This window comes from Chanos chanos, chromosome 8 (assembly GCF_902362185.1).
Source record: "Chanos chanos chromosome 8, fChaCha1.1, whole genome shotgun sequence".
Lineage (NCBI taxonomy): Eukaryota > Metazoa > Chordata > Actinopteri > Gonorynchiformes > Chanidae > Chanos > Chanos chanos.
The window spans coordinates 25971885-26027118 of NC_044502.1; the positions used below are offsets into that span (position 1 = coordinate 25971885).

The 55234-nt window shown below is 40.4% G+C and overlaps 4 protein-coding genes across 4 annotated transcripts; all 4 read right to left on the bottom strand.

The window, feature by feature from the left end:
• Positions 1-615: 615 nt before the first annotated feature.
• gnb2 (guanine nucleotide binding protein (G protein), beta polypeptide 2) lies at positions 616-6531 on the bottom strand. Its single transcript, XM_030781488.1, has 9 exons — positions 6454-6531; positions 6094-6132; positions 5499-5605; positions 4789-4852; positions 3434-3596; positions 2211-2277; positions 1711-1912; positions 936-1152; positions 616-722 (listed from the first exon to the last, which is right to left on the bottom strand). The coding sequence occupies exons 1-9, from the start codon at positions 6508-6510 to the stop codon at positions 616-618; spliced, it is 1023 nt and encodes a 340-aa protein (XP_030637348.1). The 5' UTR covers positions 6511-6531.
• Positions 6532-24434: 17903 nt separating this feature from the next.
• On the bottom strand, positions 24435-26097 carry LOC115818003 (green-sensitive opsin-3). The gene is made up of 5 exons (XM_030781210.1): positions 25737-26097; positions 25349-25517; positions 25012-25177; positions 24672-24911; positions 24435-24548 (listed from the first exon to the last, which is right to left on the bottom strand). Exons 1-5 carry the CDS (start codon positions 26095-26097, stop codon positions 24435-24437), a joined length of 1050 nt encoding a protein of 349 aa, XP_030637070.1.
• Positions 26098-30487: 4390 nt separating this feature from the next.
• Positions 30488-45589, bottom strand: msh5 (mutS homolog 5). Its single transcript, XM_030783015.1, has 24 exons — positions 45536-45589; positions 45271-45394; positions 44862-44942; positions 44572-44625; positions 43775-43896; positions 43419-43528; positions 42985-43020; positions 42404-42486; positions 42134-42179; positions 41420-41558; positions 40734-40796; positions 40517-40645; positions 39936-40008; positions 39721-39830; positions 38866-38946; positions 34770-34857; positions 34171-34357; positions 33890-34016; positions 33416-33565; positions 32844-32918; positions 32586-32732; positions 31938-32075; positions 30703-30776; positions 30488-30599 (listed from the first exon to the last, which is right to left on the bottom strand). The coding sequence occupies exons 1-24, from the start codon at positions 45587-45589 to the stop codon at positions 30488-30490; spliced, it is 2403 nt and encodes an 800-aa protein (XP_030638875.1).
• A 3343-nt stretch (positions 45590-48932) lies between these two features.
• On the bottom strand, positions 48933-51211 carry lypc (ly6 domain containing, pigment cell). The gene is made up of 3 exons (XM_030783016.1): positions 51160-51211; positions 49741-49860; positions 48933-49135 (listed from the first exon to the last, which is right to left on the bottom strand). The coding sequence occupies exons 1-3, from the start codon at positions 51209-51211 to the stop codon at positions 48933-48935; spliced, it is 375 nt and encodes a 124-aa protein (XP_030638876.1).
• Between the last annotated feature and the right edge of the window lie 4023 nt (positions 51212-55234).

Sequence of the window (55234 nt, forward strand, 5' to 3'; positions counted from 1 at the left end):
TGTCTGTGTATGTGTTGAAGAATAGCATTTGGATCTGAATGCTTCATTCACTGGTCCAGATCAAAGGTGTGTGGCATACACTGGCCAGATACCCTGTGTATGTGTGTGTGTGTGTGTGTGTGTGTGTGCATGTGTGTGAGTGTGTGTGTGTGTGTGGTATGCGTTGCAGTCATGTGGGGTTCCTTGTGTCCTGTACTGTATAATAAAACCATATGACATGTCATGTGGGATTGTCTTTTTTTTGTTTTCAGAGTGTGTACGGTGCGTGAACATTTCGGTTTCAGTGAACAGATCCTGCATACGCCGTATGTAGTGACAGCAGACAGCTGGATGTGACAGGATGCGTGTAAATGGGGTTGGAGTAAATCATGCCTAGTTGGCATTATACATATTATATACAGTCAGATTCCATGTGTGCGTGTGTGTCTCTATGTGTGTGTGGTAATACTCAGGGTGGAGCTGTGTGTGTGTAGTCAGATTGAGAGTGGGGTTGTGTGTGTGTGTAGTGTTTCAGTGTAATTGTACATGATATGTACAGTTCAGTGAACATACAGTAAAAGTGTACCGGAAAGTGTGTGTGTGTGTATGTGTGTGTGTGTATGGTGATAAGAAAGGTCAGTTCCAGATCTTAAGGAAGCTGTCCCAGGATCCAGTACACACAGCCATGCCATCATCCGTCACCCCAAGACAGCTCACGCGATTGTCATGACCTGCCAACACTCCTGAACACGAGAAAGAAAGAGGGAAAAGAGAAAAGTCTGTGTCCAATTCATCCACTGAATTCTCACCACTGAGCCTAAACAGCTATACAGGACGACATTCTAAGAGCTTCTGTAAATATCAACAAAAACAGTGACTGGTGTGGTTCCATGGTCTCTTCTATGACATCACTGTCCTTAACTGCATTGTCATGACAGTAAGCCCCACCCCCTAACCTGCGCGGTCTCCTTTCATGGCATCCCAGATGTTGCAGTTGAAGTCGTCGTATCCTGCCAGCAGCAAGCGCCCGGAGCGGGAGAAGGCGACAGAAGTGATTCCGCAGATGATGTTGTCATGGGAATAAAGGCTAAGCTCCTGGTCAGCACGTAGGTCAAACAACCTGCAGGTGGCGTCGTCTGAGCCCGTGGCAAACGCACTGCCACTGGGAAAGAACTGAAGGAAAAAGAGAGAAAGGAAAAGTAATGAGAGAGGCAGGAGGAGCAGAGGAGATAAAGGTGGGGAGTATGAGGAAGGAGGAGCAGAGGAGATAAAGGTGGGGAGTACGAGGAAGGAGGAAATGTAACAGTGAGAAAAGGAGAGAAAAGGAGGAACAGAGAAAAAGAGGAATGTGTGGAAGAGAAAAAGGAGTTCAGAAAGGAAGACAGGAGAAAAGAGAGCAGAGGATAGGGTGTGCAAGATTTAATGAAGGGAGGCATATAAGAATAAAAGAACATGAGACAGATGGAACAGAGAGGAGAGGAGGAGGAGGAGTGTTGGTGAAAAAGGAGAGGGAAATACAGTTCATGAGTTCATTATGTGAATTATTAATCCAAAGAAGTCTTACAGTAGATTTTGGCAAGATTATATTAGTGTGTAAACCCTTTAGCTGAAAAATGTAATGTTTTTCCATTCAGCTACTCGTATACTTGAAAATCGGAGTCATGCTAATACCATTACCAGTGTCGGTCACATTGGTAATGGAACAGCAGACCCTCACACACACACACTTACACAGACGGCGTTGATGTCGGACTCGTGGCCAGTGAAAGTTTGTCTGCACATGCTGTCCCTGATGTCCCAGAGTTTGATGGATGCGTCGCACGCTCCAGAGATGAAGGTGCGCAAGTCCTGACCCAGAGACAGACTCATGACGTCCCCGCTGTGTCCGGAGAACACTGTCGTCTGCTGCCCCGTCTCGATGTCCCACAATGCACTGCCAGACGCAGCCACGCAAAGGAATGACAAACATATGCGCAGAGCTGTTGACACACTCGGGATATGACTAAGCTAATTCTAAAGTGAATGCCAGATCCTAACTCAAGCTGGAGTCAACATAACACAGTCCAGTCCTGCATTCAGGTGGACAGCTGAATTTTCTCTGTTTTCCATGCATTTAAGTTGTGTATGGACAAAAGGCATATAAATTAACAGTGAGTGTTTATTAAATAGGACCATACTGACAGACTGTGGTCCAGACCAGTATGCGGTGAGGGACGGTGTGGTGGACTCACCAGGTCGTGTCGCCTGAGCTGGTAATGATTTGATTGTCATCGATGAAACGGCAGCAGGAGAGGTAACCTTAGAAACAGAGAGACAGGAAGAGCCAGTGCACCCCATCCATGGAAGATTAGCATGATTAGCATAACATTTATACAGTAACTGTATTTCTGGGCTCTTTCTATGGAAAATAAAATAGTGTCTTCCATTTCTGTTTTTACATACATTGTGAAGTACTGTATATAACGTGTTTATTCTTTGCATTGTACTTTTACACACTACTGCCGCTGGGTTAACCAGTGTGTGTTTAACGTCGGTCAGAGCGCTGACAGAAAGAAAGAACAAATGAATGAATGTATTAACTGCCCTCCTCTATGTGTTGCTATTCATCCAAAAAGAAAGTTGAGGAGGGAAGAAAAGCAGAGCATAGCTTTTAGATACTGTTTTTTTTTCCAAATATACAGAAGTAAATATCTCATGTCTGAATGTTTTGGGGTGTTTTGTTGGTTTGGAAGCATTCTGTGAGATGTTTAGTGGAAATAAGCATCTGCCTTGAGTCTAAAGCAAACTGTACTGTTTATATGCCTATGACGTGTAAACATATAAGAAGGCCTACAAAACAACCAGAGACTCCAGCTACAGCAATTAGCATCTGGACTAGCAACATTTTTTGTTGTTTTTGTGTATTTTGATTCAAAAGCGTTAGCTTGCCTGGCTATACTCTACTTTTGCTCTCTTTATCTCTGCTTAGGCAAAGAAAAAAAAACATCCATTTCGGATTTAATTAATTAAACTATTAATTTCAATTGTGCGGCTAATTCATAGTCTTCGTCTGGACAGACACCCATAGCAGCAGCGTTAGCAGGTCAGCCGAGGTCACAACCCTGCCCTTTTTCTGTGGTGACTGTATTTCTCTGGGGCTAATCAGTCATGAGAGTGAGAGAGTTCCTCTTTTCCAGAGTAAGTTTTCCACGGCCTGCCATGAAGCCGGACACACCCCTGAGGTTCCACATCTACACTTCATCTCCTTATCTCATCTACACCTTTAATGCTAAACTAACAGATAAACTGTGCATAAGAGTGGGAGTGTGGGAGTGTGTGTGTGTGTGTGTGTGTGTGTGTGTTTGTGTGTGTGAGAGAGAGTGGGTGAGAGTGTATGTTTTGTGTGTGTGTCTGTGTATGAGAGTGAGAGTGTGTGTGTGTGTATGCGCGCGCCCATGCATGTTGCGTTGTGTACCTGTATGTCCAGGCAGTTCGCGGCTGACTCTCACGTTACCCTCACGGGTTTTCAGGCTGTAGATGGAGCAGATGTTGTCCAGGCCTCCACAGGCCACGTAGTTCCCAGAGGGAGCATACGCACACGTCATCACCCAGGATGAGCGCAATGGGATGGCATGAACCTGCACACAACACTCTGTTTTATACGCACACACACACTCTACACATAGAGGGTTTTACACACACACACAAACACAAACACACTCCACACAAAAAGGATTTTACACACACACACTCTACACAAACAGGCTTTTAGAAACACACAAACACTCTACTCAATAAGGATTTTAAATACACCCACATACACGCACACACAGGCTTTTACACACACACACCCACTCTACACAAACAGGCTTTTACACACACACACACACACCACACAGACAGGCTTTTACACACACACGCACACATTCTACACAAATGGGGTTTAACACATACACTCTCCACAAACAGGTTTTACACACACACACATACAAACATACGTAAAACAGCATTTTACACACGACACAGGGTTTTACACACACATAAACAACAGAGGGTGTTACAGACCCACATATACACAAACAGGGTCTTACACAGATACAAATATATACACAAACAGGGGTTTACGCAAATACACATATATACACAAAGAGTGCTTCACACAGATTAAGTTAAGTTAAGCCTCCGTGATTGCACACACACTGTGAACAGTGAGCAGTGAATTGGTCTTTGCATTTAACCCATCCAACACACCAGTAGTGAAAACACAACAGACGCAGGAGCAGTGGGCAGCATTCCTCTGCGCCCGGGGAGCATTAGGGTTAAGTGCCTTGCTCAAGGGCACACAGCCGTGCATGTTGGGCCCAGCAATCGAACCGGCAACCCTCCAGTCACAAGCCCGGTTCTCTAACCTTTAGACCACAGCTGCCCTACATATACATGTATATACAAAACAGGGGTATCTGGCCATTCTAACTGAAACAGTGAACTGCTCGTCTCATTTGTTAATTAGAACTCAGTTTTGTTTATAACAGAAAACTAAGTGATTAGGGAGCTGCAGGTCCAGAGCAGAATAAAAGTGAACTTGCCTATGACATTAACAAACAGTTTATCTCGAGGGGATAAGATCATTGTCTGCTTGAGTAAATCAAGCTGAAGAGAGTTCAGATTTACAGTGTTGTGACTAGATTACATTTAACTGAACAATTAAATGTTGTAATTCATTATTAGGTCTGATTATACTACACCTTCCTACTATTGCTATGCAGGCCACTAACTTTAAACGATGAGGTTTTCCTGTCCACAGCTCTGGTGTTGACTGCTGAGTATTACCTTGTTAGTGGTATAGCTGTCCCAGATAATAAGTTTGCCATCTTGGGAGGCGCTGACTAAAAGCCTAGAGGGAGAAAGAAAGAGAGGGAAAGAGAAAGAGAGAGAGAGAGAGAGAGAGAGAGAGAGAGAGAGACTATGAATGTCTGTGAGCAAGAGTGTAAGCCTACCCTCTAGTGGCAGAAGGGAGAACTGCAAAAATCATATGTATACAATCAAGACTCTTACTTGACATAAATACAGAGTTAAACTGGGCGTTCCTATGAGACATGTTTACACTTTTTCATATGTTGTTTACTGAGATACTCCCATTATTATGGTCTCATACATCAGAGAAGCACATGCAGCACTCATATTCTTACTGAGCAAAACTGGATTTTGAAAAAAAAAAAAAAAACACATCAGGCAACAGGGTTTATCCTGTAGTTATTCTTTCTCAGTGGCCTCACAGAGTCAGTGGTGGTGTAGAAAGGTGGAGAGGTAAAAAGCAGACTGCTGGGTGTGAAACAGTCACAATGTTCCAGAATACTCTTGAATAATTTATTGCCTCCACTGTTTCAGGGATAACTCTGTGAGCAACAAAACTAGTGCCAGTGCAATTCAAGCTTATACAGCTGGAAAACTATTTGAATCGGTAAATGAGTCTGAAAGCACGGGGACTTCCTCTGTGAGTGGATGAAGAGGAAGATGAGGAGGAGGAAGGTGTAAGTGACCTGGAGTCGAAACCCCAGTGCATGGCGTAGATCTTGGCTAAGTGTCCACGCAGAGTACGCCTGGTCCTCATCTGTATTCTCCCCACTGGGTCCAGGCCTGCAGTTATCTACAACACACACACACACAAATGCATACATACATACACACACACACACACACACACGCACAAACCATACACAGATACACCAAACACACACACACACACACCATGCACACACCACACACATATACACATACATACACACACACACACAAATATGCAGGCTAAGCATTATCAAAAGTATCAAAGGCGACACTTGAGTATGAAACATGTATTAAAAACACTGAAAACACAGATAAGGAAGTCATCACATACGAGAAAGATATACAGGTGGTAATCTAATGCTTCTAATCACCAATCAAACAAATAAACAATTTCTGGCATTACTGATGTAGTGGAAAGCTTGAAAACCACAAAGGGAGTGTCATGTTCTCTCTCTTCCTCTGTGTGTGTGTGTGTGGGTGTGTGTGTTTGTGTCTGTGTGTGTGTGTGTGTGTGCATGCGTGCATGTATAAATATGTGTGTGTGCGTGTGTGTGTGTATGTGTGTGTTACCTGTGTGAGGGTGGAGTCCCCACACGCTTTCCTCGCATCCTGAGAGAAAACACAAAAGACAGTTTGTACCAGCACTGCACTGTGACAAAGTGAACAATAAAATCAGAGACTTTACATACAGACCAGCAGGAACAGACTGCAATAAAAACATAAATCAGCAAAGACCTCTATCAAATGGAATAAAATTCCATAAAACCAAATCCCACAGATAAACAGAAATGAAACCTTTAGTCAAAATAGAACCATAAACATCTTAGCTGAAAAAACACCATAAACGTATGCGAGTTAAATAGATTGCTGTTTTGGAATGAAAGGAAGCGCTGCCTGTGTCCGTGTTCCTGGTTAGGTCACGTCTCTTACCCTGATCTGATTCCTCAGCTGCTCTGCCTCCTGACGCAGCTGCTCCAGTTCACTCATCTTGGCTTCACCTTTGACCTCTGCCCTTCCTCACACTCTCAGCCACCTAGTCAACAAAAAAATAAACACATAAAGTTACTATTTCAGAAACAACAGGGAAATCACAAGTAAACAACATTCACAGAGAGGAACAAAATTGTCTACCAGCAACAGGTTATCATAATCCTTGGTCCCCATATAAACTGGATCACGTGAACTGGATGTATTGAGTCAGTACATTATGACCCATGTAAACTGGATGTATTGAGTCAGTACATTATCACCCATGTAAACTGGCTCTATTGAGTCAGTACATTATGACCCATGTAAACTGGATGTACTGAGTCAGTTAATTATGCCCCATGTAAACTGGATGTATTGAGTCAGTACATTATGACCCATGTAAACTGGCTCTATTGAGTCAGTACATTATGACCCATGTAAACTGGATGTATTGAGTCAGTACATTATGACCCATGTAAACTGGATGTATTGAGTCAGTACATTATGACCCATGTAAACTGGCTCTATTGAGTCAGTACATTATGACCCATGTAAACTGGATGTACTGAGTCAGTACATTATGCCCCATGTAAACTGGATGTATTGAGTCAGTACATTATGCCCCATGTAAACTGGATGTATTGAGTCAGTACATTATGACCCATGTAAACTGGATGTATTGAGTCAGTACATTATGACCCATGTAAACTGGATGTATTGAGTCAGTACATTATGACCCGTGTAAACTGGATGTATTGAGTCAGTACATTATGACCCGTGTAAACTGGATGTATTGAGTCAGTACATTATGACCCATGTAAACTGGCTCTATTGAGTCAGTACATTATGACTCATGTAAACTGGATGTATTGAGTCAGTACATTATGACCCGTGTAAATTGGATGTATTGAGTCAGTACATTATGACCCATGTAAACTGGCTCTATTGAGTCAGTACAGTATGACTCATGTATACTGGATCTACTGTGTCAGTACATTATGACCCATGTAAACTGGATCTATTGTGTCAGTTAGAGGGATCTCCTGACCTGCAGAACAGAGCGCTCCAGTGACACTGTACACTTACTGCTCTGCAGTCGGGATTCCGTCAAAATACAGGACCGTTACAGTTTAGAAGAAGACAGAGCAGAAACAAGCTAAGTTTAATATATGGATGAATTTCTACAATTATTTCAGTTCTACACTAATGATAACTCTTCCAATATCTCAAAGCACTTATCAAGATCTGAGTGCCCACATCAGAGACACAACAGGAGGTAGATCTAAAAAGTCTATTTTAAGTCTATTAGACCAGCGTGAGGACTACAGTACTGTTACTGCCTGTGTGAAACTTCCTCACCTGCTTCATAATCTGTAATCACTGTAAGCATTCACTGGAAAGGCTTCTAATACGGATTTTACAGTATAATAATGAGTTGCTTCAGTGTGATTAAACTGTACACTACATTATATAGATCCTTGTTATATAGATCCTTCCTAGATCCTTTCAGCTTCACTACACTGTAATATACCATTAATATGTCTGAACATGTGAGCAGTTATTTAAACCACACCATCTAAGAGCATATTCATCAAACATATGACATGGATACAAAACACAGAAACAACTATATTGTTCAAATAACCTTTATCTGGTCATTAAGGATAATGTATGTGTTAATGTAAATGTTTAGAGTAACCACATGTTATGCGGGTCAGTAATTCCCCTGAGACAAAATCCTCATGTATACAGCAGATTGGAGCAGTTTGTTTGGCAGTGAGCCATAATCTGTAATCTGATGTAATATGGCTGAGATTATCTGACCTAATGTCTAATCTGCTGTCTATGAGCCATCTACTAAATAAAACAGGATTAGATTTATGACACGCAGGAATTTAAGTAACAATCTGCATTTGTTTGTTTGTTTGTGTTGTATGGCATGTGTGACATCACAGCCAAAGGGGCAGGAGTCTCCAGAGGAGGCAGAGTGTGTGAACAGTGAGGCTTTGCATGGTTGTCACAGCTTCAATAGGTTTATTTCAAGCCTGAAGTTCAGAGAATGGTCACACTACTAACTGTGTGTTCACCTCATTTCAACCAACTGTTATCTCTGAAATATAACCAATAAATCACATGATCTCTATGAAAAAATTTGGATAGGATTATGCACACACGCACACAAACACGCATACGCAAGTGCAAAAATGCAAGTATGTGTGCAAGCACACCCACAAGTAAGTACACACACACGCACCCACACAGGCAAAGGCAAAGGCACAGACACACACACACACACACACACACACAGGTGCACAAAAACACACATTCACAGACAGACAGACACACACATACACACAATGCAAATCAAAGACAGCTGGTGAATATATTCAAATGGAGTTAGATAAGTGTTGAGGTATATTGCCTGTGTTTGTGGACTAAAGTAGACACAACACTGTAACTAACCAATATTTGCCCACCATGCATCCCTTGTAAAGCCACTATTTGCATGTTTCACCGCTGTGTTTCATCAGCAGTACCGTCTATACACACAGGCTCTCTGTCACTGTGTAACATTACAACGGGACATGACAAGAATCATGTACTGTTACCAGCCAAGCAGTATTTCAAGAGATATGCTTAACCCTTAGGGAGAACAGTATGTGAATGTGTGTGTGGGCTGAACAAACACACAGAAACATAACTATAAACATGTGAACAACACCAAGCATGGTATGTGTTTCCCGAGAGGTCCAGAACAGAACTGATCAGAGCTCACTAATGAGATTTAAGTGAGGGCATGAGGGGGCCCAAATGTTTAAATCCCACCGCACATTTCAACACTAACTCACACACACAAACACACACACAGAGTACATCACTAACTCAAACACATCAACACTAACTCATACACACAGCACACCAACACTAACTCACACACACATATGCACAAATACAAACACACACACACATACACACACAGCACATCAACGTGGACTCACACACACACACACACACACACACACACACACACAGAGCGCACATCAACACCAACTCTCAATTACACACACACACACACACACACAAACAGCATTTCAGCATTACTCACACACACACTCAGCACTTCAACACTAACTCACATATACAGAGCACCTCAACAGAGCACACCTGACTTCAATACTAACTCACAGATCACCTCAATACTAACTCACACAGAGCATACAGCATTTCAACACTAACTCACACACAACACACATCACTTCCATAGGAACTTCCAGGAGCATAATACAGAGGTTAATTAATGTACAGCCGTATTGTGATCTGTTTATGGGGCAATGGGATCTGATTGACGCACTTATTTCAAGTCGCTTTGGTTAAAAGCGTCTGCTAAATACCAATTTGTAACTGTAATTGTAACTCACACACACAGCACTTGAGTGCTAACTAGCACACAGTACTTTAACCCTTACTCACATGCAGGCTCCCCACACACAGTATTTCAACACTAACTCAGATATAGCCCTCCTCCTCACACGCACAATATTTCAACACTAACTCAGATATAGCCCTCCTCCCCACACACACAATATTTCAACACTAACTCAGATATAGCCCTCCTCCCCACACACACAATATTTCAACACTAACTCACTCACACACACACAGGACTTCAATACTCACAAATCATTTCAGTACTAACTTACATCCCCCCCACCACACACACACACAGCATTTAAACACTAACTCACATACGGAGCCCACACACATTGTACACCAAGACTATGCACATCAACTCATTCTACACTCTCATTGTGGAGTGGTGTTTACCGTTGTTTCTATACTCCAGTCTAAGTGCTGTATTTCTGATGTGGTTCTGTGCTTGTTTAGATATGATAACTGATAGCCTAGACTAGAGCAACCAAACAAGACAATGTTGTCATTTGGGCCCACGGGGCTGGATCTCAGAAATATTCTGTACATTTCTATATGTGCATAATGCACTCATTATATATACAGATAACAAACTGTCTGGTACAGAGTGACACTTTGGCTGGGCAGACTATAAGAAAAGAGCTTTAAAGCTATACAGCGTGTAAATTCCTTACTACTCCTCATAACAACATTAGCAGTGGCAATAATGGTACTAGTAGTTGTAAAAGAAGACAAGGGAGTATATAGATATTGTAAATGTTTATCTGTCCTACTGTACACACAGTTTGCCTTCTGTCACTGAACCTTGTCATGTGGCACATATTTTCCATGTTGGTTTGATTAATGTCTGTTTGCCTGAATCTTGCAATACACATAGAGTCTGGATGGAGGAGAAGACACTGCACTCAGTCATGGGATGCAAAAAGGTTAGAAGCATAAGTTTTAGTGGAAATAGTCTTGCTGATGTGCCTTTGCCCTTAACAACTGCTCCTCTGCATTTGGAAGATCTGTTTCAACAAACACTTTGGAGAGAGCTATTGACACTGTGGTCTGCTAATCCTTAAAGATTTAGTTAGATTACATTTCAATACGGACTTGACTTACTGTGATTCTGCATTCCTGACTATCAAAAGTGTCTTTTGTCTGGTGGAGGTTGGAGTCATCAAAACCAGTCCTTGCTTAGCAACAAAAGATTGTCATATACTTTGAATTTCCACACAGTAACCCGGAAAATATCGCTACTGTCAGCTGGTGTATGGTTATGGAAAGTAAGGACAACTGCACAGGCTGACTGGTGATTAATAATTTGTAGAATGAAGCAAACAGTAGGCATGGTACAACAATACCAACCACTGTCCCCGCCCCTTTCGATTCAAAAGACAATTGAAATACCAGATAGCTTACTGCTTCCACTGGCAGCGAGTGAGCTGCTGTAATTACCTAACATTATTTACAAACGATGTATAGAGACAGCGAGCGGGGCTATTGTACAAACAGTGATGCACACTACGCTATCCCACATGTTGAAACAGGATGTAGCTCTTCTTCCCATGGGGCTAACATACGTATGTCTCGATGCCTACGGTACGCAAGTTTATACCTCACACCGACGTTTCTGACTATTTTCCCCATTGCTCTTTTGTCGAAATCAAATAAGACTAACGATATGTTCCGTTGCGCATATCTGATACATACAAGCATTGGCATTGAGCAGGTAAAGCGTCTTTATTGTCTTTTACATAATAGTAATCATCACAAGCTGGCCCCACCCCTATCATCGCATGACAGGCACATTCAGAACTCTACAGCCATCTCATGGCGATATGAAAATATAGTTAACGACCGTTAAGATTTGCAAACTCAGTATCTCCCAAGGACTATAGTTGACGTTCAAAAATACAGATGCCCGAACAAGCGGGTGCTACGTAGCGTACAACCTAATAATCCAACAGGGTAAACGACGAAGATGTATGGAGACTGGCCTTCATTTTTTTTCCCTGGTACCCTCCCTTAAACACCCACTGGTCCCAAATTGGACACCTGTGCAGAAAGCTCGACAGTACAGAAGTCCGCTAGGTCCTGAGGAACACAGGGCCTTTTAGCATCTCAGCGACCCTGGGCCACGATACATCACAGAAGAAAAAGAAAATAAATAAATAAATATATAAACACTTCTCCTCGCCCTAAATGGAATTATGCGTTATGCTGTTTGCGGCTCCTATATAATAATTTATTCACAAATAAATACACGACGTCTTTCTAAGCTCATATATTTGGCAGGTTTGCAGACTTAACGAGACTTAACGTTCAGTCTGATGTAGCTGATTCACCATTTTATCCTCAACACAAGTGAATATTTTATCTGTTGATAGATGGATATTAATGAGTGTCAGAGGTCAGAGTGGACAGTTTGTTCGCAGATCAGATCATCTGATCCTTGCACAGTTTAACTGTCAATTAGCTTTTCAAGTTTGGACCACAAACCTCAAGTTTGTACCTTGTTGAAGCAACCTTCTTGCTGGGGCTTTTGGTCTCCCCGTAGAATGACTAGAGCGAGTGGATTTCTGGGTTTTTAGCCAAAGGAAGTGATCTGGTTCGAGATCTTCTTTCACAAAACTATTAAAAAGATTGAGTGTGACATTGGTTCAGTACTGCCCAGGTGGCTAGTTCCTTTCTGGTATTAGTCAACTTGCTTGAGTAGTTCCAGTACGTAACGCGTCAAACAGATACAGATCTGAAGTACAGGGCCTCCATTTCTTTTATTGATTGGATGTCCTCAGAAGATGAGGTGCCTCTGTTGAATTCCCGTTTCCTCTTCGGTTTTTAATCTTTATTCACTGAAAATGATGCCAACACATCATAAATAGCACAGTTGCTGTCTTTTTTAAATAAAATGATTACCTCGCAACAGTGAGTCCAAGCACCAGTCAGTTTTAAAACAAGATTTAAAAAAATGCAGTCGTTTTCTTTCGGTTTGCCTTTTTTCCGCGATTCTCGCTTCCTTCCTCCCTTGCTTGTGCTCTGGTGTCTTCCTCCTCCCTCTTGTTTCGTTTTGACCGTCGGCTTCTCGTCCAAAAATAAATTATTAAATAATTTGTGAGGCACAGATGCTTTGGCTCTTGAAAGAAACAAAAAAAATAAAGCAACCAAAAGATCTTGGCTATCTTGCCGGTGGAGCATAGGAATCACCCATCAGTACAGTGATGCATAAAGCAAGATCAAAGCAGGGCGAGCTTCAGCATGAAATTATTATCAATATTTTCTGTCTTTAAAAATTAAACGAATGTACACACATGCAGTGATCACGTTAGTCCTAAATGAAATCATTTGGTGTGTGCTGGCAAACGTATCATCTCACATACACGATTCAACCACACCCATTTTATAGAGGCTGAACCATTACAGAACTCCCCCCCCCTTCAAAGCGGCGTATGGTGAGAGAATCGATGGTGTTAGAAGTCCTCCTACATTTTCAACGTGGCTTCACAGATTACCATACGAGTGCAGTACACCGAAGAAATATTAGTTTATCCCACTTGGGATTGTAACACCATTATCCCTCCATTAAAGTCACTCAAGCTTAAAAAAAAAAATAATAGACACTTATATTATACTTTCCCCCCGCCCCTTTGTCGCTCTTAAAATGAACGCGTCCGTTTTGTATGCAGGCAATGCGTCACCTAATGTACGTTCAAGGCGAAGAGTTGCTTCTGTCCAGAGTTGCAGTGTGGAACGGGACCAAAAACTGAAGTAGAAGGCTACAGTGCAATTCCTAAACTAGAAAATTCCCATTTTTACGAAATCACAGTCATACTTCTGACGCCCGTAAATAGAGTATTTTGTCCTTCTATACAGGCGTGAGGATATACGCAGACTGGTTCCAGGATCACACACTGGTATCACTGATAGCAGTTTGTTTGCCATCAGTTATCTCCGTATAAAAAAGGTTTAACTACGTTTTCTCATTATTTTATTACTATGACGCGGAAAGGGAACTCAAAATCCTCGAATGGCCCCACCTAGAGGGGTAATTAAATCTTCACATTAATTACCCTATGGTTCTGTACTGTTCATGTCTGGAGATATAAAGTGAATACCCGAAGGATTCTGACTGGTAATGAGCCAGTATAATTATTTAGTCACACAGGGAGTTGGAGGAGAATAAAAAATGTGATCAAAAGTTTGTGACCCTAGGAATGAATTGTTAGTGCACTGTAGATATGCAAGGTATCAAATTCCTCCTGTGTCTCATTCTATATCTCCATCCCCTCCATTCCACAGATACAGAGCCACAGAAAGTTCAGAAATACACACTGCTACAGTATTTGTTATCTGTGGCTCTGCCTCTGCATTTAACAGTAATTGTCTCTTTAGAGGTTTTGGGGAGTGAAGTAGTGTTGAAAATTGTGTTCTTAACCTGGGAGAATACAGGAGCAGTATTTGATGCCAACATCCTCCCCCCTACCCAAAAGCTTAGAATGGAATGATCCACCTGCCTGCTCTTCTTAAAACCCGGTCAGAGACTGGAGTAGCAGAGGATGGGTTGCTTAGTAACAGGATTTGCAAGGGTTGAAGCTAGTATGCACAATGTGGCTAGAGGGAAAGACATATGTATACCTATGCTTACACAGGCTAAACATACTGATAATCATCAATAGAGAACACACACCTTCATCTGAGTGTTTGAGCAATCAACTGACTATTTGCCAGTGTGATTACCTACCCTTCACATTTAGTTACCCAGTTATGTCTGATGTAGAATTCTGTTCAGCTGTTAAATACACTCCAAACCTTGGGCCAGGGTACATGATTAGTGTAATCTGAAGGTGATATGGTGAAAGTTGTTGTTAGTGTTATGGTACTCATGGCTTTCTGTTTGGTGTCACTCTTTCTTTTTCTCTTCATTTCATCCTCTGTTTTGCCATCCACTGTTTTGTGCTGGAGCCTATCCCAGTGCTCACTGGGCAAAAGGCAGGAAAACACCCTGGACAGGTCACCAGTCCATTGCAGACCAAACATTATAAAAAGTATTAAACTGAGTGGACTTTATTTTTAGCTACAGTAACCGCCATAGTTTTCTTTCCAATTCCACCGCCAGTCTTTATGCCCAATCGTCACCAAATAGTGATTCTGCTGCTCAGTGGTTCTGGACGACAAGTATAGCTGTTAAATAACAATTCAGTTAAATTGGCATTTCTTGGGCACCTAATTCAACTTTCTGTCCTGCTCTTATAACTTGATAAAATGGATACAGCAGCCGTTACTGCCCTCAGAGTTACAAACTAGAGGACAGACTGCCATGATTGCCATGTCAAAAACTACAGATGGAGTAATGAGGGCATAGAGTTAAAACTAGTGAAAGGGTACCATGGGCATATAAAGTCGACAACTAAAAACACTGTGGATATGGGTAACATAATGTATCACTATTCAGAAAGTATATTCACTCCATTTTTTAATTTACTGGTCATTTTTTTGTGTGGAAAATTTGTTGATCAGTCTGATAAAATTGCTAACATCAGAAAACTTTCATTTTTACAGATTTTTACCAGAATTTTAACAATCAGCTAAAATGACAAAAACAATAATGGCAGCAACTGGATCAGAACTATTGAAATAATTTATGTCTAACCAAAAATAAAAACATTATTTATTTAATATTAACTCTGTAGGTTCAGAGTTGGCTTCATTCATAATATGAGTACATCAACCAGACATGAAAACATCAAAATCAAACAACAAAATATAGCGTGAAAAAACATTACCCAAACTATAACTCCTTAATGCATCTTTAATGATAAACTTTTGTTCATATGCAGGCCTTGTTTCAATAGTGGCCCACTTGATTTCATTTTCATTCTCTCTCTGTTCTTCTGCTCCCAGTAATTCACTGGCTGTCTCCCAGTACACTGGGTGTGCCCATGATTTTCCCCTTTATTCGTAGTGGGATTTTTTTTTATCACGTACAGGGCTGTGGCCATCTTCTCCTGACCAGCATCTGCTGTTGTCCCACTGATTCAGATCCGATCCGATGCCAAACCCTACACGCTGATCTGAAAACATTACCATGAAAGATCACCGCTCAGGCAGACTGACTGCCAGAGCAGACACATGGATTCAATGTATTGTGCACTCAGGTTTATGTAGGATTTATTTTCACAAAGTTATGCCCAACGTTCCTGATATCTGCGATAAGCAATGATTTTCTTCCCCTCCTTTTGGAGGCTTTCATGTAGAAATTACAATTTTGAGCACCAAATGCATAATGCGGTGTTTATTCATGTAGATGTCCCCCACCAATCATAGGAATTCTCCTGCTCTGTTTACAGTTTCCACAAAATTCTCTTGATATATCAAAAGAAGTACACTGACATCTTTAATACTGTTCATCAGCTACTTTACACAAATACTTTAATTGGTGAAGTATCACAAAAAGCTGAAAACATACATGAAGTTATGAATTTTGTTTGCTGTAAATATGTCCCTGTTCTTAACCTTATATGATTGGGCTCCCTTTTAAAATGGTGAAAAAAAGATAAAAATATGCCAAATGAATCTTAAGCTTCAGTTAGTCACTTAACATTATCAACAAGGCTTTTACTGTGGGCCACTGTTTTAAGCCTACTGTAAACCAGAGGTGGACAGTAACGAAATACATTTACTTGAGTACTGTACTTAAGTACATTTTTCAAATATCTGTACTTTACTTGAGTGTTATGGGGGGGGGTTTGGGATCAAGCGGTGACGAGGGTCATCGAGCTGTTTCACGTTTCAGGCCAATCTGAGTTAACCTAGGGCATATTTTACTGGAGCTACACACTGTCTTTTATAGAAGAACCATTCGATTCAATTGTGTTTCTATAGGCTTTGTAGCATATCCCACAAGTTTTTTATTCTACAGGTTCTACAAGCAAGTCAGTGCATTCAGTAGGTTGTTTCAGAGTCATTAGGCCCTGTAAATGCATTGAGGCAACAATACAACAATGCGGTGACATTAAAAAGAAGTATTTTTAAAACAAAGTACTTTAGTTCTTTATCTCAAGTAAAAATTTAACTGAACAACTTTCACTTGTATTGGAGTACTATTTGACCAGGAGTATCTATACTTTGACTCAAGTAATGGGGTTGTTTACTTTGTCCACCTCTGACTGTAAACACAGTAATATGCCAAACTACAGTTTATACTACAGCCGATAATTTCACACAGTAAACATCAAATTCACTGTGCTTGCTTGCGAATAATCTGACAGTGAGTTATCATACATTTATAGGGAAATTCTCAGATCTGAATAATATGGGAATAATCCTGGCTGCAGCCAAAGCCAACACACTGCACTTTTATCTGAGAGGAGTTACTCTGCCCAGCTTCAGAACAAGCAGCACTGTGCAGTGAACTCTCAGACCAGTAGGTGGAGATAGTCCATCAGGCTTGGCAGAGCAACATGCTCTGGATGATGCACGCTGTGACAGTGTATGCTGGGTAGTGTGTAAACATATTACCAAACAGCCACACCACAAGTTAGAAAGATGTGCAGCCCTCTGTGAGTGAAGGTTACTTCTTTTAGCATTATTTTTTATATTTTTGATACTCAAGTTTGTAATGAAGGGACCAGTTCAGCTGTCAGCAGAGAGAAGGAGTCTGTGAATTCATATTTTTACATTCATTTCGGCTGCTCGGGCCACTGGGGAAAATTTGGAATGAACAAGTACATTAACTATTCCACTTTCATCCAGATACTTTACTGCTCAGAGAGAAGCAGATGGTATCAGCTCAGTAGAAGGCCTGGCTGTGAATTATACTGGCCAAATTTTGAACCTAGGGTTGAGTAAACAAAACTCAGCTTCTGCTTTCATTATGTTAAGTATGTGGGGGGTTTTTTCTTGGTCACAGTAGTCAGTCAGCCTATCAGCTGTGTCCTCATACACATGTGAATGTGTCTTTCAGAGCCTGATCCAAACTTCCTCATACATTATCCTGAGGACAATGAAATGGCTTTTGAGTCACATCACCTTCAAATAGTGCAGGACCCTATTCATAAAAGAAATTAACCAGAAAAAGTCAACATACTATACGTAGATTATTGATAGAGCTGACAGTTAGGAATCATGAAATGCTTTTAACCTGGAAAACCAGATTTTACATAAAGAAACTCTAAATCTATTTGACATTTGTTGCCTTTAGACAGAGTAGTTCGATGGCCCTTTCCACAAATCCGGTGCAGATTTGATGAAGGGTTCTCTTAGGTGTTCAACACCCCCTGTATACACTCTTCAGAATGGTATGTCATACTTGAGTCAAAGGGACAAAATTATGTTTAATTATTTACTTTACATTTCTCATGAGTAACTCTCTCCCAAGCATTTTGTTGTATTGTATGACAGACTTGTCCTAGTTTAACTCATTTTGTCCCATAGTCATCTCCCTGACATTATATATTAAAACAGAGGTACAAATTTCAATGTATGATTGTTGAATTAATATTTAAGTTTTTTTTTTTCACTTTAAAATAAACAGGATTTTTTGTTATTTATGCATTTTCACAGGTGACTTTGCCTGTCAGGACTTCCTCTAATGGCCAACTGCCATGGCACACACACGCTCTGTAATTTCTCATGTAAGCACAACAGATTCGCTCGAGTCATTTCCCTGCTTCCATTCAATTAGTTTTCTAAAAGCGTTTACACGCTTTCTTCAACTCCACCTGTCTTTGCATTTCCTCAATTGGATTAATTGTCCCAAGTACACTAAACTGATTTTGTGGTGTGTGTGAGAGGATTACCGCCCCCCTCCCTCTCTCCCCCGTGTCAGATTTCTCCTCACAGTTCAGACTCTATTTAAAGGATCTGAAATCTCACTGGTAACCATGTGTGGATTTTACTTGTTTTATAACATAAAATTAAATGTATGCCCCCTCTCAAATTTACTGCCTGAAAAGTACTTTTTGGACATGGGGACTTTGACATGGTGTGTTACAGTTAGTTAGTGACTGGCAGTGAGGTAACCCTAAGGTTCACCATGCAAGAGTAAACATGGTTTCAGCAATCATGACATTTATGATTTTTTTTCAATTGGAAAATGGAAAAGATCAGAAACAAAATTCAGAATTTGGCCCCAGTGCCTAAAAATCTTTTGCCTACTTCAGTCCCTAAAGGGAGAGCCCTTTGGTTATCTTTCAGCTCGTCCTCTAAATTTCACTGTGATACAAAATGTTATCAGAGTTTTACTACCACACTTTTATCACTGCACAACCCATACGCTATTCCTCCCTCACACACTTTTACGAATATTATCCTGGTTCTCTTCCACTCCACCCTGTTTGTGGGGTGGGCTGCCTACAGGCCTTGTACTCTATGCCTAACCTTAACTGATGATTACACAATCACAGTAGGCCTAAAACAAACTTTCAATAACTTTGGAAATGGTTTTCTAGGTGTAGTTGTTAGTAATAAACAAACACTTTGATTTGCGTTGTAGGTTTTGCTGTAAGACCCTGGATAATGCCTTAAGAGATGGTCACTTAGCAGTTTTATCATTTTGACAGACTATGTGTGGCTGTTCTGTCTTCTGATTGGTTGGAACTGATCTTCTCTCCTGAACTGCAAGCCACACCCTGGATCACTGTGATCACAGTGGCTGATGTCGAGTTTTATTTGTTTGTTTGTTTTTTTGTTTTTAAACTTGTTGCCCTATTCAGTGACAAGATTCCCACAGGTTCTCAGCTTTGTTTCTCTCATACCATCACCCTGCAGGCGATATTCAGCTGAACATCCAGAACTGGCAGTCTTCTTCTTTACTGTGAAGAGTTCTGCAGGTTAATGCAGTAGTGTTAGTGGTGCTGGCAGCCCTTTCCTGTCAGCTAGGCCTTTTCAACTAGGCTACAATGAACTAAATGTTAACGTAATCAGGCTCCTAGCTGCTGAAATGAGTTGTGTTGTCACTCATGGCTGTTTATGGTGCTCAGATGCTTCATGAGTGTGCTCCAGACAGCCTTCATTAATTTTCATTTATGTGCTATCTGAGTGTTATGTCAATTCTAAATACTTGAACTGGCGTTCAGTGTTAATTAGGTAGTTGTTGCCTGTCAACTGGAAACAAAAATCTTGGCCCCTTGGGGATTGTTTCCTTCACCTGCTGATTTCAGTATGTGTGATCCGCTGCCACGTTGTGTTGCTGCTCTGGCATGTCTCTGTTCATGTCTGGTCAGAACAGGTCTTCTCTGACATGTCCCTACATCTCAGTGTCCTCTCTGAACAAATGTGGATACCTGTGGAGACAGGCACTGGCTTGCATTTGACATGCAGTAAAATTGGCAGTGATCAGTTTTCAGCGCTACCTGTCTGCCACGGATGAAGTCATTCACTTTCGTCAAATGTAAAGCCTCTGTCAGGAGTGGCCTTCCTTTGTGGATGATCACATTTTGTTTACTGCGTTGTTTTATTGTTCCTGATATTTTGGCACTTGGGCGACAAGGTCTGTCGATGCTCTCACAAATTTGCATGGATCATAAACTTTCAGTGAGTTGGTGCCAGCCTTTTATGGTTGCTCTTATTTTATGACATCTGATTTGTATCTTTATGCTTTAGATACTGGGGAAATTTTCATTGTCTGTCTACAGTCAAATTAGTTTCTGTCAGTTCTTTCTAATCCTTTGGTCCTGTACCCTCATGGCTGTCTACTCCTTCACCACCCTTTGTCACAGTGTTGTAGAATTGCATTACTGGCTTTTTCACACTGTGACGTAGTGTTCTATGGATTCTCCAGATTCATAGAACTTGTGTGTCTCATTCCTCTGCTCATGGAATTTCTCTCAGATTTTCCCACCACCACAGAGAATCCACAGAATTCCAATACCTAAAAGAGAAATAGTTTATTAATACAATAGCCTGACCTTAAGAGTCTATGTGAAATGTTTTCTTAGTAATTTTTAGAGCAAATATCACATTAATTACACTGTAAATGCTGTGTGTGAGGTAAAATTGGCAAGCATAGTGTTCCTTAACATGGTAGTTTTATATTAGGGAGACACTATGATCATTGCTGGGAAGAACTTTTGTCACACAGAAATCCTCCATCCATCACACTGACATCCTGTTTCTTTTCTCCTACCTGATCATTCAAGAGGAAGTAACATTTTAAAACAGATAATATAGTTATGTGCTCTACCCGCTCTAATGTTCAAGATGATTAAGGTAGACCCAGTGTGCTAGTTAACATCAACAGCAGACCTGGGTAAGAGCTGTGACAGAGAATACCATCAAAGGAGTCAGAGAAATATTCTACTTTAAAACATTTATTAGCTCTAGATTTAAAAGAAAGTGTGCTTTAAGGTGTATTGTATATGTGCTCCTGTGCCCGATCAGAAATATTTTGGAATAAAGGAATAAGGAACAAAAAAAAAATTGCACTGCATAAAAATGCAAATTGCTTTGGAAAAAAAAGTCAGCACCAAGTTTGAGCACAAATCAATTAAAACACATTACATTACACAGGATGTTCCCATCTGTGCCTTACATGGGTAGCACTTAAGAGATGAAACTCAGTTAGACTCACAATGCTAGCACAATGATTTCTAATGCCTCACTCGCTTTAGAGCTGAATTCTGAACACAGACACTCAATCAATTGCTGGTTTAAAAAAAAAAGATAAGAAAAAAAGAAGAAGTCTCAAAGTGAGGTGAGGTGAACTTATTGATAATACCATGACAGTTTCAGACCAAATGTGTCACATTTTAAAATATAGGACACACCTTGTTGCTAAAGGCCGGTAAACTAACAGATAGCAATTGGATGAGTGCAAGCAATTAACCAATTTCTTTTTAACTGCTAATCCACAGCAAACAGGCTGCCAATACAGACTAAAGAAAATCTGTGTCTGCTCGGTAGCGTCAAACTTCATTTAGATTGCACAAAAGAAAAGGACTGGTGGTTATCCAATACTGCACTCCACTTGTTTGGTAAAGTATTAGCCATCTGCATGGGGGATTGCATTCACTCACAAACCCAGAGACAAGCCTTCAGTCCTCCTCTGACACATCTCTGTTAGAATCTCTAACACAGGAGATAAATCATGTGTTCAAAGTAGGCATGTGAATTTTATACATGTCTCATCCAGTGTCAGTGACTGGTTTGATGATTTCTAGTGAATGAGTAATTGGTTTGTTTGCTGATTCTGGTAAAGAAAAGTAACTGAACTGGCTATCCTTTATGGACTAAGGTTTGATCATCAGACTTCAACCTTAAATAACAAAGAAGCAAATGAGAAACAGGCATTAAACGGGATTAAACAGGAGGATGACATATTTACACATTTCAGGGTCATGTCTGAAGGTCATGTCTGAGTGTTGCTATCCCCATATTTCAAAGATTTACCAGAGGGGGGTGCTACACTCCCATCTCAATTGACTCAACCTCACCTGACTGTTTGCATGTGTGCTTTGCAAATTATGTTCCATGAGTTTAGTTGCATTTCAGTCATGACTAGAGGAAAAAAAACCAAACTGAAATCTGAAACAGTAACACTGTCCCTTGCAGAGCCATGGAATTGCCCTTTGGATTTAGAAAAGAGGAAAAAGAAGAAGAAGAAGAAGAAGAAGAAGAAGAAGAAGAAGAAGAATTTAGAGAAGATCCTCTCATAGTTGCAAAAGCTCTAAACTAGTTGCTATGTAGTCTAGAGCTGCTGCCTGTGATGCTTTAGTGGTTGAGGGACACATTTGTCATGATAACTGAAGCATTTTTGACTGGGATTTGATGTTGTTTGAAGTCAACTTTGACAACCAAGACTGAGGTCTGAGTATAACCTGATATCTCATTCCGTGCCAAAGTGACCCCTATATTGTCTGCCTCCGTATCTAACAGTACCTGGCTCCCACAGTATGTCTGTAGTATTAGTCAGCTTTGTCTAAACAATGAAGCAAGGACAATACACTCAGACTGCAAGGTATGTGCGACCTGCAAGGTATCTGCAAGGACTCTGCTTTCCTCCTGAGTCTCCTGGTTCCCCTGGACCTACCTGTTGCTCTCTGTCTGGGGGACGAGTACTGACACGCCTTTGTTTCCATGTCCTCGTCCTTTGGCCAATCAGCACTCAGTTCTTTAATCACTGTGTTATCAGCTCATTGTCTGATCTGTTTATTAATTGTTTCTTTAACTGTCTGTTTCTTGTTGACTAACTCATTAAATCTCTTGTGTGTGTGTGTGTATATATATATATATATATGTGTGTGTGTGTGTGTGTGTGTGTGTGTGTACCCCTGTGTTTTCATTTGTTCTCTGCAAAGTCTCTCACATACATGAGCGTATCAAGCAGTGTATTCCTTGCTCCTGCTCACCTCCTTGTCCCTGTTGGCATTCCTGGTTCCTGTTAGCTTACCTGGTCTTATTAGCCTTCCTGTTAGTGTACCTGTTTTCTGTTAGCCTTCCTGTTCCTGGTTTTCAGTTCTGGTTCGCTTTTTTGTTTCTGTGTATTGACCTTAGTCTGTTTACTGATTTGTGACTTAGTGTTAGTCCATAGTAGACTGTTTACTGTGCACTGAGCTCCTGCTTCATATAGCAAGCCACTGCCATACGAGTCATATTGTTCTATTGTTATCGTATATTTCTTGACTGGCTGGAGTAGTGTTATTCCAGGGGAAAGCCTTTAGTGGACAGGAAACTAAATTTATCATTTTAGCTCATTAGAAATATCTCCACAATCTCCAAATATCCTCATAACGAAACAAAACATTAGTCCGTAATGGCTACAATGTGGTGAGTTGCTCCACAGATGAAGACCAAATAGATGAAGTTATGTTTGAACTGGATGTGCAATTTTTACAACATGTCTGTGAACCATCCACTGCTATATGAGTGAGTCAGTGGCAGGAATATGAAGTTTCCTGAAAGTGCATGTAATTTAAACTTTTTTAAACTTATAATTACAAAGCTTGTGATCAAACTATATTATTATTATTATTATTATTATTATTATTATTATTATTATTATTATTATTATTAGGACTAGGATTATTATTACCACAGGCTATTGTTTTTAATTGTCTGTGCGACGATGAAACACTCTGCCTAAGAGTGTTTATTACATAATTCATGAAACATAAGACACCACGAAAAGAAATGGAAATAATATATTTTTTTAGTCTTTTATGAGATGCTTTGATAAGATTTGATATATTACATATAGAAAATATTACATATATATATATATATATATGGCAAACGTTAACTGTATAGTCTGTATAGTCTGAGCATTGGCTGAGTTAAATCCAGACACCAGCACATCAGTGCACTCTGTTAACTTGCCTCATGAGTTCCTGGACAGTGTGAGATCTTACAGAGCTCAGAGGCAAGCAAAAACTGAAAAATAATCACAAACAAGTCACCAAGATGTTGACTCATTACAGATATTAAAAAAAAAAAAAGAACAACAACAAAAAGGTTTGTCAGAGTCAGTTGCATTTTGTTATCAGTCCTTCTGAGTGATGTGATCAGGGTTCAAGAGTTGTGTGGATGAACTGATTCTATGCTGGTGACACTGAAGATACTTCTGTCTTGCTTGTGGACACTGTGGAGGATTCATCATCACCCATTGGGTTTTTGCCACAGAAGAGAGTGGTAAGCATGCAGTTACGGAACTAGGCAGAGGAACAAAGAAGGCATAAATAAACAAATTAATAAAAGCAAAATATGAATTGCTGGGAGAACATTAGAGGGCAGCACTGGACATGAGCATTAGACCAAACAGTGACCTGACTGACCTGTTTGTTGAGGAGCACGTAGATGATTGGGTTGAACAAAGCTGAGCTTTTAGAGAAGAAGGCAGGAATGGCCATGAACTGGGCAGTGAAAGCAGCTCCTTTGTTGAAGAAGATCCAGGCGGCGACACTAGCATAGGGAGTCCAGGCCACCAGGAAGCCCACCACCATCAGGACAACCATCCGTGTCACTTCCTTCTCAGCTTTCTGGGTGGATGCTGAGTCCTGCTGAGCAGCTGCCGCCTGGTAACAAAGATACACACAGTTTCAGTACAGCAATGTGATGGTGTGTGGATAGGAGATGAAATAGATAGCTTTGGCTGAGATGGCTTTTAGTTCTTACTGCTTTGACTGTGCACACGAGCCGCCCATAAGTGAAAAAGATGACGGTGACAGGAATGATGAAGTGAACCACGAACATGTAGATGACATATGATTCGTTGTTGTATTTAGGGTTCAGAGTGTAGTAATCTGGTCCACAGGAGCACTGCATCCCTTCAGGAATATACCTGTTTTCAACAGGAAAAGGAACAGCGTGAGCCCAGTCTTTGGGTGAACCAATTCATGACATGTCAATAATATGACACAGTGGGTGGTTTTGTTGTGTCAAATTAATGCAATTCTGCCAGAAGGTAAACTCAAACGAAGCTGTACTTGTCATCTCCCAATACCAGGCTTACCTGGACCACCCTACCAGTGGGGGCACCGCACAGCTGGCTGCCATGATCCAGGTGAGGGCAATGCCTCCAAGGGCGTGGCCCGATGAGAATTTGAAACTGCCCATTGGCTTACAGACCACTATGTATCTCTCAATGGCAAGCACAACCAGTGACCAGAGAGCAACCTCTCCTGGAGAGAAATCATTGAGTCAGTCAGGATATCTGAGTGTGCAGCCGGTTTTCAATATCACACATAGTGAATGTTGAACAGAGAATTCCATAATGAATTTTGATAATCATGGATTTAAAAAAAAGAGCATGAAATGAGAGGATATTTCAAGACATCAGATTTTAAATGAGATGCCACGGTTTGGCTCAGTGTTGTCAAAGGATATGAATCTTCACTTACCTCCAAGGGTTGCCATGAACCCTTCGATTGCACAGCCCACGGGCCCAAAGTAGAAATAGCCGTTGACGGCTGAGGTGATGGTGATGGTGAAACCAAAGAGGACCATGATCATACCGGCCACTGCCAGGTTGACCAGGATGAAGTTGAGTGGCTGTCGTAGCTTTTTGTGCTGCATAGTGACCAGCAGGGTTAGTCCATTGATGGGGAAGCCAAAGCAGATTAGCATAAACATGTAGAAGGCAAGGAACTTGAACTGCCATGGGTCTGCTAAGTAGTACTGTGGGTAAACGAAAGGGTCCCTGACTAGCCCTGTGCGGTTGTTCATCGGAATATAAAAGTTTTCCCCTTCAAATCCGTTCATGTTTGCTCAATTCAAGTTAAGAGGTGAGCCGAAGATCTTCACTGCTCTACTTCTCTCTTCCTTTGCCTCTCTCAAGACAAAATGGTGGTTTTTATACCATATCTAAGGAGACTAACAATGATTAATGGAAAAGGCCAAATGTGATTAGGAAGGATACCAAAAGGTGCTGGATTAAGGACTAATCTGAAGGATAACAATTAAAGGTGTGAAGCCTCCCAAATAATCTCATTGTGTTACACTGTATGGAGTTTCCTGCTACTGCCAAACGTGGAAGATTTGACGCCAACCCGTCAGTACAGGTTTTCATCAGTAAATTTATGCAACCATATTGATTTGGAATGTTCCTTGAAGACAGGTTTCATTCAATCACTGGATACAGTATTAACTGGGACTAGAATTTTTGAGTCTTTTCCTCAGATTCATGTGTGTGCCACAGATATTTAAAGGTCAGATTCTGTGTCTATAATAGACCAGTGTTACTCAGTGATACTATTTAGCACCCCCATAGGGATTTCCAGTCTTTTAAAATGACTTGGGGAAAAAAAAGTGACAGTAGGCCATTCTAACACCAGAGCAGGTCTTCGCATGACTCAGTTGATCCTGCGACAGATTCTTGTGGCTGTTTTGATAGTGTTAGTTAACATATATATTTGGTGAGCTACACAGCTCTTTGCTGTACTGTAGCTCACATGGCTCAGACACAAAGTAAATTTAGCAGCACATATGGCACAATGGCATTGCACTGATATGTTGGTATTTTAACTCTAATAGTAAAATTTCTCATTGTCAGTGAATCCATTATTAACTACTCTATTATTACTGTCAGAGACCTGACCTGATAACCATGTTCAGTGAAATTTTTCCTAATCCTGACCATCGACTGTGAGGAACCCACTCTGTGCGACACAGTAACAATAATTCTCTCATGAACCTCAGTGACCTTGGGGAAATACCGGTTCTGTCTGACTAGTTGTCAATTCTTCTTAACAGTATCAAAATTCACTGTTTTCCAGTGCCTAAAAGGTGACTCTTTTTTTTCAGTGATACATTTATTTATTCATTATTAACAATGAAAATGTTTTAATATGGCGAGAAGATATGCTGGAGTGTTCAGAACAGATCAAATTGATCTCAGCCGAGTCCTGATACAAACTCTTGCCCAGGATGTGACACCTTAGATGCAACTTTTTGTCATGCTTCCACAGACCAATCCTGTTGACTAATTAGAATTAGGTTTGATGGCATTTAGAATTAAACACCTCATTTGACCTGTAACGAGACTTAGGTGTTCTTGAGCTGATGGTGAGAGCACTGGCATCACTTCTTTACAAGGCAAAATAACACAGCTTTTATGTTATCCTTGCAATTCTTGGTTAAACGTTACATTCCGCTGAATTGGTACATGCAGCTCTCTGTAAGGTCAGATGATAACAGTATCAATATCATTCAGAAATCCTTCACCATTCACCATGGTATTAACAGACAAGGCTATGTCAACAGTGAACTTGCAATCTTTTCTTTATTTTTTTGTTTACCTTTTTTTTTTTTAAGTTTGTTTGCAAGTTCACTGTTGACATAGCAATGTCTGTTATCATATCATGGTGAATTAGTTTAGTTTTTAAGCCACTTCATGTCATTACAGAAAATGAATGTTTCATTTTAGGTTAAGGGGAAAAAAGGAGAGGATTTAAGGACGCTAATCTCTCTTAGGCATCGTTTTCACTCTCCACCTGTAGTCAGTTTGAAAGCCTGCCTGGTTAAAAAGTCAGTTCAAACTTTGCAGACTTTTATACCTACAGACTAAACTGTTTAGTAAGTGAAGGAAGCGCTGATCTTTTTTCTGATAAACACAAAAATTTCATGGCATTAGTTCATATGAGCTATTTAAATTTGGAGTAAAGCTACTCTCTGCCCACGGTTATGTAGCCCACATTTGTGTTTTTTTGGATAACACTTTCATTTTTCATTTCTACTGTCATTCAAAGTTTAGATTAAAAAAAAGAAAACGAGGAAAAAAAGAACAAGAATGGCAATTTTAATATGTAATTTTGCACTCTGCTTAAGATGCATAAAACAGCATTTCATATCATATCTAACTTCTAATGTACCAGGAACGTAAAAAACCTTGCTGTTTAGCTAATATTTTCAGTGCTTGGCCAGAGCCATTTCTGTGACATAGTGTAGTAATTACTAGGCTGTTATGACCCCCTTGTGTGCGTCACGACTGCAGTACAATCTTTTCTGAATTTCACAGAGCCATGGGTGCAGGTGTTGTGAATTACCCAATAGATCATTTCTATTAACAGTTCAGACAGTGGTGCAGGGGACAGACCCATCCAGTCTTATATCTAGACTGCAGGAGGTTCTAGTTCAAGATCTGCATCTTGCCAGCAGGTGTATGGAGGGAGCCGTGCTTTGACTGTCTCCAGGTTATGGTCTGTCCTCACACACAGACATGACCACTCCGCTCTGCCACACCACCATAGAGCATGTTCAATCACTGCATATTCCTGGACCTTACCCAGTCCCTCCCTCCTCTCACATCCATCACAGTACTAGACTGACCTTCCACTTACAGTGGAAACCAATAAGTCTTTCCCTATCTTTTGTCATAGACACAAAACACATCTTTTCAGGATATACCTCATCGCCAATGCAGTCCTTCATCACTAACATGTTATCACTCACTTTGTGTGGCCCTATGTATGAAGAAAGCACTGTGATTGGAAATTTCTCTCATAAAATAGCCTGATCTCTTCAATTTGAACGGACTTCTTGAGCAGGCTTTGGATGTCAAATCAGCTGCATTATAAACTGTAAGTCGAGTAAAATGCCCAAAATTCATTTCTAAACTTCCATCAGAGTTCTATCAAACAGTAAATAACATATGTCAGGATGAGCATTGTTCCCAGTTCTCAGGAATACTACAGTTACATTACTAATCTCCACTAAACTTCAATGATATAACCCCCTGAACTGATTTGAATAACCAGATCCAGTTCCCACATTGCTTGGCAGACAATGGTTATGTCAGTCTTCCTCAGAAAAAAGCTCATCCATTTCAACCAGCCAGCTGATCTCTGGCTCAAGGTCAGTGTGACCTTCTGTTAGAAAAAAATACAAATGTTGTGCTTCTCTGGCCTGTTGTTTGGAGGTTTGGAGGATTTCCCTTTTGATACAAGCAGAGAAAAAAAGTCAGATTAAGAGACTATGGACTTGAACGTTTATACACACACTTGAACTTGACAGAGAGTTTGTGGTTTGATTCAAAGAAGGCACAGCCCATATTTACAGATCTAGAGGATCCTCACAAAGACTGTGTGAGGAGGGATGGTCACACACACCCACAGTATGTTCTTATAACACTGTAAAAAGACTGTTTGAAGAGGGATGGTCAAACACCTACAGTATGTTCTTATAACACTGTAAAAAGACTGTGTGAGGAGGGACAGTCAAACACCTACAGTATGTTCTTATAACACTGTAAAAAGACTGTGTGAGGAGGGATGGTCACACACACCCACAGTATGTTCTTATAACACTGTAAAAAGACTGTGAGAGGAGGGATGGTCAAACACCTACAGTATGTTCTTATAACACTGTAAAAAGACTGTGTGAGGAGGGACAGTCACACACACCCACAGTATGTTCTTATAACACTGTAAAAACACTGTGTGAGGAGGGATGGTCAAAGACACATTTATATTAACACATCTGTGAGTGTCAGAGCGTTCTGACTCTTTATACAATATAGAGTATATTATTACTTATATTACTGCATGTAGTAAAATACAGTGTAGTATGTTTATACAGTGCAGTACACTGGGTAAGTAAAAACATACTTATTCTCTGTGTACGCTTGAATAACTTTGTCGTCACAAATCCTAAGATCATGGAACAAAAGAAATATAAGCAACCAGTTCAAAGTTCAACAAAGAAATGAGCTCCAGTATTAGCAGTAAATTGAAACTGTTTTGATGAGGGTTTCCTCACTCCAGTTCTGACTGCAGGACTGAATATCTGTGCTCCAAAGAGGGGCTAAAACACCTGGTTTCACAGGTCAACTAAGTGTCCAGTTCTTACTTACATCATACCAGTTAATATTGGTCAGAGGTAAGAAACTGTGGTCTCTCAGCCCACACATCAGCTGTGTCCAATCATACAGAAAACAATTAACCAACACTTTTTTGTGTTATCTTAAAACAACTGTTGCCAAATAGTTTACGATATTAATGACACTGTTTAGTCCGTGATGTATAACTATTTAAACTGAATACTTAGTCCATTTTACCTGTTAAGTTCTCTGCAGCTGGCACAGTATGTGACTAAATGCTTGAACACACACACACTATAGCAAAATGTAACATGACCTAAACAACAAACTGCATTGTCATAGCAACGCCACAACGGCCTGGATTATCTCATCTTTCATATACTGCTGCAAGTCTAGAGAAGGGTCGTCCAGGTCAAGCTGAAGAAACTTCTCCACCATGCTTAGGCATCTGAAAAGACAGAGAGAGAAACATGGAAGTGAAACAGCCATTTCTTTTTCAGACGAAATCCTTTCATTTTCCAAATAACTCTCTGGACTATTTAATGTCCCACCTGTTGTTCTCTTTGTCAGTGGAGGGCTGATCAATTCTTTTAATAGTCTTCCCCTGTCTGTACAACTCTGAAACCTGCATACAAATACAACCCGTTAGTCTACAGGTAATACCTGCACACAAATACAACCCGTTAGTCTACAGGTAATACCCGCACACAAATACAACCCGTTAGTCTACAGGTAATACCTGCACAAAGATACAACCCGTTAGTCTACAGGTAATACCTGCATACAAATACAACCCGTTAGTCTACAGGTAATACCCACACACAAATACAATCCGTTAGTCTACAGGTAATACCTGCATACAAATACAAGCTGTTAGTCTACAGGTAATACCTGCATAAGGATACCACCCGTTAGTCTACAGGTAATACCCGCACACAAATACAACCCGTTAGTCTACAGGTAATACCTGCATACAAATACAAGCTGTTAGTCTACAGGTAATACCCGCACGCAAATATAACCTGTTAGTCTACAGGTAATACCTGCACACAAATACAACCCGTTAGTCTACAGGTAATACCTGCATATAAATACAAGCTGTTAGTCTACAGGTAATACCTGCATAAAGATACAACCCGTTAGTCTACAGGTAATACCCGCACACAAATACAACCCGTTAGTCTACAGGTAATACCTGCATAAAGATACAACCCATTAGTCTACAGGTAATACCCGCACACAAATACAACCCGTTAGTCTACAGGTAATACCTGCATACAAATACAACCCGTTAGTCTACAGGTAATATCCACACACAAATACAAGCTGTTGTCAGCGAAAACAGGTGAGTGATTCTGAAACAGTTTATGGAAAAATATCAATCAGTTATCGATCAATCAAATATTAGTTGCTCATCAGGGTATGAGTATGCATTTTCATAAAGAATGGTGTGCTGTAAACTCAACTTTATATAACAACATGGTATATAAATGTGTGTGTGTGTGTGTGTGTGTGTGTGTGTGTATTTGCAATGGGAGATTCTGGATAGCCGGAATGATGAAATTTCCTTTTGAATGGTGTTCCATCCATTCCACTGACATAAAGAATCTGTTCCCAGAAGTACAGAATATATTATGGGGTATTCTGATGATCCAATACCATATTAGGACATTGCACATCAGCGTGCCTCTTATTCTGGTAGTTAGCTGCACATTTTACAGACACAGCAACATGGCCGCATTGCTCACAGGGTAGGTCTCTGTCAGACTAGTGAATGGTAAGATACCTCGACCCCTCTCTGTACCAGAGCATGGGGCAGGCCGGCCAGAGTGGCAATGTTGGCTGCATAGCTGGACTCACATATACCCTCCTTCAGCTGGTACAGGTAAACCAGCTCCTCTCCATCAATGGCTGTTTCTAGGGTCTGAAAAAAAAACACAAATTCACACTCATCCACTTAAGCATCTGATAGAAATATAGATGTATGTATGTGTGTGTGTGTAAGTTGTCACGCTGGTGGTGTGGTGCAGGACCCAAGTGCAAGACACGATGGTTGAAGGTGACTAAACGGAAGACTTTACTTGAACTGAAGATCAAAATACAGGTGTAGAAAAGGAACAAAAAAAACAATAACAAAAAGGTGCAGCATGACAGTGCGCAAAATACACAAACAACGATAGACAATGGACAAGGCAAACACTAGGACTTAAATAGAGGGAGAACTAAACAGGGCAACACAGGATTGGTAGAAATTAACAAGGTTAATAATTAGACAAACAGGAACAGGTGAGGGGCAGAGACAGACAGATCAGGCACACAAAGACATGACAAACTAAAAGTCCAAACTGAGGTGCAGGCTGTGACATAAGTAAGAGCATGTGTTTGTGTTTGAATACGTATACATGTGCGTGTGCGTGTTGACATGTTGACACACCAGCAGGGAGAGCAGTGGAGTTTGAGGCAGTAGGTCCAGCTGTAACAGGCTGTGGAAGTTTGTGGCCAGGAGAACATGGGGACAGTGACTGGGCAGTTTGGCCAACCAGTGTCTGAAACATGCTGCCAGGAGAGACAAGCCATCCCCCTGCAAAACCACAGACAATGCTTACTTTTCTCTACATGTGTCCTTTCCTTCCTCATCAGTGTTCTATGTTCATGTCCATTCTCATTCTTCCATTTCTGAAATTCTACTTACTGTGTTGGTTCCTTTGCCAAATTCATCAACCAGAACCAGAGAGTTACCAGTGCTGTGGTTCAAGGCATTAGCCATCTGTTTGGAAGGAAGGATAAGACCCTTCACAAACAGATAAGAACTGAATGATAAATGTGTGTGTGTGTGTGTGTGTGTCTGTGTGTGTGTGTGTGTGTGTGTGTGTGTATTTCTTGCAATGGCAACAGAGAAAAAAATCAATGTGATAAATGAGAGAGCATCACTGTGACAAGGCAGCTATAACTTATAAACAGATAACACGACACATGCTGTAATTCAAAACTATTTTTTCTTTCTTTTGCAGTTCAAAAGAAAATTACAGTTCAATACGATTTTTTTTTCTGCGTGCACTGACTTTGGTATATTTGGGGTTAAATAAGAGTGAGTTTCTGTAAGAACTGATGCATGTTCATTTCATTTTTCCACAGCTTATAGCAGTATGTGAGTGAGGAATAACTGGAAGAGTGAACACTCTCCGTGTGTTCCACTCAAATGCTTGATCTGGTCTGAACATAGTGTAAAAGGTGGAATATGACAAAACACACTGAGAACTTTACCTGGTTTAAGTCTATCATGAAGGTACTGAGGCCAACGGACACAGACTCACGGCTCTGCATGCGTGTGAAAATGGCATCGACCAGGCCAATCTCTGCCTCTTTCGCAGGGACATTAGAGCCAATCAGTGCCATGAATACAATCAGTCCCACCTTAACACCCACAGAGAAAAGGGTTTACCGTGATCACAGCACAACAAAGAAAATACACATCTCCTGGTATGATGCTCAAAGACCTGTTTTACCCGGTTACCACCATCCCCTGGTTTCCACAGACCACGTTAGTGCTTAGTTGGGGTTGGGGCTTAGTTGTCTTAGGGCTTAAAAACAACTAATATCTTGAAAAAAAAGCCTTGAATGATCTAAGAGGTCTCAAAGAGATCTCAATAAGATCCTATATTACATTACAGTATTCATTCAGCGACCTGACTGACAGTGAGTGGATACTGTATGTGCGGTGCGTGTCAGCAGGCTTGCCTGTTTGAGATAGATACTCTTGCCTGAGGAATTGGGTCCCGTCAGTACTTTCACTTTACCTTCATTTTCAGAACTGCTGAACGGGTTACAAACAAACACTGGGTTGCACAGCTCCAGCAAGGGGTGTCTTTCAACATTTAAAAAAAAAAGCAGGACAAGAGAAATACAGAGTACATTTTATCAGTCATTTTTTCAACAAATATTTCAACAATCAAATCCGACCCCACAATGATAGCATTGCGTAGCCTTCACTCTGGTAGTGAGGGTGTAATACTGCCCACCTGGCCTGTGTGAAGAGCAGGCGACTGTGAGGAGAGAGAGTAGGACAGCAGTAGCCATAGTCCTGGGAGACCTGGGCCAGAGCGATCAGACAGTCTAACTCTGCACACAGCGACAGGACCTTATACATACATTTACTTCGCTGCAGCACCGTGGACTGTAACTGGGCCATAACTGCTGTTTCCATATCTGGAAAATGAAAGATGCAAACTGTTTAACTGAAAGTCACAGGAAACATCTAAAATGAATGGTAGGTGTTTTCTGTGCACAAAGCCAATCCAGTAACAGTTTGTCTTAATGTTACAGTACTAATGCACTATGTATGTCTCTCTCTCTCTCTCTCTCTCGATATATATATACACACACACACACACACACACACACATACACACACAGTCTTACAAAGACACTGTTATTCCATCAGATGCTCCAAGACACTGAACACAAAATACCTAAAACTCACCTCTTTCAAATCATCAAAACATCATAACCACTAACATCTTGTCTATTAAAAAAAAAAACCCATCTCGGACCCAATACAATACCAAAACCAAACATGTCACTTTGGACATAGATGTCTGTGAAATTAACACTAACTCACCCCTTATGTCACAGTGTAGATCCCCCAGCATCTGATCCAGCTCTTTGGTTCTAGCACTGCGATAGTGCAGCCTCTTCTCCGACAGAAACTGAAACCACATCACAACACACAACACTTTCACCATACACCACCAAACCCTGTCAATCAATGACACGAGCCTGTAGACTGGGGAAGAAATAGTAAAGATGGATTCCATAAATCAGAAAGTATAATTATGGCACTTATAGTTGCCTCCAAAACAAATGACAGCCTTGATTAAATGGATACACAACCACACAAATAATGATCTCATGATTATCTACTTATATCATCACAAATAACAGTCTCAGCTTTATGAAACACAAAGAGGCAAAATCCAAAGGTTTTGTGATTCACCATGTACCCACAATGGACATTCCACTGTGCAAACAGTGTGTAAGTGTTTGGGAGAAGAGACCCTCCAGTTAAAAATTACAATGCCCATGTGCAGCCAGAGAGAGATTCTGTCTCCAACATGTGGGCTATAACTGAGTATCCCAAATGAAGTAGCAAGTCTAGGAAGTCTAAATAAATCTCTAGCTAGAAGAGGTGTAAATTTAATGTAGGTTAGTTCACAAGAATTCTGTGAATTTGAAATCCCTCCTCACAGCTGGGTAGAGTGTTTCATTAATTATGGTAGCTTATACTACAGTAGCACAACTCTCTGAGTTTCATTTCACACAACTTCCAGTTCTGTCCATCTGCCTCCAAATGTCCAGCTCAAGACAGCTGTAATCTTCAAAAATGAGACAGCATGTCCAGGATGGGACATGGGGACAGGGTCTTTCTCAGTGACTGACAGCTGTTGTCCTGGTGTGAGCATGCAGAAACAGACCTCTGGGCAAATGGTGCACCAGGCACACAGCATGTTCTGAGATCTGTCCTACATCACTGTTATTATCATCATTATCATCATCTTGAATGAACCTTCAGGAGTTTTCATTAAAATAATAAAAATTGATCCAATTTGACAGTATGTGTAAAGTGAAATAATGAAAACAGTCACTTTAAACCAGCTGTAACACCATGCTTCAGGTGAAGGCACTGAATCTTCATGAGACTGTGGCTGCCAGCACATGCTTAACCCTTACCAAATATCCCATGACACGCAGAACGAAGACACATAGTCATCCTTAACCCTTACCAAATATCCCATGACACGCAGAATGAAGACACATAGTCATCCTTAACCCCTACCAAATATCCCATGACACGCAGAACGAAGACACATAGTCATCCTTAACCCTTACCAAATATCCCATGACACGCAGAACGAAGACACATAGTCATCCTTAACCCTTACCAAATATCCCATGACACGCAGAACGAAGACACATAGTCATCCTTAACCCCTACCAAATATCCCATGACACGCAGAACGAAGACACATAGTCATCCTTAACCCTTACCAAATATCCCATGACACGCAGAACGAAGACACATAGTCATCCTTAACCCTTACCAAATATCCCATGACACGCAGAACGAAGACACATAGTCATCCTTAACCCCTACCAAATATCCCATGACACGCAGAACGAAGACACATAGTCATCCTTAACCCTTACCAAATATCCCATGACACGCAGAACGAAGACACATAGTCATCCTTAACCCCTACCAAATATCCCATGACACGCAGAACGAAGACACATAGTCATCCTTAACCCTTACCAAATATCCCATGACACGCAGAATGAAGACACATAGTCATCCTTAACCCCTACCAAATATCCCATGACACGCAGAACGAAGACACATAGTCATCCTTAACCCTTACCAAATATCCCATGACACGCAGAACGAAGACACATAGTCATCCTCAACCTTTACCAAATATCCCATGACACGCAGAACGAAGACACATAGTCATCCTTAACCCTTACCAAATATCCCATGACACGCAGAACGAAGACACATTCATTGTTAACTCTTACCAATTTCCCATGACAAGCAGAACAGAGACAGAGTAGAGAAACCATTACAAGTGTGCAGAATGAGGGGGCAGGAAAACTTTGCGGGGAAACAGCAATGAAATACTGTCCAGGACAGGACAGCTAAAGCGGGAAAATCAGGTTAATTCAGGCCAGCTGAAATTATAGATTGCAAACCAAAATGTCTTATCTTGCAACCTGGCCACTACATGAGAAAATGTTCCTAAAATTGCACTTTAGATATTAATGGTGCATTTCTCACTGATAATGTCTGAGTTATTATTGTATAATAACAGGTTGGTCTCTTAAATATGTTGGTATTTGATATTAAACACCGAGTCAAGTAAGGAAGGCTCTCTCTCTCCGTATCTTCTTATTAGTGCCCTGTAGATTCTTGTCTCCAGTGTCATGTTAAATTCTGATTTTGTTAAATTAAATCTGAATAACAAACAGCCGTCAGTCAATCAGCTATCTGAAACTATCATGTTCACGAGGAGTGTAGATGCAGCTTAATGCTGAACCTTGAGAAATGTGAACTTACAGTCAATACACAGCTGCCCTCTAGTGACTGTCTTTAATACTCCCATGGCATCAGCAGTAAAATACCTCACCTTTCAAATCACCAAAGACTTAAAGGGAGATTCAAATGTTTTAAGTTTTAACTTGGACAATTGAGTCAACGACTAATTCACCACTTCATTAGTAACATTATCTTCAATATTACAAAAAAAATAAAAGATTTAATTCAAAACCAGTATATAAAATCAACTCAGCTAGTATCTTTCCTGTACCCTCTGAAGCCCTGTGGTGATTTGCAGCCTGGTTTGAAAGCTTTCTGTGGATGGAATGATACATGCATCTCGACTCTGTTTACACACTTGGGGCCGGGGACACTTTGCAAAGCATTAAGCATTATCGTGATAAGACTGGCCTTTGTATGCACATGAGTAGACCTCCACCTAAGTCTCCTCCTTATTTCTCTTCTATTGGAGGAATTTCTGCACACCCTGCAGTTAACAAACCAGCCTGGTCATTACCAACCACAACCTCATGACATTTCTCAGTAACACACTTACCCTATCCACGTCAAACAATTGGGACACATTTTGCCTTTAGTAATGGGCTGAAACTTTGTGCCAGTAATCATAACTGATAGTTTCTCAGTTGGTATATAATTGTTAATGGTTATTCAGAGAGTATTTCTCCATGTCATTCTACTTCCTTTACTCCATTGCTCCACATTAACACAAGCATGTGCTAACCCACACATACACAGACACACACATACTTGGGAAAACTAGAGAGCTAGCTTAACTTCCAGAGAAGCTTGTAGTGGCTATCTAATTTCTAATGTCTGTTTCCTAATAATCTTCCAGAGTATCCCAGATAACCTTGAGGGACAAAGTCACAATATTAGCACAATCCCTGTAGCCATGGGTCATTCTTGCCTTCACATTAATTTCCAGTGGTGTTTGCATAAACATTGATCAAGCAAAAAAAACAAAAAACGTCATGTGTTTTCTATGCTGCAGACAAAGCAATGTGAAAATTTAATTTAAGCTTAAATGAATGCCATGAACATGTGACTGAGCTTTTGCTGTTTGTCTCTCTTGCTGTCATCTCGGGAGAAGCAAGAAACACCTTGGAGGAAGCCTGGGACATCTTGGGTGAGCTGCACGCATGGCAGCAGTGATAACTTGTGAGAAATCGGGGCCAACTCAGGAGACGCACTGACTGGTTAAAATTTGGGAGGGACTGTTAATGACTCAAGAGAGGCTGGTGAGCTCTAAGGGGATGGAAAGAGCCACTCATGAGCATGTGGCAACATTTTGGATGTCGCCGACACCACTTAGGTGATGTTGGTGTCGTGTGTTCTGACTATCACAGCTGACTCTGCTGGAAGGACTCAGTTACAGCCTGCAGCCCAGGGCCAGTTCAGCCCAACAGCAGCTCCTGCCAGCCCAGCCTTTTGTCCCTCTCAGCCAGAGCAGTGAAGGAATCCACTGGGTGCATCTGGCTGTTACATGTGAAACCAATCACACAAGTAAAATGTATAACATTTAAACAAAGCACCAAACACAAAGACTATATTGCCCTTTGGCAGCTAACAGAGGGAGGAACATGTGCAGGTGTCACAAACAAACCATGAAGTCAAGCCCATCGATCTCAAAGTCCTCTTTTTCCACCATGCTGGGCAGCTGGGGCACCGAGAGCAGAAACCCAATCTGTCGGGGGTAAAAAAAAATCAGTGCTTTGGGGAAAGTAATAAAAATAATTTCAATAATTAAGAAAACAGTAGTCCATAATGACAACAATACCCCAGACTAGACAGCAACCAACAACCATCTGCGACCTCAGGTCCAGCTGTAGCAAAGTCCTTTTTTTCCCTAACATAGGCGTTAACGGCATTCATGATTTTTCCTAGCTCAATCAAATAATATTTTCAACTCTTCTAGTCATGTAGGATTTAGAAAGGCAAGTCTTCAACTTAATTGAAAGCCAGAAAGCTGAAAGATAAAACGTACTGCCAATAGACAATTCACTTTCTAAAGAAAGTTCGCTCGTCTGCATTGGAGAGAAGACACAGTAACAGGATCTGGATGGAAGGACAAGCTTCTGGGTTCTGTATTCTCACTCTTCATATTATCACCTTTTAGGGCATGTGGTGGTTCTTGTTACAAAGTGTACGTCTCTTTACAAACTCACAATAACACTGATGAAACACATGCTGAATACTGAAGAAGGTTAAAAGGAACAAAGGCAAGGTTTTCATAATTCTAATATGCAGATTGCCCACCTTCCCCTCACTCTGCAGTCACATGTGATGACACTGTAGCCAGTCAATTACATCACTTATGCAAACAATTAACAGCTATCAGCAAGACCAGACAGAATTTGGATGCCAGGGTTAAAAAGCTCTGAGGGAAACACCTGCCTACCAGCTGAAACCAAGAAACCCAAAAACAACAAGAGTCAAACCCAGTATGTCAGTGACAGACCAGGGGGATGTAGATGACACAGCAGGAGGGGATGCATGGGTCCAGTTTCTCCAATTCACTGCGAGCAACATCCGTCAGAAAGTCAGGCAGACCCATCATCTTCCTCTTCTCTGCCAAGACAAGAACACAGTTCTGTTCAGTCCTCTCAAATAAACATGAACCCTGAGCTGAGCTCTGTATGAAATACACTGGGTGCATGTTTAAACCTCACTCACTCTCATCAATGGCAGGGTCAACGTTGGGTTTGACAGTGAATCGGTTTTCTGATAAACTGTTCTCAAAGTCCACCTACAGGAGAAAAACTGCCCTGATATAATTAAAAGGTAGCATGGTAGCATGGTAATTCTTTGATTTAGCACCTACTCTAAGCCATGTGACTTATTCATGTCTGTCTTTTTTTTTTTTTTGCTTTTGTTACTGTGTAGGGCTCTATTCAGACACTCTTGTTATCTAGCAGGGAATGTCACAGTTGGAACACATTTGGGAGATGTTGATACATAGGCTGCTACACTAGTGGAGCTGCTGGCATTGGATTGGCTCCTATAAAGAGCTCTTATAAGGCTTGATCTGTCATCCTGACATCACAATGAGACTGAGATCACCAAGTTTGCCTGAGTAATATTAGTGATAGCGTGATATTTTTCCTTGTCACAAAAATCGACACATCACATATACATCGCAAGACTATTTACCCTCACATATAGTCATGTGTCCATATTATACTGTTTAATCACATGTTGTAATGTGTCCATGTTATACTGCTTAATCACACATGTAGTTGTGTGTGCTCCAGTACCACTTTGCTGATGAGCATGGCGATATAGTTGAGATCATCTGTGAACTCTTCACTGATCTCCTGAAAGAGCCGGACGGTCTGGGGTAGAGACCGCACTGTTTCTCTGATACACACCGCACTATACACTGTCTGTAGAGAGCAACACAAACAACAGATATTAAAGGAACAGAAACACTTAAGAAATGTATAGCTACACTCTCTAGACCAGTAGTCCTACCTTATACAGACACTTCCAGTCATTAACTTTAGTATGAGAGAGACTCATTCTGCGCAGCATTGTCTGAGAGCACAAAAAACAAACCATCTTTCAGTGAAATTGCTACACAACAGCAGGTTTCAAAACTACAGACTCTGAAAAAATTTTAATTGTGTGGTGAAAAATGTATGGTCAAACTGGGTTCACAAAATGAGACCCAGCTCAATGTTTTAAAGTGGCTGTTCTTCCATGTCTTGTTTCCTCCAAGAGGTGTCCATAAAAAAAAGACTAAATGGCAGTGCCTCCTTTTTTCACACCTTTCCTTTCAGTTAGCATAAACCAATAAAGGAAGACAAGGACAGAACTGCACTGGTTACATGGGCGTGGCTCTAACAGCCAGTGAGGAAACGTGTCACAGAGCATGCCAGACCACCTCAATTGGTTATCTACTGACATTTATAAAAGACATGACAGAGAAATGGAAGCAAGGACAGATGGATAACTTGACAAAGAACATAAATACAAAAACAAACAAAAAAAACCCCATCCACAATATTCACAACATGCACGTGAAATAAATAGTATTACATTATGTTAAAGGACCAGCAGATTAGCAAATACAGTTGACTGAAATTCTGAAAAGTTTATTGAGCAACAGTGAGTGATGGAGTCATCCGGCCTGTGCGATACGTTGAGTAGTGTTGTACCGGAATGTTCCTGATGTTGCGAAGGCAGCCCTGCAGAGTGTTGACATAGTCAGAGTTACGAGGAGACGTAAAGAAACGCACAACCTCCTGTCGCCTCTTCAACACAGCCAGGTCTCTGGTGGGCCGCAGAAACCACTGCCTGGGTTAATCAGAAGAAAAGTGACGATGGGGGAAAAAATTGCTGATTTGTGTTTCCTTTTTTTTTTGTATAACTACGCAATCTAAGCACAAAAGGGGACATTCACTCTTGCTGAACTAACCATATGAAAATTACTCTCTGAGAGACAGACAGTAAAAGGACACTACATTTTCCTGACTCCTGTGACAATAAATGAAAGCCATTATAATCAGATCATACACCATATGGTGGAGTTTATGCTGGCTAGAAATAGGTCTGGGGTTTTTTTTTACACTTCAATATGACAGTTTAACATCTAAACTTACACAACTGGGAATCGCACAGTAAACCTTTTGTCAGCACTTCAGGTTACTGTGTAAAACGTGTAAAAAGAGACAACTCTAAAGTCTACGCAACTGGTCAAAACCCAGTATGAGTTTTATAACAAGCCAAAGTGTGAAAAGGAGTGATGTGCCCCTTTAAGAGAATCAGTACTGCATCTCCGGTTTTGCATTAAAAAGTGTCTTAAGGCAAAACCAGGAGGCTTATTATGATAGAAAATGCATCCAGATAAAGTGAGAAACACAGACCATCACCTCAGAAGTCTGGAGCCAAACCTACAGCGACACCGATTCAGAATCGCTGAAACACATACAGTTCCACATTCAGGTTATTTACGCTTTTACATGTAATCAGAGGGGTCGACTTGGTGCTGTATTAGCCATTAATGAGCTCTAGTTACAGTTAATAGTCCCAATTACAATTACACATACAATAAAACATTTATGAGTGGATATACAACAACCCTTGCTGTGGGACTGTGGTTCAGACTTGTTTTGTGGTTATAAAACAGAGTCCATGTTTACCATAAAGACTCAGGCCCTCCTTCTCTCCAGTCTGCTGCTTATACACAGATGGGTGCAGTTCAGATTTGAATATCTGGAGAACACTAGGAAGAAAAAAAAAGTGGAGCCATGTCATATCACAGTACAATAAGTTCAGACATATCACAGTACGATAAGTTCAGACATATGACAGAACGAAAAGTTCAGACATATCACAGTACGAAAAGTTCAGACATATCACAGTACAAGAAGTTCAGACATATGACAGTACGAGAAGTTCAGACATATGACAGTACGAGAAGTTCAGACATATCACAGTACGTGGTTAGAGTAGGGATGGCAGAAAGGTTACTGTCTCCATACCAGTTTCTCATTCCTTTGCATATTATAACCAATACTGATTCTAAGTCTCACTACAAGTTTGTCCTCTGTTTTTCAATTAATGCAACTTCCCAAAGGAGTTGAATGACAAGGTAGGGGGAAAGTGTGCAAGCACTCGGCTTATCACAGGTAATGACAGGGGTAAGACTACTGCAGAGAAGAAACATGTAAGGCCAAAGCTGTTGTCTTGTTTTTCCTTTACTGCAGGGTGATCAACAAACCTGTATGTGTCTCTGTCAATATATACCACATCATTCCTGTGAAATAACAAAAATTGCTAAATGTTAAACACATTAACATAACAAAATTTTTTTTAAAATACTAAATGTATTTTTACAACAATTCAAAACACAGCAAATTCTGCTCCAGATTATGTTACAATATGCTTTTACTTGAGACCACAGTCGAAAGCAAAACACTTCAAGATACAATACAGATCCTTTATCATTTTCCCCCTGTTTTGCTTTTCATAAATACATGAATATTTTGTGTCACAATAAAAAAAAAGTTTCAAATTTCATCTTGGTCGTGCTTAGAGGGTTGTGCTAAATGTAACCAAACTGAATATAATCAAATGTAAATAAAAAACCACCATGGAACTGAACACATAAATAAAACCATACTCTACCCATACATATTGAGGTGAGTGTCTTACAGTGTATATGTAAGGATCTGTAATATGGGTACCCCTACATCACTCTCCTCCAGCTCCACTCCAACTCTCCTCTTATCTAGACATTTCAGAAGAGCTCCTAGAGTCCGCAGCTGCAACAGACAGTTCATCTCAGCTGTCTCAATCAGAACAGCTCTCCTCATTACATCACACAAAAAAATGGTCAGCTTAGTTGGGACCATGCCTTGGCTAATTTTAGCAATAACCGGGACACAGCCCCTGGGGGGTTTTCCTGTTGCAAGCTTTGCAGTAAAATTAAAACATTTAAAGTTAGGTAAGATCTGGAAAAACAGATAATGAATAGTATATACACTGTAGGTGAATAGTACATGTCTCACCATTAGGAGTGATTCATATGATATGCAAGAGGAGAGGTAAGTGATTCTGTCTTTTTCTGTGATTAGGGGCGGGAGGAAAGGCAGGTGAGCAGACAGCAGTCTCTGCTTACTGATGTCCAGCCCTGCAGGTAGTTACAAAGTAACCCCTGAATGAAGCATGCACGAGGCAGCACTTAAACCACACTATTACCTTCCTAAGGGTACTCAGTGAGGTATTCCTCTAGCTTATCAGCTGGCATGCAAATGTATACAAACTCAAGGTAGGGTCATTTAGATTAAAAAACAAAAATACAAGAACAAAAACAAAAAAAAAACAATCATGGCATCATTTTGATTTGGGTCCAGAAATAGCCGTCACAATGTACACTGAGTCAAATAATGATCCACGTACACCAGAGTGTTTTTAACTGAAAATTCAATGCAAGAGATCACTCATGAAAGCTCAAGATATCAGAGAGATATCAAGATATCATTAATGGCCCAAATACAGAATAACAATCAAGCACCAAAAAGGGAACACGCAAAGAGAAAAAAAATGTTAAATGCTAAATACCAGAAAGCCTTTATCTACTGTAAAATTTCTACCCTGAAAATCATGCTCATAGTTCCGAGGTGTAGCAAACATACATCAAAAACATGCAAGCTATTTGTACTGGCCAGCAATGTTTGACTGTCAGTGCTTACTCCTATCCACATCAGACTCAAACTAGGTTAGTGGTGAAATCTTAGGTTTTCAGAGCTCGTGATAATATACAAACTGAACAATATAGCAGAATTAAGGCTCTCTTTTGACTTACCAAAGTCAGAATTAGGGTACAAAACAATCTCTGGCTTAAACTCTGGGTTTGACTCTGAAAATGCAAAGGAAACACAGAGAATGCATCTTTAGCCCTCAAGCCCCAAGCTGAAGATTTCTTCATTTCTCTCAAGATAAGAGAGTGACCTCCAGTCCTTCTGTCAACTGTGGTCATGTCTGGTCCACAGGTGCAGGATGAGCCATGTAAACACAAAACTGATCTGATACTGCTACAGATGATTTAACACAAACATAATCATAACATTAATTCTGACACATTTTAAGACTTACTTAGTCCTCTGATGAACTGGACCATGCTACGATCCTGCTTTGCACTGGTGATCATGACATGGGGACAAATGTCACGTACCACTACAAAAGAGAAAAATGGGGATCAGACATCTAGAAATTATTTCCTATAATAACTCATTTTTACCTGTGCTGGTACATCAGTTAAGTATCAGGTCTTGAAATCCAAGCTACAGTAAAACACTGCTCCTCCAGCCAGTCATGACACATTCAGATGATGGCTTGCTTGCTTGCTACCATAACCTGTCAGAGCTGGCTAACATACCTGTGTCCAATAGCTGATTATTCATTAGTATGTATAATATACCTCTGTCCAATAGCTGATTAGTCATGAGTATGTATAATATACCTCTGTCCAATAGCTGATTAGTCATGAGTATGTATAACATACCTCTGTCCAATAACTGCAGCTCATGGTTGTCCACAGTGTCGGGCATGCAGTGCAAAGTGCAGTCTTTACTGTCATAGTAACTGAGTCCCACTTGTCCATTTTGAACAAGCACGCAGAGAAAAACCTTCAAATAAGAAAAACAGGACTCATCTAAACGTATACAGCTGTGAACTTTTGCTGGATAAGTAATGAATTGTCTTATTTCCAAGATTAGGCCTTTGACAATATCATTCCCTGATTTTTCAGTGTATGGAGTGCTTCTTACTTCTGCTGATAATGATTCTTCATCTTCATCATCTTCAGTCAAGGCAGAAGACATGGGTGCAGTACACCTTTCTCTCACATTATTACCGTTTGTCATTTTGTCTTAAATCAAAGAGTGAAGAATTAAAATGCAGCAAAATCCCACGTGTATAGCATGGGACGTGTTTAGTGTTTCACTCAGCAGAAGAAACAAGGTAGAGGCCTTAATCTATCCAAAGTGTATGCATCTTCGCCACAGAGAGAGAGAGAGAGAGAGAGAGAGAGAGAGAGAGATGTTATAATATTATAATAGTCATGGAGACATCTCAGACAAACTGACTGGCCAGCGTTAGCAGCTGTCACCGGACTTTGATCTTAGCGCAAATACCCATTGTGCGATGCTGATTTGACCCCTGCTGCGGAAAAAAGTTTAGTAGCCTGCTTCATTTTTACACGCTTAATGGAACCACAGTTAAAGACAAAGACGTACGCCCCATTATGGTTATATTACCGCTTTATCTTTTCACATTCTTAAACTGAGAGAAACTATTTACCAGTTAGCATGCCAAGAACGATAAGATTTTTGTTAGCTAGTTGGTATGTTTGACGAAGATTCAAAATAAAAGTTAGCTGTCTTTAAATTTACACAAAGAGTTTTAAATAGATTTAAAATTAACAAAACTATTTAAAAAAAAAACCCCAAACAAATAATCTTTCAAAGGAACCTTGTTTTTTTGCCGGGGTATTCCTTGACGTAAGCTATCTGGTGTTAGCCAACGAATATTAAGACGATAATATAACGTTTGTTATATCCGCTGCGCGCGACTCGTCAAGCCAAAAAATACTTCTGCTGAGCTTTTGTTTTCAGTTGAACTAATAAATTTCCTCATCAGTCCCTCCATTTAATTATTTATTTCTTACTTATAATGTCCAGGCTGTTCATTCGCTCTGGAAGTTCACCTTGGTCTTCTAACACCTCTATTTAAAAACTATTTGTTTACAAGAATTTGTTTACATCACCTGTGTATCACGAAATCTTTGGCTACGAGATTGTTCAATAGACTCTGAAGGTTTTCTAAAATAAACCTCACAGATTCAGGGTTTTCTGACAAAGGGTTTTTTGATTAGCCCCACGCATAAGTGAAGAACGATTTCCAACAATAATAGACAGCTGTCCTGCTATTAAAAACTGAGGTTTAAATTAATTGAAATTTTGACAGTAGTATGATAATCAGCAAATTATTGTCCAAATTAGTCTCGCAATGCTGACGTAAAATTGTCAAAGCACAAAAATGTCCACCAGATGATCTACCAAAAATGAGTTCAGTTCGACCTATTACTTATCAGGTGTCCTTCTCCAGCTCTGCTCGGCATCTTAGTTTGGTTTTTAGTTACCTTCTGGTCTTCTTCTTTAACGCTTTCACTCATTTAGTTTCGTCTGTGTTGGCTACCCCGGTCTTGTTCTCAGTATGATTAAATCCTCTTGGATTTCCTCCAGTTTAATAGCTTTGTTTACAGTTTCCTAACATCTTAGTTAACTCAAAGTCTGCAACACCCATCCATCCATCCATCCATCCACTAAAATGAGCACGCAAGCCATTATAATGTGAAAAATGGCTTTATTAATAAACTAGTTTTGACACATTAGTAGCTTTGCTTCATATTTACGTAATTAAATTCATAGATCAGCAATAAGTTGTGAGTAATATTGAAGTACTTTTGAAGTACGTCTTTAAAAAGGCTAAAGCAAGGCACCATAAATACATGGGAACAATACATCGTATTTGTACTAAGAGTTTCTGTGACAGCCTAGTGCACATGTACACGTATATGTAAAATATTAGCTGAAGTTTACCTTCCCTTGCATGTATGTCTGAGAATCTGTGACCACTGCTGAGAAGTGAGAGCAATAGCGTATTAGCCACAGTCACCCACCTTTGAGCAGACCCAGTGTCTCCCTCTAGATTTAAAGAGGGCATGACGCAATTAGCCTTCAGACCATGTATCCCAAATTTAGGACACACCTCTGACAGGGCATTGACCAGGCAAACCACATTAGATATTCTTATACCTCAGTAACAGTACATGGCTTGACCGATAGTGTAATACAAGCAACTAAAAGAGAAAATAATCTGTTTAGTGTTTATAATGCTGAGAAAAGTAGCGCTGTCCTAATTTGTTCATAATATTTCTTACAGTTGATGTAATTTTTCATTTGAATTATTTAGAAAGAAACATCTAAGACATATGTGATTTACAGATTTTCTTGACTGCTTGAATGCAATACTCACAACAGGATTTTTGTTTCAAAGTCCATCTCAGAACAGAGAACACAAATCCTGTGTGCAGATATAATCACAAAAAGAGTGACGCCAGTCTACTTATGAAAATGTATCTACTTCAAGAGACCCACACCTCAAAACTGAAAATACTTCAAATAAAATCAAAGGTATCAAAGAAAACAGCAGCACTAATGAATAGTTTGTTTTATCATTACAGGGTGATAACTGAACCATTAACACTGAATGCAGTCTTCAATATCATGTATCAGTATGCCTTTATTCACCGAACACTGTATACAACATTCAGTTAACATCCAGCATTCTTACTTTCTACGAAGGCTCTGAATCTATGAAAACTGGAGAAGAAGAAATGGAAGAGAAAAAAGAAGAGACACTGTAAAAATTGAAGACGCGTGTTGTGGCTAACTGACTAACGGTGAAGCATGTGGTGCTTGAAGTGCATGTTAAACATGTTAAACCTCTCTGAATAGAAACATTATCAAAGTACCATTCTGTAACAGAAATTAACAACTGTCGGTAAAAACAATTTTAAAACAATTTTACTGTGAAAAGGCTCAGGTTTCCACTAATGCAATGAAAGTGTAGATTACAGTTGATTCTTTATTTGACTGTAACTGTAATTTTAATTGTAACTGTGATTTTTAATGTAGTCAGTATTGTGCAATACCATCGGTAACACCTGTGGATGTGTGATTATGAAGCCATACTAGACTTTACACATGTGCTAACTGCGTCAAAGATTTAGCATTTTAACATACGTGTTGCCTAATGTTATTTTGTTTAAAATCATCTTCATAGTAACTAAGAATTGTGTGTGGTGTCTTTGGGGAAAAAAACAAAGCATCATTTGCACAGCGTGTTGAATTTTACATTCTGGTTTGGGGAAAGAAACTCATCTCTTCAATACTGTATAAAAACAACAAATGACTTGCTGTTTTACTCAAAAAATGTTTTTGTTTTCATCATTTAGATTTTGAATGTACCTTATAGATCCCAGTTTCCCTGACTGTACAAAGCTTTCAAGGAAAACCTCTAACAGACACTAATGCAAACCCCATTAAGTCTCGACTGAAAAACATATTTGCCAGAACTTGTATTACATTTTTACACCTGTTACTAAGTTAGTGAGAGGAGAAAGAGAGAGAGAACAGGCATGGCCCACAGGACAGCTGTTGGGGTGCTGGCTCTGTTACACAGGTGTGTCTCACAGCAGTCATTGGTGAAGGTAAAATTCAGGCCCATGGCAAACTTCTCTCCAGTGATCCCGCACAGGGAAGGGAGAACACAGCTCTTCTCATACAAGACTATCTGGAACTCACCTGTCAGGTAGAAATAAAACTGACCCTGTAACTGAAACTTCAGGAAAAATGTTTTCAGAACAAGTGAGTTATCCTCTCACAAGTGAACCATTTCCTCTGCTGATGATCCATGACGTCCAGTTGGTTTTGGGTTCAGCTGTGAAACTGAACTGAGCAAATTTTAAATCATTTTTTGTGACTTAATAATTGAAAACCAGTATTACACCAAATACTTAATTGACTATGACTGTACATATCTCAATATCTGAAAATCAGAACCACTGAAATGAGCACACAGGAGCTGCTGAATTAACTGTAACCCCGAAACACAACGTTATCAGTATATACTGCTCTCAGGACTGCTGGCTACTTCAGACAAATATTCCTGTTGGTGACTGAACTAAAATGCACTTTAATCCAACCACAGAGCAGAGTTTTGAGCTAGTTATGTTGTTGTTATTGTTTCCAGTGATATTAACACGGATTACTAATAAAGGGAGAGATATTCTTCAGCCACAGTATGCAGTTCTAGTGATGAAGATGAAGGAGGAGGGCACTCTTTATGAGTATGTTAGTAATATTACACAGCCCAGAATTCATAACAGTTAACCACAAATAGTGCTTACCTCGTTGTCCAATGGCTCGACTGGAGAGACACAGTTGTCCTGGTGGACATTTGGTTGGATATTTAATGCAGTCCAGTGGGGAAATGGAAGGGAACACACATGTATAGCAGAACAGAGGCACTGCAAAGAAGGATATCATGAATAACATGCGGGTTTTCTCTTCTGATTTTCATCTCCATTTACTCTGTAATCTGGAATGTCCAGTAACCTACGAAAACGCGTGAGTCTTCTTCTCACAAGTGAACCTCCTCACACTAGTCCAGTTAGGTTAGCAGACACACCTTGCGATACATGTCAAACCAACCATTGCAACTTGTAAAACCATTTGGCGCGAAACATTGTCAAACGACATAACGCATTTTGAGGAGAGCACTTTTCGACATCACCCGCAGTTAGACTGCAAATGCCCCTTACCGCCACTGACCGCTGAGGAGCAATGAGGGAGAGAGAGACATAGGCCAAGGGAGCCACCGCAGTTACGTTCCTCCAACCAGAGTCAGTCGTTATGGCACAGTTTGGGATTAGTAGCGCGAATCTTAGAGGTTGGATGCTCTTTCGCACTGGGTAGCACCAACGGCGTTATTGCGTACGCCTAACTATTGCGGACATTCTCACTTGGCAATGAAGTACGCCCTGCAACACATAAACAGTGTGTGTCCAACTATCTCATACAGGATCACAGAAAAACAAAGTACGACATACCAGGCCATACAATTCAATAAGTAAATGTCGGAATTAGTGAGAGCGGTGATTAGTTAATTATTAGCTGATACAGATAAACATTTTGCCGCATCTTTGATTGAAGACACACCTCTTTAACTTGAGGGCGTAGGATAATGTTTGCGTGCATTTTAGACCTGTTGTAAAACCTTGAAATGAAGTTAGACTAAAGTAAATTAAACCACTAATTCCTAAGGACAGAAAATGCGTAGAAAAAGCGCACGCTTTTAACATGGCAATATTTGAGTAGTTGTTCGATGCAGCATCGCTGATGACCTTAACATTTGCGTTGAAACTAATCTGGATACAGTAGTCTAAACACTGAAGAATTAGATGGCTAAAGAAAAACAGAGCCAGGTACTTTGAACTGTGGTATGTCTTTTCAGTGAACCAGATGAGACGCGTCGCAGAATTTACCAAGAGTGATTGCTTATAAAAAGGTTGATGGTTTGCGTCTTTTTGCTAGCTTAACAAGTGCATCTGTTCCTCTGCGCCAGGTGTTGCGCTGGCGTCTGCCTTACCAATTTCCGTGAACTGAACCCATAAAACAATATAACCGTCAGTTATGCGTGTAACTTAAACTTCCTAATGCGAAGACATTATGTGGAAGGGACATTCTAGCCACGCCATTCACTACACACTCTTTGCCTTTCATTCTCTCTCTCTCTCTCTTTTTTTTTTGATGAAATTTTTACTTACCAACAGGTGGGAGCAAAAGAAGCAGAATTAAAGTGCTGTGGAGGCGAGACATGATCCAAGTTTTTTTTTTTTTAAGATTTCACTTATTCAGTGTTTTTGGGGATCCTTTTTACCCCACAAACTTCAAGTTTCCAGTGCAAGATCCTGCCCAGCTGTAAACACGAGTTATTTCTTCATTCCACATTTCTCGGCGACCTAAAAATATGTCTCCACCCTTGCGCGCGTAATTGGATTAGGATCCGAACAGTGATGAAGTTACTGTACCATAACCAAATATTCACGTCAAAGGCCTCGTTTAAAATAGTAAACACACCATCTGGACAAAAGTACACCCATTTCCATGGTTGTTTGGAAATCAGTAATGTTCTGGTGGAAAAGAAAAGGGGCAAACTGACTGTGACTGTGTGTTAACTACCTGAACGTAGGTCTGTGCAGACGCGACTCAGGAACAAGGGTAGCGCTGACCTCTCGCCAGCAGAGGTGGAGTGAAGGTACTTGATTCAATTAAGCATTATTTGTTAATGAAAAACATGAAGTGGAAGAGGCTGAATGTCAAGTGACTGGGAGTCATATGACTAGGAGAATGAAAGGGAGGAGTAGGAGATACTGAGACAGTGAGCGCTCTGCTCTGCACAGTGTACCTAAATAACGTATGAATGTTCACTACAGGAAAGCAAGTCTATTAAGATTAAAACCTAATGCCTGTTTACAGTCAGCAGGTTGTCTTTGCAAAGCTTTAAAACTTGATATGAAGTCTGTTGGCATTGTGCTTTTACATACCCTGTGTCCATTGCCCTGGTGTGCAAGACTGGATGAACTGGGACACAGCACTTTTATTCAGATCAGAGAAAAAGTCATAAATAACACATAGCAAAATCCTGAGTCCTCTCTCTCTCTCTTTCTGTGTGTGTGTGTGTGTGTGTGCGTTTTTCAGTGTGTAAAAACTGAGAGCTTGAAATGTCATAGTGATAAAGGTTATAGTAAATATTTTGGCCAAAGCTGCAACCCTGACTTTCATATACCTCACAGACTTATACAGAGATACAAAATGCAAAATACAAAAAAGTGTAAAATATCAGTTCCTACCTATAGGCTACAATATGACTGAAGTTTGAAGGTTGGAAACTTGTTTGCCTCTAATGAACTTAGAGGAAAAAGTCTATTTAGTGTCTCTCAACAAAGCAAATCATTATTGAATACTGGAACCTCTTAACATAGGGCAAAACTGTATAATATAATGCTATAGTTTCGACAAAACTATTACTGAACATATGACATGCAACAATACGTAGGATGCCAATATGTAGCTGCTTAGAGTTTCGTTAAAGAAGTAAAATACACAATTACAGATCAGTTTATTAGGAGCACTTACCCAGTGCTACCCCCCACTCCCTGTTGCCCATTGCCTGTTGCTTACTGGCTCTAGAACACCCTGAATTCTCTGGGGCATGTATTCTACAAAGTGTCAGAAAAATTCCACAGGGATGTTGGTCTATTATGACACGCATGCATCATGCAGTGGTTGCAGATTTGGACAGTGGTCCAAAGACGCTCTGTTAGATTGAGGTCTGGTGACTGCATGCCCGTAACTCAAGTGATGTGAACTTACCATCATGCTCCTGGAACATTCTGTGACAGTTTGTGGTTTGTGGCACTGGACATTGTTCTTGCTAAAAATATCCACGTGAAGAATGGTAAACTGTAGCCGTGGAAGGGATCTACCTGAAACAACACTGAGACATACTGTGGCATGCAACATTACAAAAATTTTTCTTCAGTGTTTTCAGAATTACAGTGCACTGCAAGGAACTGCTCTCAACATGATGAGTAACTGGCCTGATGAAACTTCTGTAACTTGTAGTGTAAAATCATGCAATAGCTGACTTTCAGGTCTATTGAAGATGACTTCTATTGGCCTTCATCTAAGTAACACTGCTGTTTGATAAGTGAGGACCTACAAGCAATGGTAACCAATAAAGAAAAATAGTGAAAACTTCAATAAAATGCTGGCTTTAAAAAAACTAGTGGAGCACAAATAAGAGTGAAAGAGTTTTTGCTGGCACTCTCTCCTACATGCTCTAATGTCGCCCCCTAGTGTCTCAGAGGATCCAACACACCACAGTAAGGAACTTATTTGGGATCAGCTACATACTTATCAAATCTGGCAACAGCTCCAAACTTAGTATTACTCTGCAGTGGTGGTAACTGGCAGTACATATCTGTCTGTGTTTACGATTTATGACCTGCCCAGATGCTCCAGAGCTCAGCTTCCCGTTTTTCTATTGGAGAAAGACAACTGTAAATATTTGTCGGCCAGGACAGATGGAAAGCACAAAGATTGGACTTTAGGAATGAGCAGCATCGATGTCCCTTTCAATCTGTCTATCTGAGATACTGAGAAGTTAAATTATCACTTAAAGAGGTAGTAAAGTCGTACTGTTTCATGCACAACCTCAAAGGCTACCTCAGTTGGAATGGTGAAAAATAACTGTCTAGACTTACAGAAAATAACTAAGTAGACTTAAAGAAAAATAACTGTCTAGACTTAAAGAAAAATAACGGTCTGAATGAGCATCCCCGTCATCTTCTCATTCAGGCCACTATGTCCGTAATGTGTCTGAAGTACAGTTTTCACAGCCAGTCACTCTCTTGATGCAATTCAGATAATTTGGTTTTGTCTGATTCATTCTTGGCCTCATTTCGTTTTTTTTTAAGTTCTGGTATTGGTTCTCCATTATGAGGTTTTGTGTGTTTCCACTTGTTTTCTGATGCTGAAAAATTATGCTCTTTTTTTGGAACAGTTCTGGGGATTTTTTTAAAATTCCGACCAAAAGCAAAACAGAAGTGAAAGATCGTGTGATGGCCTGTGAAAAGGTGTTGCCGTTGTGTGGGTCAGATTTGACTGTAGACATGCCATTCTCCTCTAGAGCTGAGTTTGTGCCAGCTCAGATGATTGTATTAGCTGATTCTCTGTCTGATCTGTAGTAATTACCAGAAAACATTAAATCTGATTTGTCACTCATTAATATCAATTAACACATGAGACAAATGAAAATCTAGGATAAATCTGGGGCCAGATTTGCTTTAGATCTGTTCTGAGGTTGTTTCTCTCAGTAACCACTGGGCACGAGGAATGCTGAGACCATAATGAAACATGTTCTTTATTTAATCAGATTTGCTGAATTTATTTTTTGCTGTTATAACAAAAAACAAAAAAAACAATTCCTGCTCAATTTGAGATCCTGCCCTGTCATTCCACTGTTCAGATGTGATTTTATAAAGAGGGTGTGAACTATGATATAAATAATGTGTCAAAGAAGCCTGTGTGGCCGTTTTCTGCTCTTCTGATTAATAATAAAACCGAGACCTCAGTAAGTGTGTCTCTTCCATGAAACCAGTGTGTTCACTTTATTTCATACAAAAGGTATTATTAGAGGTCAAAGTCAGATTCTCCTTTCTCAAGCTACACCTCAGGCTCCATCACTGACAGATTCATCCACTTAGACTTCACCCTTTCACATCACCCATAGACTTCTCCATTGTGGCGCACAGTAAAGGCACAGAGGTGAAGTACATGTCAGTGTATGTTTGATGTTTCTTCCATTCCGGTGATCTATCACCATTGTTCCTCACAAACCTCATTTTTTCCTTTTTTCTGTCATTTTATCTGGTAGTCCAGAATTTTTCATCTTTCCTTAAGTAAGAGGAAGCTCTTACTTAATTTCACCATTTTCTTATCAACAGCCTTCTGTGTAGTTCAGCTGTAGTGTTTTTGATCATTTTCTCTCAGTTCTGTGTTATTTAAGAATCTCCGTGATCGCACACACACACTGTGAGCAGTGAATTTAACCTCTGTGTTTAACCCATCCTGTACACCCAGTAGTGAGCAAGCACACACACCAGGTGCAGGAGCTGTAGGCAGGACTCCTGCACCCGGAGAGCAGTTGGGGGTAAGGGCCTTGCTCAAAGGCACTTCAGCCGTGAATGTTGAGGGAGGGGAAAGTGCTGTTCACCCAATCCCCCCGCCCACATTTTTCTTGCCAGTCCAAGGGATTGAACTGACGACCTTCCAGTC

Coding starts and splice junctions, on each gene's coding strand:
- gnb2 (XM_030781488.1), bottom strand. CDS start 6,510: ATGAGTGAACTGGAGCAGCTGCGTCAGGAGGCAGAGCAGCTGAGGAAT. Junction 6,133..6,453: donor AGCTGAGGAATCAGATCAGG/GTAAGAGACGTG, acceptor GTTTTCTCTCAG/GATGCGAGGAAAGCGTGTGG. Junction 4,853..5,498: donor CACTGGGGTTTCGACTCCAG/GTCACTTACACC, acceptor TTCTCCCTCTAG/GCTTTTAGTCAGCGCCTCCC.
- LOC115818003 (XM_030781210.1), bottom strand. CDS start 26,097: ATGAACGGATTTGAAGGGGAAAACTTTTATATTCCGATGAACAACCGC. Junction 25,518..25,736: donor GTTCATGGCAACCCTTGGAG/GTAAGTGAAGAT, acceptor ATTTCTCTCCAG/GAGAGGTTGCTCTCTGGTCA. Junction 24,912..25,011: donor TCGTGTGCACAGTCAAAGCA/GTAAGAACTAAA, acceptor CTTTGTTACCAG/GCGGCAGCTGCTCAGCAGGA.
- msh5 (XM_030783015.1), bottom strand. CDS start 45,589: ATGTCTTCTGCCTTGACTGAAGATGATGAAGATGAAGAATCATTATCA. Junction 41,559..42,133: donor TTTGGCTCCAGACTTCTGAG/GTGATGGTCTGT, acceptor TGATTAACCCAG/GCAGTGGTTTCTGCGGCCCA. Junction 33,566..33,889: donor AGAGTATCTATCTCAAACAG/GCAAGCCTGCTG, acceptor GTGGGTGTTAAG/GTGGGACTGATTGTATTCAT.
- lypc (XM_030783016.1), bottom strand. CDS start 51,211: ATGTCTCGCCTCCACAGCACTTTAATTCTGCTTCTTTTGCTCCCACCT. Junction 49,861..51,159: donor TCTTTTGCTCCCACCTGTTG/GTAAGTAAAAAT, acceptor CCTTCTTTGCAG/TGCCTCTGTTCTGCTATACA. Junction 49,136..49,740: donor TCGAGCCATTGGACAACGAG/GTAAGCACTATT, acceptor TCTACCTGACAG/GTGAGTTCCAGATAGTCTTG.